Genomic DNA, 72089 nt, shown 5'->3' on the forward strand with positions numbered 1-72089 from the left:
GAAAATACATACTGTTACACAGAATTGTTCTAATAAATATTTTAAATATTTAGCAATAAGTTTACCTTTGCTATATCTGTGTCCACAACTCATCCTGAATGCACTAGTTAATGTAAAGCCTGAAAGTAGATTTCTCCCAAGAATTTCCCATGATAAAAGACTATAAGGCTCCACTTGTGATCATTTGTTTCTACAGAAAAGAATTACTAACCACTTTAAGTACCTGAAAACCCTACCAGTAAATTAAATTGATTTATATTTAAACATCATCTCTGATTTGTCTTGACTATGAAATAAGTCCATCTTTCAACAAATTCAAATGCTCACTAGAGAATTAAAGCAGGGGGAAAAGCTATCTGCCACTTTTCTTTTGGCTGTTAGACACTGTTACTTGCTTTTGACACTTGCTATCACCTAAGCCAAAGCCCATACAAAACTTCAAATGCATCTGGACTAATGTAATGCTCCAAGGTGTGGGTTTACAGGGACAGAATATTTTTATTTATTTATTTTTAAAAGAACACATAAACGTGCATTTGTTTATATGACCATAATGACTTTTTCATATACTATTTTTAAGGAATGTCTTTTCTGCTACATAAAGTTAGCTTGAGTTTTAGTACTATTAAAAACCCCAGCAAATCAAATGCACCAGGTTAAAACAAAAAGCAAGCAGCCACAAAGACAACAAACTAATAAACTGCTTTAATGGCATTCCTGACTACTCCGAAGCCATCTTTTAGAATACAAAGGATTTCTGTGCCTCGTTATCATCTAATCCAATGCATGCTATAAAGCTGCGGTACGGGAAGGACCTTGCTGCCTTTTGCCTGCCAGTGGAAGAGCTCATGTATTGATGATGGGACTGACCGCGCACACTCGTTACCAGGCGCAGTGCTCACTACTGAGAGTTGTCCTAATGGTCTCAAGGGTAGGAAGCACTTCATCCAGTAGTAAGCTGTTGCAGGATCAGGCTTATGAGGATTTAAAAAGTATTAGTTTTTGTATTAAAAATTGGCATACAGAATTGTCACGGTACACAAGCAACAACATATAAGTGTCAGTATTTTGTCAGTCAGTTTTTCATGCCATTGAAAGACCAGTATCTTTAGAAAAAACTACGTTTCCCTGCCTGCACAGCCTCACTGAGCACCGCTATGGTGTATCATCTTTTTAAGTTAGGTCTGTACATGATGGTTCATCTCAGCCAAGGAGATGCTGTGTGCACATGTGACGATTTGAAGAATGAAGCCAAAAAATGAGAAACAGGCATAAAGGTATTTTTTTATGCTCTTTACAGGGGCCCTAAAAGCTGACTGAAGTTCACCTTCAGTTAAACCTTTCAGAAGTGACCTGGGACGTGTGGTAGGTAGTTTGAGAGATCAAAAAGTGCCTTCATTTCAAACAGGGGCTGTCATTCAGCCTCTGAAAAACAAGGCCTCTGAAGTCCCTGAATTCACCACCCAGTAATGCGGCTTCCCAAACCACTTGTCACTTCTGACAATCTTCACACCTTGGATTATGAGAGGAAAAAGAAAATTTCAGTCTTTTCTGATCCTTTGGGACTGCAGGGGAGGAAAGCTGCAATTCACATACAGGGAAAAAAAGCCCACAGGCAAAAATCATTTAACTTTTGGCTGAAATTTCAAGTACCATCTTTCAGCTTTTAATACCTTCTGCAAGGCTATCACATTTTTCTGACACTTCACTTCTCATGTTTAAAGGCCTGATCCAGAACACACTTACACACATAAACACAAATCTCGCTGTGACAGTTCATGGGAGAAGTTACTCACATGCGTTTGATTAGGGGCACAAAGAGAAACCCAATCATTTCAGCAGGGCTAGAACAACGGCATGCCTGAACAGATTTTATCTTTCACATTTTTAAATTCAAAAAAAGAGGGGAAAAAAAACTGAGCAGCACTACAATTTCACATGATGCACACAAGGTGATCTGACAACTCACTGTTGCCAAAGGGGATGATTCTACCTGCCTCTTCTCCTTTACCTGCTACACCCATGAAAAAACTCTCCCGGCCATACACTCAAATTAAAAATAAAATAAATAGGAGACTTTTTGTGACATCAGAGTGCATTAAGCTGGCTCACAAAACAGTCCGATGAGCACCAGAGCCAGCGCAAGAGGGATCAGGAGAGAATGAGCAAGATCTTCCCCCTTCCAGTGGGAGCAAGCCATGAGATGGGATTAGCTATCGGTGGAACCAACGCCTTGGTCCGCGTTGGGCCACAGAAAGTGACAGCACTACTCACAGCCATACGTAGGTGCAAACAAGCAGTGCCAAGCAGAAACAGTCCTACTGAGTTTGACAGAGAGTTTAAGAGCATTTCAGTGAAACTCTGCAAGTTGTACTGGACTGTGTGTGTGGACTTTTGAAGAGCATTACTGAGGTTCTGGCTACGATTTAGCACATAATATTATCACGAAAAGATTTCTATATTTTTCTTTGCATGCCTGTAAGCAAACAGTCTTGAGAACACAGGTTATTACAAAATACTGTTTCCAAATGGAAATGGAGTATAACACTGTAGCCTTCATTTCCTTGATAATACATCGGCAAGTGTTATCAAAAGCAAGAGAGATGGAATTACCCGAAAAGAAACTTTTGCTCATTGTCTTAAAATAAAAGGTTATCATTAAAATAGTGTTTGGTGGTTGTGTTGGGTGATGTCAGAACTAAAAAGCTTTACAACAGCTTTATTAGATGGAGTTTAAAGAAACCCCCTTACTGAACAATGTCTAAGTAAGTCAATATAACATACCGTACTTTCTTTAGGGACCTTCATTTTCCATATACCTCCTTTGGCATTGCTTTCTTCTTCCCTGGTTACGGGAAATAGATCAATAAAATAAACATTCAAATCCACATCTAGATAAACCTATGTTTGGGGTTTAATTTTCCCAGAAAAATCTCACTTGAAAGGCAATTACTAACTCCAAGTAGCATGACTCAAGCTATGACTTCTGACATCAGAGATAATTTTTTCATTGTTCATATGAAGTGTATCTCTCAACACCTAATCCCTTCCCTACATTTTGTGTTTTGGAAAATACTTAACATTTTCCCTGGCTACAAACCATCTTTGAAGTGGCTGCACACTATATGGGAACAAGCCACAAAGCAATTTTATGTTTTACTATGGTAACCTTTTATTTTGGAGAAACTCTGGCATATTTTCACAGAAGTAGCTTATTACTCTCAAGTTTATCCAGTTTAACAAAAGAACATGAGAGCACTCCATTTCAGTTTTGAGACAGATAGAAATTAATTGCCCTTATTAAAAGAAAGTCTGAAGCTGCCCAGGGTCAGGTCAGACATAACCATTAAACTGCCTCATAATGACAAAGGTACAACCTAAAAACCTGTGAGCTTCAGGTTTAGTCTGCCACAATTATTTTTATAAGATTTTAAATTAGAGTTCTAGTTTCCTGTTAAAACTCCGTAATAGCAAAGTTTAAAGAATAACCTAAAATTAATCCTTGGAATATCTAATCCCAGTATGAGACCTAGAGAGACTCCCCAGGGTCAAGGCGAATTGACCAATCCAGACAAACACTGGCGAAAGGAGGGGGAAAACTTTGGAAGGACATCATCAAAACCACAGAGTCCTCAATTCTTACTTCCGAATTTGTTTTTCTTCCTAGAAAACCAATGCTGCAATTAGGCAGTATACTGTAACTGCAATCTGAGAAAAAGCTTCTTGGTGGTAATTACCAAAAAGTTAGCGGGCTACTGATGAGATCAACCTCTTGCAATCCCTTTCCTAAAATACAGCATCTACATTTACTTCGACAGTCTTAAAACCAACGTAGTATTTTCAGAAAAGACCTTTGCATTTCACACCTTTAATAGTCTCTTGCCAAATCAAAACTAAAAATAGAAAAAACAAAACCCAAAATGTTCTCACTCATCCTTACAAAGATATCAAGACCTGCACACAATGACCCAGTTTTATACAGACACCAATATTTCTTTCAAATCCAGTTTAGCTATCCTGCCCAGTCACAGTATTTCTAGAACAATAACGTAGACCTTCAGATGCATTTCACTTGAGCAAATTATTTACTTCTTCAGTAGATTAGGACAGAAACCTGCTGTAGTAAATCACCGCCCAGTTAGACATTCTACGATCAAGTTAAAGAACTCTAATCCAATCACTATCTATGCAAACGATCCCCGAAAGATCAAAACTCTTCAGAAAGTGCTTAGGCTACCTAATTAAGGAACTGCACCAGAAGAAGTTATGCAAAACTCAATTTCTGAAAGGGAAACCTCAGTGATTTATACTTCATTCCATTACTATCCTACAATCAAGTAGGAATTTGCTGCAATGAATCACTTCCTAATGCCTTAAGTTAGTTTTAATCCAAGGTGTATGTGCATTTATATGCTTTTGCACAGGCAAAGAACAGTTAAGGACCCTCAGTCATTTGCATCATTATTACACTAACTTCAGTGAAAAGAAAAAAATTTGCAAGTTAAAAATAATTCAAATAGAAGTAACATATTCTGCGTATTCTTGAATCACAATTCAGAAGCATATTTTCATTTCTTAATTTCTATTTCATAATGTAATTTCTTTCTTACATTTATGTTCAGAGGTGGACAATTAAATTACAGGCTGTGTTTTTAATAAAGACTCTTTAGTACAAGCCACTTTCAAGCTTAACAAGATCCTTAGGATATTTCTTTCGTAGGTCTCTTAAGTTCAGGTATTTGCAGGCAACAGAAACGAGCCACTCCTGTCCCACGCCTGCCTCCTTTCACCACTTCAGGCTCTTTCACTGCCCATTCCCAGAAACGTCTAATGATAACGTACGTACCAAAGTGGCCGCCTTTCTCCCCGCATTAAATGGTAACTACATCTCAGAGGCAAATTTGTCACAGGAGGAATGTTGTTGTAGACACTCCAGAAATCCTTAAAAAGAAAAAAATATTAGTTGCATTAACACAAAAGAGTAAGTTTCATGCAGATTTACTTCCTTGTTCATTTTCTCTAAAGCAATTACATATCCTGCTCCTGAAGAACTGGCACCTGCTACATAATAATAAAATGCTCTGAAAAGAACTTGTCGCAATTTCACTTCTACCTTTTTTTTTTTTTTAGATGCCAATTCTGCATAAGGTGGAGGTAGAAAGAAGGGAAGCAGTTAAACTGTGGATTACTTTAGAATCAAAGTCCTTAGGAATATAGAGGAAAAAAAAAAAAAAAAACCATCAAAATCAGAGTTACACTAAGTGTATCAGAACAAACCAGTACATAAAACTTTCTTAGCATATTAAAAATACACACTTATATCAAATATCCACCTTGTTTCACTTAAGACTAGTCTAAAACTTCATTATGATTATCTTGAGTTACAAAACCACCACAAATAATAAGTCTGTTGAACTAAATGCCTAACTAGCAACCCAACTACTTTGTCTAGATCACAGTGAAAAGTTTCAACCAGATGCAAAGAACTCGAGATGCACATATTAATACAGGAATGGGGGAGAAATTAGAAGATCCAAGGTACCAGGAACCACCAGATTACTTCCCAGCATTTCTGCTGGTATAAGCAGAAGCTGTCATGAATGTTTGGGGTGGATAAAAGGCACCCACAAGCAGTAGTGACCAACAGGGAGGGATCATTGAAAAGATCCCAATCCCCCTTCTTCTTTATCCAACAGCTGGGAATAAGAAAGGATTTTTAAAGACTTATGTTGCATCAACATGCAGTGATGCAATATTAAGCATTAGTACAACTCATTAAGTATTATCTAATACTTAATCATTAGCACATCTTTAAAAACAAAGATTGCAACATTATGTGATAAAACTTTGTGGCCGTTGGCCGTTCTGCCTACCAGCCATTACCATTACCCAGTCACGAGAAGAGATGGAAGACTATTAAAAATATAAAAAATTGGTACGAAATACCTGTTTCAGCTTTCATCTTACTCCTACCTGATTGTGTGCCCAAACCCTACAGCTACCGACAGAAGTAGAAGGAGCAGAGCTATGCCGGCAGACGGCTGTGGAAATATTTGAGAGCTCTTGTGTCCTGAACCAGGAACTTAGTTTGGAAGGTTTTGGTTTTCAAACATCCTTCAGGCGGCGCAGATTGGCATTCCTCATTGATTAGCTACTGACCGTGAAGGACAGTGATGAAGTTAATGAAGATTTGGTTTTGCTTCCCCAAGGAAGATCATATTATGTATGTGATAGCACAGTAAGACACACTATGGGCCACGCTGCTAGCTTCTCATAACCTCATCCAGATCATGAGTCTTCTCAGAGGATCTGAAGGAGTTTTTTGTATTTTAAACCCCAACCTGATGAGCATAAGAGCTCAAGTTTTTCAGCCAGTAAGACCTAATCATTTAAATAATGAAGGCTAGATTCAGAGTGGGAAAACAGATAACACCAGATACTGTGTACACCAGTCTGTGGTCGTAAACTGTCCTTTTTTCAACAGGAACCATTGCAGCCAGTTTTGAAACAAACCCAGTTCTGTTGTCAACTTGAACTTCAGAGTGCCACTTCATTGCGTGACCACTGGGGACATTCTGCTGACATGGAGAGGTGAGAGGGAACCTCTCCCAGGGGTCTGCAGGACACTTCCATCCTTTATGCCAAAGTACCTCCACTGATAACCTCATCTCCAGAGAACTCCAAAAGCCAGTTTGATTCTTACACCAATTAGCTGGGAAGACACGTCTCGTGCAATGTAACAAGTTGTGCAGACGTTAATGAGAAAGCCTTATTTACAACTTCAGTAGATTACTACTGCTGGGCTCCTTCAAAGAGAAGGTTTTGGCATTACCTTAGAATTTCAGAGATTTTGTGAACTACAGTCAGCTTAGCATTAAGGTGAGACAAATACCAATTCACTATGCTTCACGCTGACTGTGGTATTAAAACAGAAATGCAATTTTACTTGCAAGAGATGCCCACTGCTTGGCACTGGCAGACGATACAGAGACATGCGGAATTTCTCATTGCTGAGAGTATTGCATGATTTAAAAGTACTTTAATTCAAGTCAGTTTGCTAGAATTTTTTTTTTTAAATTCATGCTCAAGGAGAGAAAGAAGAAAAAAAACCCACAAGCTGTAACTTTTAGTCTTTGTGTAATGATTTTCTGTATTAAAAAAAAAAATGGAGAAAAAGCAATCCAATGGAGGTACAAGTGGAAACTCTGGAAAGTTTAAGAGGGGGCTTGCCTGATCAATCCAATATGCTTCCTCCTTTCCTGGTTTGGAAAGCCAAATGAAATTCAAACAATGACAAAGTAATATCACAGACAACCAGTAAGACTCACATTTCATACCACAGGTAAGCAAAGCTGCAACCGTGACTCATCTCTATGAGGAAAAATGAAACCCAAGGTGTGAAGTTACATTAATAATGTTTGGCAACTCCTATAGGAAAGCTATACACCTTACCTGTACTGTTTGTACTGTATAAATCTTCTTCAAATTTGATGCACATTCAGCTGCTGTCGTCCCAGGAAGTGACCTTGAAAACAAAGTAGAGATTAATAAAAATATTTACTTTTTCAAGGAGGTAGAAGGGAGATGGATGGGGAAAGTGAATCATATGAGTCTGAAGTTAAGATATTCACACGTCAAGTTTCTTAATAAACTCCAATTCCAATTATCATGAATCATTTAAAAACAGAAATTCAAATGCTTTTATACTTTTGAAGAAATTAAAATATTTTGTAAAATATTTTGATTAAATAGGTGAATTAGGAGTTTTAAACCAAGAACAACAGTGTTCCTTCTAATGGCCACCCCACACCCTTCTGCTGTCAGGCATCAAAAGAAGTTCTGCAGTTCCAACGTGAAGGGCTGTCAGTAAGGGACCGCAAGCTCTTATCCCGGACTTCTTTTTAATTGCATTTAATATAACCCAGAGCCCACTTTGAGCGTTTTAAGATACTCTCGGTATTTCATGCTTTTAAAAAGAAAAGTCAGGCACAGCGTGTATGTACTGAATTATGATTATTGCCTCGGCAGCCGCCGGCGGCCGGAGCACAGCCCACGAGGTGGCAGAGGCGCACAGCCGCCGGCGGGCCTTCCCTCACCCCGCAACAGCACCGCGCTCGCAGGACTTGGTCACACCTGCGACAAGCTCCTCAGGACCCCCGAGCGGACGGGACACGCACGTGGGCTGATGAAAAGACCAAGTCCCAGAGGACGGCTCTCTCTTCTGGTGCGGTGAGCCATATAATCCAACGCATGCAGGAAACCCCCAAGACTTCAGGCAGCTCTTCCACCACCGGTATTGATTTCTTCAAGCCATGTCTACTCCCATAAAGCCAAGAGGTCCTTGGGTTGGTTTCACTGCCAGCCCTCAGGGTTGCACTGATGTACACCAGGCACAGTTTAGCTTCTCTAGCTCACCCTCATACTGCCTATTCCCAGTTCCCATCCAGAGCTGCTCCCTTTAGGCACGCATAGCACCGACTGCACCCCATCATCTTAAAGGTCTTTTCCAACCTAAATGACTCTATTTATAACCTTCATCACGACTCTCCAGCACATGTGACATGGGATGGTGCATCCACATCCCCAGACATCCCCGGCTCCTGTTGCCACGCTAGTAGCACGTCATAGCACCCGTCTTACAATTCCCAGCACACGCCCCCACAGGCACAGTTTGAGGGGAATGAGGATAAAATTACTATGGCACATTCAATTTGTTAGAACTGGAAACATTTCCCTCCCCCCGAGAAGCTGAAATATTTCTAAAGAAAAATGAAGATCAAAACCAAAGCAACCTCCCATTGCATCTCAGAAAAGGAAATAAAAATGTGTAAAATGACTAAATCTGGAAACAGAAGCAACAGAGCAGATTTAAGGAAGCAGAAGAAAAAACAGTTGTTGCGCAGGTACCTGCTGAAGAAAGGGTAAGGGCCAACCAGATCTCAGTAACCCTCCCATCACGGTGGCTGTTTGCCCTGATACATCTGATCATGGAGTATGTCCAGGAAAACGCCAAAGTAACTCTCACTTGTTACAGATATAATTCAGGCTATGAGACAAAAGCTAGATATTCATGTAAAGGAAAAAATTTAATATGCAAAACTACTGAAATAGCATCACATCTGCAAAACTTTAATAATAGCTCCAACGTTTTTTTGAAGGCTCCTATCAAAATAAGTTACTTTAAAAATACATACAAAACCAGCAGAGAAACCCCTCCCAACTTTTTCAGTATAGAACACACCAACTAACATCTACTTTACTATTTGCCTGTTAATCACTAGACATAAGAGTACTATACTCAACAGTGGAACTCAACTCAAGGGCTCTATACTCAACGGTGGAACTGATGAGAAAACAGCGTTACATGGCCAAATTTAAAAAAATCACTTTAACTAGAGGTTATAAAAACAAACAAACAAAAAACTGAAGAAATCTTTATGGCGCAGGTTCCAGTCCTGTGGCTCATGAACTATGAAAGCTCCCATGGGAAAACTGATAACTTGAAAACAACAACAAACAAAACTTTCATCAATGTGCTCAAAAGGAATTATCATAGTAAGGTGGTGGGGGTTTTGAGGTTTTGGGGGGTTTTTTTGGGGGGGCATGCACTCTACACTCAGCATTAAAGAACAAAAAGAGAAATTCACAGTATTTGACAGAAACAGTTAGATAACTTTTGAATGCACCAAAAAATAAAAGTAGTAAGGTAAACCAGACAGAAAACTTCACAGGTGATTTAACTGTGGTTGTCAGTAGGGAGTAGAGGATTTGCTACAAACTACCAGTTTTAGCTTGTTGCTGACAGAAATAGCACCTCTCTACTAAGCTTTGTGTCTTATATTATAGAACACAAACAAGCAAAACCTGAGAAAACTTTGCCTGTTGGTGTCTCACACCACTGTCCAAGAAATTACTTCTCTTGGGGACTACTTCTGCCTGTTTGCTACCTTAGCAGTCACCAATACATACAGGGTTAACTTTGTGGTACAATGCATAGTATCCTCAGGCTCTATACTCACACCGGCTCTATACTCACACCGATGCTGCCACGCAGATACTGTGAAAGTAAGGTCTATTCAAATAAAAGATTAAAATCTATTCTCTAACGATAGCTTTCAAAGGTTATCTAGATAATCATGGCAGCCATTTAGCAAATTCAATGCCATTTCAAAGAGCAGCTAAGACAGTCAGACTGAATATTCTACTCCAAAATGAACCATTTTATGACCCTGATAGTTGCAAATAACATTTTCCAGAGAAACTATGTGACCAGCTGGCAGAAAACACCAACTGACCAACAAATTATCTGTTCTAAAAGTTAAGGTGAGTAATCATTTATTTCTAGTAACCTGCCTGGCAAATGCTCCATGCCCACAAGATTACACAGCATTATTTCAGCCTTTCATCCAGCTCTGGAAAGTGGCATTGATTTATAGGTATGAGCATGAACCCCCAACTCTTTTATTAAAAAAAAAAAAAAAATTATTGAAGGGACTGCAAGTGAGAAAATGATGACATGCATCAATTTAAAAGTTCAGGATCATTTGCCGCAGAAATTACACCTGCACAAATTTGGTTTAATGGATGTGTATAAGGCAGAGACAGTATTTTAATCACAGCCAGATAGACAGAAGCAAAAATCTCAGAATTTCCTGAAAAATTACAGACTGCTGACAAATTTGAACGACAGTGATTCCACGATAGCCATCCATAAACTCAGCAGATCAGCACAAATGACAACTGAGTGCCTTGAAACCCATGAAACTGTGATTTTAATTTTTTAACTGAATACACAAAATAAGTTTAGATTAAGTTAGCAGAAATGGCAGATGAGTTCCAAATGAAGAAACCTCTAGAAATTCCTATTTCTGTAACTTCCAACAAACATACTGTAAGCTAGGAGTAGTAAGATGGTTGTGTACTTTGCTGAAAAACCTCAATACACATGCAACTACAAAACAAATACTGACCTTCAAAATGAAGCCATTGCAGGATTCCTCCCTTTTGGATAATTTTACCGCCATCAACAATAAAATTAATCCGATATGCCATACTGAACTGTCAATTATTGCCATAGTGAACCACTCCTTTCCAAGTAACTCAACAGGCCCTGCAAACGCCTACGAGCACACTAACAGGAGGGGACAGGTCCTGCCAGCTGGGTCACAGCACCGGCCAGGCGCCACCCGCTCTTCTGGGGATGGACATAGTCAGCCTGTTGCCACACCACCTACCACTGCAAATCTGGGTTCCCCATGGAGAATCTGCACATAAAATATTCAACAGTTCTGCTGGTCTGCCTGTATTGCGTCCTCTGATGCCACTTTTCTGCATCTTCAGAATGTTTATGGGAGAAATTTTAGCGCAACACCAGGAATAATCGAGTTGCCTAATCAGGCCAGACCCACCGCACCAGACCTCACAGGAAACCGCAGAGGCATCCGTTAGAAGTGGAACGTGGAAGCAGGAATAACCCACGCAAACTGAATCCTAACGCCAGCTTCCTTCACTACTCCTTCATTATTGCAGCACGAATAAAGAACAAAGGATACAAAGATAAATTCCATTGTTTTATCCATGACTAAGCCTCCAGGTGGTTGTGCTTATGTTAATGTCTGACGCTGAACTGTAGCTCTTCTGTTTCCCTGCAAAGAATTAAGTGTGGAAGTTTTTTCATATGTGCTCACACTGGCCTTTGTTTCCCAGCGGGAATCTAATCACGGCTTTAGCGGGAGCTTTAAAACCTGCCAAGCACTTTTGAAAATATTCCTGTAGGTACTTAGCCACAACTGCTTTTGGTATAAATAAGCAAAATATTTACTTACAAAGCATAAACTCAAAAACATGCTATGGCAACTAAATAAATCTGGTAATCCATTCTGAATACAAAGACTGATTTCAAGCCATCAAAGCCTGTCAAAATGCATTTACTGGGTTGAACGTTCTTACAATATTAACCGTCATTTTTCATTGTAAGCCACCTACTCATAAGCTTTAATAGATGAAACAGATGATCCTAGATAAATAAGATTTTGCTATAGGGAAGAAAGGAAATTATTAAGTTGCATTTCAAATATCTGATGTGTTCAGTTATGAAGATTCACAATTATTATGAAAATGGTTCAGTTATCAGAATTTCTCTACTGAACTTTATTTGTATAGAACTCATCAGTATAACACGCAGAGAGAAAAATCAGCACATAAGGGTAATATGTTTATGCAAGGATATTTTCACTTTCCTGGAGCAGACTAGTAACATTGCATTACATTTGACAATGTTTATAAGCATATTCTTCCTCTCAGAAACAAACAGAAGCCTTAAACTATTCTTGCAATGGAAATAAAATTACCTAAAAAGCACTTAGAAGTTAGGCAAGAAGACAAGGCAGGCAGGCCGTGATCCTGCAACGCGATCCGCACTGCTGCACACTCAGACTTCCATGGAAGCGAGGGCATCTTTGACGAGGTTTATCTAGAAATGAGACTTCTGTACTAGGCTTTTGTGTGATCTGTCCTCAATTTCTGACAGCACTGATTTGTATAGAAGGGCACTGGTATTTTCCTCGCTGTTAACTGAAAGCGGTCTGTCAGCAATGCTGGCAGCTCAAATGCAGTTACATCTTCAAAAGAGGTCTTTTTGCGAGGACGTGCAACATCTTCATTATTACGTGTGCACGCACACACTGGACCAAAAACTGTTACCACTGACAAAACGTCAGGCTTCTCATTGTGAGGCTGAAAAATCAGACTACTACTAGTACTAGTATGTTCTCTCTGTTCTTTTGGTAGGGAAAGGCTTACTTGGTGTAGCATTAAACATAAGATGGCATACAATACCCAGGATAAATGACAGTCATGATTTGCAAGGTTTACAAAGTAGGACATTTGCATCATGTCCACATGTACATCAAAAAGCATAATCAGCTTTACAGCTTTGTATTTACACAAAGATCACACCCAGATCCACAACCCCAAATGCCATTAAGGGATGGTTTCGAGTGCCTAACATGGGTTATTACCCAGGTCATCCCAGCCTTTGATGGTCATTTCACTCAGCTTCTCCTTTTGTGCCATCCCCGTGTTGAATGAGCTACACAACATGAATATAGTGACCAGATTTGTAATCCTTGTTTTTAATTCGTTATATTCAGTGATGCATAGTGACACTTGGTTGTAAAAAAATGAAAAACTACACAGTGTAGCAAAAACTAGAAAGGCACCCTTTCATTTCAAAGCCAGAGGCCATTATAAGCAGGACCCTGCGCCGATACGGAGCCTCACTGAGGTAAGCACAAGCGTGAGGAGCCACCAGCATGGATCAGCTTCCCAAGGTGGCACCAAAGGCATCTGCAAGACTTGCTGAAGCTCCCCACGTGCCGTAACGTCACTGCGTGCAAAAGCACCACAAATGAGACATGTAGGTATGAACCTGGAAACCTGCAGAATGGACAAATAAAACAGCAGATCTAAGCCCCTGGTTTCAAAACGTTCAGCACATGACCTTAAAACGTTTTAACAGTTAAAAAGCAAATCTTGTTTCTCTTAAGAGAAAAACACCCAACAGCTTCTCTGAAACTGCTGACCGGCAAGCATTTGAACATCATAGATGGGATCTTATTTGTCAAACTGGTGAACAATATTCTCCCAAATGCTTCCATCATGCTCACTTTCCTAAAGCATATACGGGGTAAGATACAAGAGAGCGATATCAGATGGTTACTATTTCAGACACACATACCAAGAAAGGCTTAGCACTTACGGGAAATGCTGATGCCCCGTGACACATGTGAGATAATGGCAATGACCCAGAACCTGGTCACAGGATCCCAGCCTCCAGATGTCAAGCCTGTGCCAAGGCATTCACAGAAAGAAGTGCTGATGTAAATAAACCACAGGCGTTTACTTCTAAAGCAGGAGATGTATTGAGTGACACTATGATAAAAGCAAGGTCATGAACCCCAAGGGAATCCCCTGGTAGCATATCACTAGCTGCTGCAGAAAGTACTGCTTAGCTGAGGGATATTTAAGTGTGACTTAATGAAAAGATACATTTTGGAGACGTTAGAACATATGTCATGGATCTCTCCCATGGTAATTTAATAGAAAAAGATAACTACATATCCATCTCAACATCTATTTATCCTTAAGCTTCACTGCTTCCTGCTTTTCAGTCCAAGCACAGGGTAAAAGGTAGTAGGAGTCAAAAATCAATACCATCTCATGAGGAAACAACACTGTGCCACGCTATGTCTTACTGAAGTAAGTTAAAAAAAGTGCCCACAGTTATCTTCTATGGAAAGTCCATGCTATCCAAGCCTAAGCAATGATCCCTCCATCAAATCTGCGTGGGTGTACCAATCAATGTCACAGCCGCTTCTGTGGCACTCTGTAGAGAGACGTGAACCTCCACACCCCGCAGTAAATTAAGTTCATGGTTGCATCTCTTCTGTGCTTTTTAATGCCTTAAATGGTTTTTAAATTTATAAAGCATGCCTTGTTTGCTGTCATTCTTGTTCTCTGCCATTATTCTATCGCTGCTTCTGGTAAACAAAACACACAGTTTTGTGTATATATAGTCCCACTTTTTTTTTTTCCCTTATACACACACTTTTGGGTTTACAAGTTAAGGAACAACAATAGTACCTAATTAAATGCACTTGTATGTGATCAGAAAGAAGAAAAAAAGAATCTATAGAACAACCGAATTTTTAGAGACTAAATTACAGTGGAACCAAGACTTAAGGGAAAAAAAAAAAATCATGATGCAACTCAGGAACTTGAAATGGATTTTAACTTCCAACGTTGATTATAAAAGATAGATATGCTTATCTCCACATGGCTTGTGTAAACAAACAGATCTGGACAGTAGCTTGCTTAAACAGCAGTCCAAATGGTGCTTTTTAAAAACAAACAGAAGACAAAACTCCGATCCCGAACCCGACCATAACTATGTCACGAGTTCAACAGCATGAACCAGAAATAATTTGTGGGGTTATTTATAAGATTTGATCTGCAGGACTGGCGAATATTTGTGTGTTTTCAACAGTTTCTTGCTATTTCTCTGTCATGAGTTGAAAAGTTACAAAACAAAAAAATAAAATAAAAAGAGGAGAGTTTTACCAATGGTATGTTCAGTAGCAGAAAGGCTAATGAAGGAGGGAGCTTTCCTTCTGGAGTGGGGGGGGAGGAGAACTACAACAGCAAATTGAGAAAAGGGAGGTGTAGAAGATTAAAAACAAGATGCCAGAATACACACTAGAAAAACAATGCCAACTTCTGGTTTTAAACTCTCTATTTCAGTTTTGACTTGGGTACTTTTTCCCGCCGCATCACGGAGGCGAGCTCCCTTTGCAGCAGCTTTCCGTGACCATTAGGACTAAAACTTGAAGCACGTGAAATGTAGGATGACTAGATGAACATTGCAGTTGATTAATAAATTTTAGCTAACCCTTCAAAAGAGATCGCTTCAGATTTTAAGAGCCGATCAGCCCCAGGAGCCAAGCCTGACTATTTAAGAGTTACACCGTTCGCCACGGCCCGGGTCGGGGCAGCAGGGACAGCCCAGCGATGCGCAAACTCCGCCGCAGCACAGCGTAACCTTTCGCCTTCCATTCCCGGGGCTGGCAAGGCTCCTGTCTAAATTTAGAGTTACAAACACCCCCGACGCTGCCTGAACCCGTGGGCGTCCCTGGAACTACAAAACCGAAAGCGTTCCCGAAACCGATTTCACGAACTGACTGCCAGAAAACGCCTCCCCCCCCGCCCCCGCGATGGGAAGAGACATCAAGGGGCTGTGCCTGCCCATGGTGTCCACCTTCCCCGCACGCAGCACACGATTAATTCCCCGATGTCCGATCTGTCCGACGAGCAAAACTGACAGAGAGCAGAGATGCTTTCCACCGACGGGTTTGGGGGGTTTTCCCCCCCTCTCTTTAAGCTCCCCGCCGCACCCCGCCCGGGCCGGTGCGTCCCGCAGTGGGGTTGCCCCCCCCCCCCCCGCCCCCACTCACTTGTCCAGCCAGAAGGTCCAGGGCGAGTGGAGCGGTAGCCCCGCCGGCTCGGCCGCCTGCCCGCCCCGCCGCCGCCGGCCCCGGCCGCCCGCCGCCTCCCGCTCGCCGCCGCGGCGCTCGGGGGGGCTGAGCGCCATCTCCCTGGCCCGGGCGGGGGGGCGAGGGGCGGGCCGGCAGGCGGGGAGGCGACAAGGGCCGGGGAAGAGGGAGCCGGGCAAGGGGAGGGACGCTGGAGGGGGATGAGCGGGACTCGGGCAAGGGGACGAGGAGACATCCGCAGGCGGGGGAAGGGAGAGAGACGCAGGGCCAAGGGGGAGGCACTGGGCCAAGGGGGTGGCGGGGCGGACAGACGGGAGGACAGACAGGTGAGGGGAGGAGGGAGCCACACCGCTGGCGACAGCGAGGGACATGGCCAGGGCCCACCTGAGGGCACGTGTGGCCCCAGAAAGGGGCCCGGCTCCGGGCCCATCCCACGGGCTCGCCCCGGTCCAGGTCCCTGCCCCTCCTGCGGGGCACAGCGGAGGGGAAGCACTGCTCTGCGGCCCTAGGCCTGCACAGGCACCCAGGGCATGGGGCGTCCGGGGTCCCCGAAGCCACCGTCCTGCACCGAGCAGGCTGCTGGCGGCCCCTTCTCTGCACGTAGGCGGGTGGCACCGCAGAGCTGATGGGGCTCTGGGGCTGCCTTTCTGAAGGCAATAACCTTCGGGCTCAGTTTGGCTTGGCAATGCTGACCAGAAGACTAAATCTCTCTAAAAATCCGACTTTTAGGACACAAACCCCTGACGCGTTCACAAAATGAAAGGAAAAATACCATGCAAACTGACCATGGATGAAGATAACAGTGCAACAATCAATGTTTCCAGACTTGGCGGGCGGGGGGGGGGGGCATAATTTATCTGTCTTCTCATCTTCTCTACAGCTTATTTAATTTACATGCTAGGTTTTATAGGGAGATGTTCCTGATAATCCAGCATGGACATGTGCTAAAAACCTCATGTTATTTTTATAGTAGTATTTTTTAAATTAAGATTCTTCCCAGTGGGACTATGCACAGTAGTAAAGTTAAACACCCACGTAAGTGATAGCAGGATCAAAGACCATGAATCACATAGGTTTCCTTGCAAGCACATTTAGTAGGATGAATAATTTTATGTATACTTCATCCTAAAAGAAAAATCAATAAAGACACATTCCTTTAAAGAAGTAAAAATCTAACAGTAAGAAAGGGCAGAGATCACCCATAAAAAGCAGTCTGTACAGTGACAATGAAGAGACAAAACCAGTTAATGATTATGTTGTGCAGATGGAACATGCTAACTGCTAAGCCAAATTAAATAAGATCTGGAAAACCAGTTGCACCATCTCTTGCAATTTAATTTACTCCTCTGTAAATAGAAGGCAAGATAATGACTGTTTGGGAGAACTTGGAATCTAAAAATTCATTGGGATGCCCACTCCAAGCTTTCTCTATTTTAATGGTAAGCCCAGCAAAAACATTAATCCTGAAAAACACCCCACAATAAATGGCTGTGTCTAGGCCCAGATTTTGTCAGAAGAGCTGGAGAAGACAGGAGGAGAGTGCCAATTTCTTACGACCCTAAAGGACCACGCCTTGCCTCCGTGACTGCTGTTGGCAGCCTCCACGCCTAATACATTTTTGGTGTCCTCTGCTGAGGTTGCCAGCAAAGTATTAATTTTTGGATATGCAACGCATCACTCTGGAAATAAGGCCAAACCCACTAGAGTATATTACAAAAAACTAACTCACTTTGAATCCAGCACCTGCCTCTGACGGGGACCACACACTTCAGTGAAAACATCCAGATTCCATTATTAGAGAGCTGCTCATCATTGAAAACATTATAGCTCAGGTTGAAAACAAATTATTCTGTTATAAACAATCTGAGCTGCAAGGAACAATATAGAAGTGCAACCCCCACACCTCTGAGACACGGAGCGAGTGCCAGGTGGCAGAGCCTGTATCATTATTCCAAATGAGACGTGTAAAGCCTCCGTTTATTTCTTGTTTACATCAGTAAATACCAAGCTTCACAGTGGCACAAGGTACGTTGTGGGAATCTCAACTAACAGTAAATTAATCTGGTTGTGGAGGAAGGGCAATCACAGAATGCATTGAATTAGCGCATCCTTTGCCTACAGAGATTTCAAAGAAGTCGTGACACAGAGGCAAAATCAAGTCTCCCGAGATGGATCTCACAAGGAAAAATGACGGTGAGAACAGCCTCCTGATTCTGTTTAGCCACCTCGTGCTGTCAGCACACCTTGAATAAAATCAGTTCAGAGATTAAAAATCCCAGGAAATTATTAGCATTTTCAGAGAGATAGTTCTAGGGCTTTAATTAAAAAATTATTTTATTGACATTTGCCATATATCTGGAAGGTTCCTTTTTAAAGAAACCCTGGCGATGCCATCTCCTGTGCTTTTGTAGCTTCTCAAGCAAATTTACCATAAACAAACCACGTTATGGTGCAGTCCTGTGCTGCAAGACAGCACAAAGGTGAGATGAGTTGATTTAAAGCTCACCACCGCAGAAGGCGCGCCTAGCTCCATTCCTTGACTCTTCTCCCAGCCATAGCCTTCTTTTGCTCGCAGAAGTTTTCGCTGGGTAAACAGGTTATTTTCTGCCAAGTTAGTGAACTCAGTCAGGCCATGAAAAGGTCTTATAAAGCAGGGCTGTGGGGTGGAGGGCAGGAGTCAGCTGGTAGATGAGCTCAGCTGATTTCAGATGGGTAACAGCTAAAATTTTCCCAGGTGACAACTCGGGAGGGCTGGAAAAAGGAGAGTGGGAAATACTGTTCTGCCCCATTCTGTGTGCTCCTAGCACTGCTTGTCTGCACCCGGTTTCAAGCACCTGAACCTTTGCCACAGCAAAGGCCCAGGTCACTCCATGCTGTGGCTAATTAGAGCTGAAGTAGGCCCATTATAGCCAGAAGAAACAATGAATATTTCATAACTCTTTCAATGATTTTACTTAAGATTTAAATCCCTACTCTTATAATCCTTGCTGATCCCAAAATCTTGACAGCAATAGGTATGTTACACGTGCTTGCAATGTTATTTGCCTTCCAGTAGCTTTTCCCATAGCCCCTGTGGGGAATCCCCGCGACATAAAGCAACAGCAGTTCGAAGGGGCAGATGGCCTCTTAAAACCATCAGCACCATCCTTTCTCCCATTGACAGTTGTGTACCATCTCTGTGGCAACTGCAATGCCTGTGTACATGAGAAATATTAGGAGAGCATTAGGCTTATTTTAGCTATATTCTAATGCAATGTAGCACCTGGAAGGGAGGAAGGGAAGAAGCACCATATGAGCAGTCGTATTTATTTCCACGCTGGAAGTGTTCCATTGCTATTTCCGAGGCGATAGGTATGACAACTTATGAAACATCTAATAGATAACTGGGTTTTGTTTGTTCAGTGCTCCTGGTGCAAAATGAACTGTGTGAAATGTTGGGCTAGACCTCTCTCCAGCTGAAGCTCCTCTTTTTTACTTCGAGGCAGAGCTAGTTGGAGCCTAAACCTTCATGGACTTGAAGGATGGCTCGAGCATAAGCCTTGGCTGCTCCGCCCAGCCGCTGCCGCTGCTGCCCCGCTGCCTCGTAGGCTGAGCAAACAGCCATGAAATGTAATTTCTCTACCAAACGCTGGTGTCACGATCACTTGCTCTTGAAACACTGCCTGGGACTTCAGAAGCATATTAAGTAACACAAGAGCTGCTTCTGAGAGGTTCCCAGGAAGATAAACTGATCAACCGAGAGTCAAAGCAGAGGTGAGGCTGAAGGGATTTTATTTGATATTTACTTCCAGAGGCTTAAATAAATGTTTTTTAAGACCTAAAACATGATATTAAAGTGTTGAATCCCAATGCTTTTGGCAAAAGCTCCCTCATCGAGGAATGATTTCATATCAGCCAAGCTGTTAAGCGGAGGTTGTCATGGAAACAAGTTATATTCAAATGATATGGCCAGAGATATACTGTATTTAGTGAGTTCTTCATTGCTGCATATTGGGAACATGTCAGAACTAAATGATATTGCATAACTTTGTTTTGTTAAAACCAAACTGGCTCACTGCCCCTGTTTTTCTGGCAGGCTTGCAGCCAGTCCTGCCTGGGACGGAAAGTTTCATGCACAGTACCGCGCACCGCTCCATGGGAGAGGCTCCTCACACAGCTGCCTCCTGCAAGCTCCCGTTCATTGAAGCCTTCCTTCAAATGCACGAACCCACCAAAGCCAAACAAGCAGAGGAACCTTTCCTTAGCTTGTACAATTGACATAACCATTCACTGGTCCAAAAAGAAGTGCAGTTCAACTAGATCCTTTCCTTCCTTACTAAAAAAGTTCCTACATACTCATTATGCAAGTCTAAAAAAAAAAATCTATACAATTACATAAAAGTAAAGCCAGTTCATGCATTCATGGGCATCCCATAAGTGTCCATGACCTCCTTGTAAACGTAGGACTCCTATGAAGTTACTGTCTGTGAGTGATGCTAGAACAAATCTCAGACAGGATGATGAGCATACTGAATTTGTATGTCTGCTTTATTAGCGGTGGAGGTGTTAAAAAGTACAAGAATTTTGTTCCACATGCTAGGAGTAAATGAATATTTTTTATATAAACAAAATTAATGGAATAGTCCTTGCTCACGTTATAAACCAAAATCAAATCGCCTTTGGCCAGGACACTGTGTGGAAACTTCAGCCTGAAGAGTAAAAACAAAAATGAAAGGCAGAATTGGCTCCAAAATCACTTCCCTGGGAACCGCTGTGCAGCTTTTACAGAGCAGCATCCAAAGGAAAGTGTTTTAAGCAGTCTCCCAAGGGATCAAGATTCCTGATTGCCCAATAGAAGCTGAGCATTAAGTAAAAGTCAGACAAAAGTAAAAACTTACCCTTAAAGCGGTTACATAACTGAACACACTGTAAAATGCTTCACAGGGAGGTGATGGCATCTCATCACCTCCGGGTCCAGGGGCCTGCGAAAGCTGAATGGGAGCTTCCTCACTTCTGGGGCAGGTAATCCTAAATTTCTCTTTACAGTTTATAAAGGAAAAAACAAGGCCAAATAGCTCTGGTATATGAAAAAGCAAATCACAGGATGGACTTCTGCCAGATGTGAACATGCAGAAGGCAGCACCAGTCCTCTACCTACCTCAGATTAGTGTGCTAGCTGGAATCAGTCTTTCAGGATCTTTGATGCATTGCAGAATCACAGCCGTCTTTGGTTACCATTGCTTGTGAAGGAAGGCTGAGCCTCATCCAAAGCCCTTTACAGTTAAGTAAAGACATGTATTGACTTAAATATGCTTTAGATTAGGCCTTTATTCTTTTCCTAGCCATCTTCAGGGAGCTGAACTGGCTTGACTGAGCATCCAATCCATGCATCGGGTATTAGGAGACCTGCATTTCTTACTTGGCTTTGGATACTAGGCTTCTGCTTTCACCCTCCCCCTTCCCATTCACCATGCTTGTAAGGCACTGGTGCTATCTTAGGTGCTAAAGAAAGAGATGCCCAGCAAAGGTGAGGTCAGGGGCATAAATGCAAGAAACCTGACAGACCTCAAATCTAAATTATATGTTGGAAACAAACTCCAAACAGCTTTCTTTTCCTTATTTCCCAGTAAAATATCTGCAGAGTGTTTCACTTAGATATCGCTTCCCGAAACACAGGCATCCCAAAATAGCATCATCCACAATGCTATTCTGTGTTATATTAAACCACAAAGAATGTTATTGGCACCACATCTGGCATTGGCTTTGATGTGAAACATGAGCTTAAATACTGATCTTTTTTTATAGGCACCCCAGTATACAGCTGAAGGAAACACTCTGCAAGAGTCACATCCTACACACAGAGCAAACCATGTTAGCCTGTACCACAGAGTAAGCCTGGGATGGAAAGCCTCATCTACTATTGATATTGTAAAAAATAAATAAATTCTAAAATAGAAAAAAACACAGAAAATAATATTTTTATAGGTTTTATGCTCACCTCTTGCAAATTATGAGTTCAACACTGCTCTACCGTTCAGCTCATAGGGCTCATGCAACTTCTTGCATCACACTGCAGCGAATTCTGTACCCATCCAAGCCAGTAAAGCCAAGGGCCCCTCTGGAAATAAACCACTAGAGGGAGACTGATTTCAGCAATGTAACACCCAGAGGGAGAAAATCCTGCACATCTTTTTAAAAAATCAAGATTCAGATAAAATATGCTCCCTATAGCTCAGGTCAAAATTACTCTTTGTGTTTCTTCTTCAACAAATAAAAGTGGCTGAAACTAATGGGTCAAGTTTGGCTTCATTACTGTAAATTGAGGGAGTGTTATGTAAATGGGATCAGGCAGTCATGTATTCTTCTACTGTTTGTAAGAGAGGTTAGGCCAACTCTATTAAAAAAAAAAAAAAAAAAAACACACACCAAAAAAATACCCCAGCCACTGAAAATACTAATAGCTGTATCCTAGCAACATCACGGATTCCATGTGGACTTTGTTCTGGAGTCTACAGTCTTATTTCATCAAAATTATTGACTTTCTCGAAGTCTCTAAACGACCATCAAAAACCAGTGAGTGCTTAAAAAAATGCAAACATTTAATTAGTCACATTAATAGGAAAAAAAGAAAAGCAGCATTGCATGCTAGCCCTCCCTTTTCATGGAGCTCGGTTTAGCTCCCTTTGAAATCAACGTCAAAATTCCCACTTTATTTATTGGTAGCAGAACCAGGTCCCTCCTTCGAGACAAAAAGCTGCCAACGGCCCTACAGAGCTGGGCAGATGAGGTTTGTTTCCCAGGCTGGACTCATGCACTGCATGGATGAAATTCATAGAGCTCTCCGCGGTCCTCCCAATCATCATGGCCTTTTTGTAAAGGTAATTCAATTGGCATTCAAATGATACACAGAGGCTTTCGACAAGGCTTTTGTATTATGCACATAGCAAATGTTGGGGTTTTTTTTCCTAAGCTTTGTTTTTATTTAACCACAACAATTTTTTTCAAGATCACCAAAAATGTGAAATCCTCTTGACTCTTCCCAAAAGCCCATACCCTGCTCCTCTTAGGTAGGAAGACTTCAGGTTTAACACAGCTCTGGAAGGTTTTCCCTCATCAGCCCTGCATCACTGAAGTGAACTTTGTTAGATAAAATACAAGAGCAAAAGGCCAAATAAATAAACAATGAAACTACCCAATCCTCCCAAAGAAAAACCCTTCGCACAAAAGGAACAACCAAGAAAAAACCCAACCCAACCCCAAACAAATAAGCTGTTTGTTATCCTTAACAGCCTGCACTATGATCCGAGGAATCCTGGGGCATTTTGGTATTTAACTCAGGGTTTGGGTAGGCTCAGATTTTGGTCACAATTTTCACTCAGCTCCAAACTACATCACAGTTTTTCTGACAGTTTTTGTCTGTTATTTCAAGCTCTGCTTCAGTAAGTTAGCAAGACCTTTTACCAGAGAGAAAGCGCTATTAAAATAATAGATTCCTTTTCATCAGCCTGCCTTAAAAGCTCAGTTGATAGGATAGTATGGTAAAAAATGTTTCTCACGCTTTACTTTTAGCCCACAAAGTTGGTTGAGACCCAGGAACACTTCTAAACTGCAAAACCTTTTTACGTGCTACTTCTATAGTTCAAAATTAAATTATGAGAGAATGCCTTTGTTGAAGAAGTAATTTAAATACAGAAGGGTTAGTTAGTGACTTTCAGCCCTTGAACATGAAGCCGGCGATGGCTTGATTTGAATTCTAGACATAATGCTGAACTGTGTGTACTGCTTCAGCAGCGGTGGTGGAGAGCCGTGAGCTGACCCCCGAGCCGCTGCTCTCGGTCACGGGAATACGCTGCTGGATTACCATCCCACTCCAGCACCCTGGCAAGGGCTTTATCTAAACAGACAACACCCCCTTAGCGAAGAATTTAGCATTCAACTAGTGTTCGTGGACTCTCTGATATTGTTAAATCTCACAGTTTTAGTCACACTGAAGACTTTTGCATTGCTCACCCTTTCATTTCAACCGGCTGTGAAGGGGGGGAAGGACCCATAGGCAAGGGGCGGATATCCATTTGCACAGAGTGCCAACATGAGAGAGTAGTTCTGGCTTCAAAGCTGTGCACAGGTGTAAACCAACAGGAAAGGCAATATATAAGGACAATAGAGCAGCAAAGAAATCAGCTTTCAGATTTTATTTATTAAGTTAAAAGACGGTATCAGAAGGTACTTCCAGCACCTCAAATAACTCTCCCCGATGAATAGATTAATTCCAAAACTGCTCCAAGGAGAGCAACTAAACAAAAATTTGAGAGTTGCGTACCAAATTATGTTCCTAGTTATACCTTGAAAGAGTGCTGTTGGGCTAATTTATACCTGGGTAACGTGTAAAAGGGGGGGGGGGCAATTAAAATACACAATAAAGATGAAGATTCTTTGACTAGCCAAGCAGATTCGATTTGAAGGCTCTCTGTAGCATTTAGTAGGAGGAGCAACTGCAGCCTGTTGACCATTTGCAGCAGGATTGCTTTTGATGGCAGACACCGTAGACAGTGAGTGGAGAACAGCAAGGGCTGAATTCATACCAAGAAAGTAAAAACCTGCTTTCACAGTGACTTTGATAATGAACTTCCAGTTATGCATTACCTTTTTTGTTTTTGTTTTTTTGTTTTTTTTGTTTACCCAGTGAATTTTCTAGACAGGCATTCGTAGTAGGTCTATGCAAAATCAGAGAAAGGATAGCAATGGAAATAACTTGTTTCATAATCAAAACAGCCACCTTTTGTTCTGAAGCTGCCCACACTGTCCATGGTGAATTTGCTGTTGGGTGCCAAAGGCCATTTCACCATGACGAGGGTGGTGGTTTCATCCGGTACTGACAAGATGGAGCAGCCCCTGTGCAGGGAAGGCAGTTTGTGAGGGCTGAAGTCAGTCATGCAGGGAGACGTGACAACACAGGGTGTAAAGCCTGTTGTTGCCTGTTTGTCCTGCTGCCAGGTTTTACCTCAGCCTATGGAGACGGCTGCAGCACATGCGGGTATGCATGTAATTAGGAATACACTTATTTATTGCAAGACATTATAACCCTTCCTGCTAACGAAGAACTTGGGGCCTGAGAAGCACCACACAGCAGAGCCAAGGGCTGGCAGTGTTCCTAAAGGCAATAAGCTGCTTATCTCCGGCCTAAGGAGTTTATAGCACCCATGTATCTCCAAAAGCTCATTAGCTCCTCAATAAGCAGCTGAGACATCAGATGCACAAGCAGAACAGCAGCGGCTTGAGGTTGCTACAGCACAGATAAAACTTCTGGGGCTGGCTAGTCTGCAGCAGGCTGGTTCAATAGCCCGAAGCAATCCCACTTATGTATAAACTGGAGAAAGCCTGATCTTGTGAAATGCTCCTTAGTATCCGGCTTTGCTAGTAGGAGAGCGTGTAGCTAAAAATCAGCCCTGAGGAGGGGCTGCACCCGCCTCCCTGGTACCCACGGAGAGCCAAAACCGGCAGGGCATGGCGCCCCGCAGCATCACCGGCCAGGGCAGCGGAGGAAGCCACGCGCCCCGACAGGGCCTCACGCTGCACCCGCCTCTCCCGTGCCCTGCGCTCCTCTGGTCACTCACCGCCTCCCGGGCAGACGGGTGGGAAGTGCAACCCAAGCAGAGGTCTGTATCCCATGAGAGAGGACTATGGAGAGAGGAAGAGAAGGAACTGGAAAACCTGTGCCTGGGGAGGTTACCCTGGAGATGAGAGAGGAATGGCTTTTCATAACTTTCTTGGCATGTCCATGGGATTGGAATTGCAGCTTCAAGCTCCTGTAGAAAGCCGTCACGTCAGGGATATTTCCTGTCTCACTGTGGCTATTCCGCATGTCACACGGGAGCTCTTCCACAAAAGAGCTGCTTCTGAAGAACAGTATGTCACCAACAATTCAGCGGGTGAGGTTTAGCAGAGCCAGTGATAGAAGTGAGCAGGAAGGAGCTATTCTTCCCCCTCTGCTTTTCTTCTCTCTCCATTGAGCAAAGTCTTTAAAGACCAGCTCCCTTTGCAGAAGGCTACAGAACTTGTAGCAAGTGGCATGGAGGCATTCACAGCCATGATACCTGTGTCTGGTTATTTCCAGTCAAAATAATCTCCTACTCAATTATGGAGAAGAATAGAGAAGCTCAGCCTGACTCACAATCACATGGGGGAAAATGAGAGGAGTTGTTCAAGTTCAAAACGTTCAGCTCGCTGTGGAGGAGGATTAGTACTGCTGTGGAAGGAGGCTTTCTCTCCCTCTGCAACAGCACAGCACTAAGGGATCGAAAAGACCCGAGTCCACTTCCCTGCTGTGCCAAATATACTCCTCCGTTCTTCTCTCCTCCCTCCCCAAGAGAGCATATGAAGTATTAAACAGCTAGGAATAAGCCCTTGAAAAATGTGATAGCTAGCTGTCAGATACCTCTCTGCCAGATAGCTGCAGCTATGTGACTGTTCGCCTGCAGATCCGCTGCTGCCATCCAGGAAATCGGGATTCAACAGTGACATTCCTACTCTCATCCGCTTCATTCGGTGGCATCTGTACATTTTGCACAACCGTGCTAATACTTCCGTGAACAAAAACACATCCAAAATGCTTCATTAGTGTTCTGCTGAGCACAGATCTGGCCTCTGCTTGCCCGTGGTCTTCCCAGCCTGATGGCAGTCCCCAGTCCCCCATCCCCGAGGTGACCTCTGCAAGCCAGAGGTAGGGTGGGGGGGTTCCAGCATTGGTTTAAATCTGTCTTCATTTCACTGGCATGTACCATGGCTGTGCCCTGGTTACAGAGGGTAAGCATGACTCCTGTGCAAAGCAGTTCATTTGGGTAGTACTGTAAATTTTGCAGACTTAAAACTTCTCACACTGTTTTCATGTTAGCTGGTGCCCAAACATTACCTTAATGTGTCATCTTCTGTTCTGTCGTTGTCACAAAGTATTATCATGATCCTTGTAAACACCCACAAACCTACCTCATTATCTGTTTGCACTCCCTCCTCCCTTTGCAAGGATGAGTGATGGCCACGGTTACGCCAATGCCATTCCCTAGGCTGCAGCCTCGCTGTTCACTTATCCTCCTCCTTCTCTGGGGTTCATATCGGCTCTTTCCCATCTCACAGTTGGATTTCAAGTTCCCTTGGAAAAGGGAGAGCTTTTTGTTTTGCTTATGTAGCACTCTGGTCCCTGACTCACTCCGTTAGGTGCAAAGATAACACAAATAATGCATGTCATCTGGAGAGCTGTCTGGGAATTACGGGAAGCTGGGAAGGAGGATCCAAATCTTTCTTGTGCCAGCATCCGGCTCAAGCCTCCATTATCCCTTTCTGTGCCAGACTGACCCTTGCATCTCCGTGATTACTAAGCCTGAAAACTTTTCCTTGCCTGAATTATCTGTGATGGCAAAATTGTTTTGGCTGATGGCTCTCACCTGTCCTGCTTCCCAGTGGCGTCTCGGCCATGGAGGGGCTCTGGGTTTGTCCTTCAGACATGCCACACCAGAGATATGTCACACCAGAGATAACACTGATTTCTACTACAGTAGTACCAAGGATACAGGACACTTCTCTTTCCAGAAACATTATGCAGAGCTCCGAGACACAAGAACACAAATAACACCACCAATAATAAACAGCTAAGGCTTCGGGAAGAATACGGGTGACTGGTGGAAAGAAGGCAATATGCCACAGTATTTTCTGTAAGAGCCGGTATTTCAGCTGTCTTTCCTGTTCAAGGCAGTGAGCGGAGAACATGAAGAGGCAGCCAATTCAAGTAAAGCACATTGAAAGGTCAGAGGAATCCATCTAGCTTGTGCAGCACCATTTTGTAAGCACAGAATAGCTCTTCATTAAACTCGTTTTGTGAAAGTGATTGAAGTGAGAAAGGGAAATAGCTTAACACACTCATTACAATTTCTGGAAATTACCTGTTCCCTATGACTGCTGCGATGGATCTGGCTTTTGTCTGGTTGTGCCCAAATCAATATACACGCAGTGTCTTCAGCCCCTGCCTGGGCACTGGATGCAGGAGCCCGGTGTTTCAGTGCCATGTCGTGTCCAGGGATACACCCGTGTGCAAACGTGCTCCTGCTCGGCCAGGGGTGGATGCCCGGCAGCACGCCACGGAGCCGAGCAGCACCGAGGGCGAAGGCTTCGCTGTGGGGATGTCGGGGCAATCCCTGCAGCTCCTTTTGACTCGTAACAGTGGACACCTCCCCAGGCACCGGAGTCCCTGTGGGCTGGAAGAGCTCCCCGAGCAGCTCTGCAACAGCAGAGAGGGTACTAAATACCCTATTTCTTATTTTTTAGCCCAATACTGTAAATGTGGCACTGTCCTAACATCCAGACTGAGACTGGGTGAGGAACTTGGTTGAACCTGATGAGTCTGATGCAAAGTGAAGCACCATGAGGTGCAGGCATGCCCTGCCTGCACAGGGCACCCAGCAGGGGCAGGGAGGGCTCTCCCTCTGGCAGGGAGCGGGCAGGGAGATAAGAACAAGGGCTGGGGTGTAATTAACAGGCAGAGTTATCCTGGCGGGTCTAACCCCATGTCCTCCCCTTCGGGAGGCGAGGAGCCTGCTTGTATGAAAACTGTTAATTCCTTGCCTGCCCCTTGATTTCCCTGTTCCTTTTGGCTGGTCCTTCAGCATTGCACCTCTCAGCCAGCCCTGCAAGGAAGCTGGCCCCAAATTCCTGGCTGACACTGCCTATAGCACTACAGAACGGCCCCATCAGGGAAGCAGGCCTGGGAAGATGGATGAAAGACCATTCCCCGCCTGCTCTCCCCTCACTACAGGTGGGAGAAGGATGAGCTAGCAATTTGCTGCTGGCCTGGCAAGCTAGCAGTGAATTACAGCAGCTCCTGAGCCAGCTCAGCTGCGCTGGCGAGCGTTCAGGGAGAGGAGAAACCCCACCCGCAGGCACGGAGGAGGGAAGCAGGTGTGTTATTCCCTTTTGCTCACTCGATGGCAGAGATCACAGAGCTAACACAGGCCATAAGGTCTCCTCTGCTCCTCCAGAAACCCATGCGCCCCCATGGACAACCGATCCTTGTACTCGCGCTTGGCAAAGCGCTTCGGTTGCTGGCACCCTGCTGTGGGAGAGTCTGTTAACGCGGTCCCGTGTTGCACCGGGGGCAAGCGATGTATGCGGTGTCCCCAGCTCCTCCAGAAAGACACTGCTCCTGACGCTGGTGCCAGGGCTGCCAAAGGGACACCGCGCACCCGGTGCTCAAGTCACTGCACGAATGTGAGAAACGCCTTGAAAATTGCACAAAGCACTGAACAACCCGTGGGCAATTCTCTGTCACAGTAAAACTTCGGTGCAAATGAGAAACCCAACAACTGAAAACAGCTCAGATGCACTGGTAGGAAGCAAAAAGCAGCCTCAATTATCTGCCGCTTTTTTTTTTTTCCCTCTCTGGATTTCTTTGCTCTCATAACACTAGCAATAAATAACAGATACAAACCAGATCCACGGGCAAATAAAGTCCTGCGTGTGATACAGATTGCCCTCAACACATCTTTCAGCCAAAGGCTAGTTTTGGTTCTACCACTGTTTAAATGCCAGGAGTTCAGCAGAGCTGCTCTGGATGGGTGGTGGCACGATCAAGGTTGGTGCCTGGCCCCCGTCGGATGCAATGAGACTTTGAAACCAGCCAGAAGATCCACTCAAAAACTGCTCCACCAACATCCGCTTTTGGGGCTGATGCAGATGATTTAATTGCTATCGTTTCTTGAATAATGCTGAATTTACTGATGGCTTTTAATAGAATGCTCAAAAAGGATTTCAGACGTGTCCTTCACAAGAGGCCATGAAGGAAACTCAGTAATAGTACGATAATTGCATTAGCATCTCCACTGAGCCCAGGGCCGCGTGGTGCTGCGTGCCTTACAAGACACACAGACAGGCCTTGCCCTACATACACAAGGACGGCAAAGTGGGAGAGAGAGGACAAGGATCTGCGTCTCACTGGCCTACATTAATTAAACTGCCCATTATAAACCTGCACCAACAGCACGGGTGCATTAGCAGAAGCTCTGTGCTAGTCAGGCCAAAAGTGTTTTAACCAGCTCACAAAAACCCGCCCAGCCCTCCACGGGCGCTGTGTCACTGAGCCTGGGAGCTGGTAAGCCCCTGCACAATGCAGAAACACAGAAAGCATCAATGTGGACATTTTGCCATCTCCCCTTCTGCCTTCTTAGGAACCCCAGTCAGACCCCAAATGGCAGGCTCCTGACTTGCAGAGGCAGCTTTTCCTTGACGTTCACACTGAAGTGTTCGCCACATGAGCTTGCTGCAAACCTCCCTGCCCAGCAAGGGACCGCGCGCCTGGATGCTCCGCTGCAACAGGCACTACTGGACTCGCCTTCCCTACACGCAGAGAGGGAGTTAAATGGCTATTTAGTGTGGCTAAATCTAGCAAAAGCACGTTGATGAGAGCTACACAGGTATATTGCTAACGTATAGATATATTGGATCAATACATCTATGCGGTAGGTATCAATACGTGTGTATATGGGCATACGCACACCTGTGTCACGCACACACATACATCAGCTCCATAAGCTATAAACGGCTTCTCTCCTCCACCTCCAGAGGGGGACGCGGGGGCTCTCCGAGGCCACACGGCAGCGGGACGGCAGCAGAAGCCGGACACCCCACCCCACCCCACCCCACCCCACCTGCAGCGATGCCCGCGCTCACCCCGGCTGCCTCCCGGCCCCATCCCGACACCCACCCCCGCCGCTCCATCCCCCCCGCTCCGCCCCGGGGCGGCGGCGGGAGAAGGGCGGGGGCCGGCGGGGCCCCGGCTGCGGGCGGCTCCGCTCCGCTCCGCTCCCATCCCCGCTGCGGCAGCGGGACCTCCGCGCCGCTCCGCGCCGCTGCGCGTGTGACTCAGCCCCGCGCTCCGCAGGGGCCGGGCTGCGCGGGGGGCGGAGGCAGGGCGGAGGGAGGGGGAAGGAGGAGGAGGAGGAGGGAAGGGAAGGAAGGGAAGAAGGAGGGAGGGGGATTTACCCCATTGTCCTCGGCGGGAGCCGGGCAGAGCCGCCGCCGCTGTGCGCAGGCTCGGCCGGCCCCTCGCCCGGCGCGGAGGAGCAGCTCGCCGGCGGTAAGGGGGTGGCTCCGCGCCGCTCCGCGCCTCGCCGCCCCCCCAGCGCATCCCCTCTCCCCATGGGGCGGCGGCGGCGCCGGGCGCGGCCCTAGCGCGGCCGCGGGGCGGGGGAGCCGCATGGCCCGGGGGGAGCGCGGCGGCAGCGCTGCCCCGCGTCGCCGGAGCGGCCGGGGCGGCGGCGGCGGCGTTGGCGGCGGCGGCGGGAGGGCGGCGGCGGCAGCGGGCATGGGGGCGCCGGGCGGCGCGGCCCTCGGCCCCGGCGCGCTGCCCCGGCGCTGAGACCCCGGCCCTGCCTGCGCGGCGCCGCCGAGGAAGAGGAGGAGGAGGAGGAGGAGGAGGAGGAAGGACCCGATGGCGAACAGCAGCGAGCTGGGGAGCAGCAGCAGCCCGCACCTGCCGAGCGCCGGCGGCCTGCTGAGCGCCTCCGGGCTGAAGCTGGCCACCCTGGGCTTGATCCTCTGCGTGAGTCTGGCGGGCAACGTGCTCTTCGCCTGGCTCATCCTCAAGGACCGGCACCTGCACCGCGCCCCGTACTACCTGCTGCTGGACCTCTGCCTGGCCGACGGGCTCCGCTCGCTGGCCTGCTTCCCCTTCGTCATGCTGTCGGTGCGCAGCGGGGCCGCCTGGCCCCACGGGCCCCTCAGCTGCAAGGTGCTGGCCTTCCTGGCCGTGCTCTTCTGCTTCCACGCCGCCTTCCTGCTCTTCTGTGTGGGGGTCACGCGCTACATGGCCATCGCCCACCACCGCTTCTACGCCAAGCGCATGACGGGCTGGACCTGCCTGGCTGTGGTGTGCATGGTGTGGACCCTCTCCATGGCCATGGCCTTCCCCCCTGTCTTTGACGTGGGCACCTACAAGTTCATCCGGGAGGAGGAGCAGTGCATCTTCGAGCACCGCTACGTCAAGGCCAACGACACGCTGGGCTTCATGCTCATGCTGGCGGCCGTCATCGCCGCCACCCACTTGGTCTACATCAAGCTGCTCTTCTTCATCCACGGCCACCGCAAGATGAAGCCGGCCCAGCTGGTACCAGCCATCAGCCAAAACTGGACTTTCCATGGGCCGGGAGCCACTGGCCAAGCAGCTGCAAACTGGACGGCTGGCTTTGGGAGGGGGCCCACGCCGCCCACCCTCGTGGGCATAAGGCAGGCCACCCACAGCCAGATCAAGAGGCTGCTGGTGCTGGAGGAGTTTAAGATGGAGAAAAGGCTCTGCAAGATGTTCTACATGATCACCTTGCTCTTCCTGCTCCTCTGGTCCCCCTACATTGTGGCCTGCTACCTGCGGGTCTTCATTAAGGCCAGCTCCATCCCCCAGGTCTACCTGACCACCTCTGTCTGGATGACGTTTGCCCAGGCAGGGGTCAACCCCATCCTCTGCTTCATCTTCAACAAGGAGCTCAGGGTCTGTCTCCGAGCCCACTTCCCATGCTGCCAAAGCATCCAGAGCACCCAGGGCACCATCCTTTGCGATCTCAAGAGCTTTGGGATGTAGGGGGGCTTTTCTCTTTCTAAAAAAAAGAAAGATGGATATCATTTTCCATGTTTCTGCATATGATCTCAAGAGAGTGTGACCTGTGGGGGACATACTAAACCACCACCCAGCACCCAAACCTTAGGCTGTAAGAAGCTATTTTATTTATTTTTCTATATTTTGCGTATGCTCTCTTCAGAACATAAAAGGTTGCTGTCTATGGGAACAGGTACTTGAGCAGAACACCCCCAAACCTTAGGCAGTAAGAAGCTGTTTTTCTTTGTGATTGTGTGGTTTTTAAAAACAAAACAGGGCTCCGAGTTTCTGGTCTTGCTTCTAACGTTTCTAGACATGATTCCAACAGATACGGATTAAGGCCATGACATTTTTTTTTGTTTTCCTATTCCTGTCTGTTTTGATAAAGGCTTAACAATTTTACTCATGTAATATTTGATAAGGGCCAAGACAATTTTATACTAAAGTTATTTTTGATGACCTCAAGAGGTGTTGTTTTATTATTATTTGATTTTAAGTGAAGAACAAGAAGAGGACGTTCCTAATGTGGTCAGAAGTCAGTTTTTGGTGGGAGCTGTTGGGTTCATTCATTCTCAAATGGTTTGAGTATTTGAAGCAGTTACTTATAACTTTTGCTTGACATGCAGTCAGTGTAGAACTAATTTCAATTTTCTTGTTGCACTATTCATTTGGTAATATTTCAGAACTATTTGTGAAATGTGATTTTAAAATATCAACTTTAAAAATAATCAACTATAGCAGTTTTTAAAACCTAGATTGAAATTCATATTTTACTGCCTTTATAGGAAGTTATCTACAAACCTGGGTAATACTTGTACATTTTGACTGTTTTCTTTAATAAAATATTGAAAACCTTTACTGTATGTAATTGTTTCAGAATGGCAGCATTCTGCTTTGCTGACAAATAACTTGTGTATGTGGAAGGTTGTATGTCTTGTGTCTGAGTAGATTTCACAGCTGAGGTTATTATGGACAAGCACAATCCTTATTTGCTGTTAGATCTCAATTTAGGTGTTTATACCAATAAAAGTGACTAAAGCTATTTTTAAGAAGACTTAAGTTCATGATGGGCAACAGGTTTAAATAGCACAATTCTTTGTGTCTGCTGAAACCAAATTTCTGTTTTAGCTAACAGCTCCTCTGTTAATGATTGATAGAAAAGAGTGTGTAACTGTGGATCGCTGATTTTAGTTGGCAAAGCAGGTTTTTAACATGGTGGCTTGGTTAATACTGTACTCATTTGTAAACTGTATTCTCAATGAGTAATTTACATTTATTAAGCATGGCATTTTAAACCTGCTTTATTGTTCTACAAAAACTTCTCTGCAGTATTGAAACTGTCAGCCTGATGGCAGGATCCTGACACAACTTTTTAGCCATCTCAGAGGAAGCTGTGCCTGACGTGCTTTCTTTCTGATGTATCCTGTAACATGTAACAAACATCGATCATCGCGCTGCTGGAGCAAGTCGCACACAAAATGACAGAGATAAGCTCAATTTCCATGAAGAAATTTGCGTCTGTGCTAAGAGTATTTCTGTAAAGAGTAGTCCAAAGTTGTTAGACATCAACTGAGAAATAGTTGTCCTGACTGTGAAGCGAGCACAGAAGAGATGTGTGATGGATCAGAAGAGGGCTAAGGTGGCGGCTCCAGATTTAGGCAGGGAATGAAATTAGGGGAGGCTTCTGGTTTGGTTTTATGTCTTGCTTTCCACCCCCAAGTCAGATTTGAACACCAGAGAGGCAACATTTCTCAAAGTGCATACTGAGAAGTTTGCAATTGGAGCTTTTGGTATAGCTGCAGAGAAGGTAGGCAGGAGGAGGATAGAGCTGTCTTGATACTGCCAGAGCGGGGCTAAGAAATATGACCATGGATGGAGAATCTTGAAAACAAAGAAGTGAGACTTAATGATCATTTCCAAAGCTGTTTGAAAATGCATCTGGGTACAGAAGGAAAGCTGTCAGGAACTTCAGATCACAGCAGAACTTGGTTATCAGTGCTAATTATAATTTTCATCCTGGAATATCACGTCACTGCTTAGTGAATCGTGATGAGTAATCAGGTAGAGTTGTGTTACAAAGATTTAGGGGCAAAGCATTGATACTGTTGCTGGGAATTGTATTCCAAGTATACCTTAGATGCCTGTTTCACTGTTAGGTCTTTTCAGTGGGTTTCCAACTTTTGAAGAATCCTGTTTCCTTAAAATTTAAGAAACTTCCTATGTAGGGGCCTAGAACTGTGATCTCCAGCTCAAATCTTGCCTTCTTTTTCCTAATCCTGCTGGTACCCAAGCCAATGTTTTCTTTCTCTTACTCTATTAAAAATGCCTGATATTTTGGCATCCTATCTCTCTTCCAGGCTATAAGTAGTATGGTTATGATTCTATTTAAACCAGAGAGGTGGGAGAATAGTTATTTTAAAACCTCCTTAAAAGCTGCAAGGACCAGATTTTTCACTTCTAGAAAAATTAAGCACAAGTTGCATAGTCAATTTGTATATGCGGGGGATGAAAAAAATCACCTTTGGGTGACCTGATGGTTATATTTAGACTTAGCTTATCAAGCCATGCTGCTGTACTGAATGCCAGTCTCTGTGCATAGGCATCCCCCATCTCAGTGATGACCTCGCTAAATGGGCAAGTCAGGTTTTTACCCGCTGAAGATAACGCATGCTTTGCTGTCACCCATCAGTGGCAACCAGACCCAGCCTTCCCACAGCAAAAGGATACAAAAATGTTTAAAAAGAGTATCTGTATACTGTGCCTTTTGCTTGCATGTAGCTTCCAGGGCTGTCTCAGGACTTCTAACATACTCTGAGGGCAGAGTCCGTGCTGTTTGAAGTTAATTCTATATTTTAGGTACTTGTAATATCAGGCACATTATGATCCTGGCCACACTAGTACAAAAGAGAAGGAATTCCAGTAGCTTTAATTCAGGGTTTAGATGGGTGTTGTACAATAGGGCTTCATTCCAGAAAATGTGAAACTAAATATCAAGGACAGACACACAGCAGAAAATGAAACAGTATTTGGTGCTGGCACACCAACAAACACCACGTTGCAAGTCTGTCCTGCTGGCTGAGAGTACACCAAGAAAGCATGTAAAACCAGAAAGGGCCAGAGAGACACCAGAGGATAAATATTCTTTCTAAAATCTGAGAAAAGATAAGAAAGTTGCAAAAAAATAGCATTTCCAAAGCACAGTATTAACATGTTCTCACAGCACCCTTTATTCTGCATATGGGGAAAGTGGGTCACAGAGATTAAATGCTTTGACGAAGATCAGAGAAGGGGCATCAGAGAGGAGGAAAACCTGCTCTGGGTAACAAAAGTAGACAAATAATGTTAAGAGAATGGACTGAGCACAGGGAGCCATCCCTGATGCTGTTGGGACTTGTGAGGCGTGACTGTAAGCCTCCATGCCCCCAGCTGCCCATCCAAAAACCAGAGTGCTGCTGGTCTCGCTCAGAAGCGCTAATGGCTGGGACTCAGTGAGAGCGGAGCGTTAATTACCTCCCACACCCACGTGAGAAGCTATTGCAGCTTGTTGTGCAAGTTCTGGGCCCACTTGCGAAAACTCAAGACACTCTGAACCCCTCTCCCCATCCCCACTGACCAAAATGCCAAGTACTTGAAGGGTCTGGTGAGCTGCAAGGCAGCAGGGCTCTCCCACCTCTTCCACCTACCTGCGCTTGACCAAAATGTAGATTGAGCCCTCTCTGTACCCTTCCAGGCATAGGTATGATAGTCTTCTGTATTCTGGGCAACACGAATGCTGAGTATCACAGGAAATACCAACACCATCTCCCCCAGAGATTCTCTGCAGTCTGGCTCAGAGGTCACAGTGCGCTTGTTTTTGCATATCTGTGGTGAAGAATTGCAGTTGCAGAAAGCTGCGCTGTTCTGGAAAAATCTCGATTGCTGCTGGCATCTTCACTCATTCACCAGGTATTTAACACATTCCTTGCAAAGTCTTGCTGTGCTGAAGTCAGTGGAGGTTTTTAGCATAAATTTAAATGTCAGGCCAGCTTGAAAAAATGACACTGGTCTGAAATATCAACAAGTACTGGCTATGGCCATCTCTTGCTTTACAACACTCAAAGGCTGGAGTACTGTCGGGTGCTGCTGGCTCTGCCATTAGGTTCGAAAAGGGTTTGCTAGGAAAGGGGTTGAAATATTTGGCTGCAGCCAAATTATGTTGTTGGGTACAGGTCTTATTCAGTGGTCACGCTAGAGGTGAAGGGTGCGCAAGGGGATGCACAGCCCACGAGCTGTCATCATTTGCTTTTTCAGTAGCAGGTCTGCACCAGGGGAGACAAAGCTGCCTCCCAGAATGGTGTGAAGTCAGTAGCTTTGAGGAAAAGGGCAGGAATTTGGCTTAGTCTGATAGCAACAATTCTTTCCTGGGGCTCTACCTGGATGTGATACAGCTACACCTCCAGAAGGCTGCTCTGCCATATGCTGCAGGACTACCCTGGGACACGTTGTGCTGAGCTCAGAGGAGAGCAAAGCTGGCATTTTCCCTCCCTTCCCAGCAAAGGATGCACGGAGTTTGGCTGGACCTCTGCCACTTGCCCCACCTGGTTAAGCACAGTCACCTTGCTCCTATGTAGCATCTGCTCAGAACTGCCAACAAACCAGCCCAAGAGAAGTGACTCCGGACAGAGTAACCGTCATGGATTGGCAGAACGTGATGTTAAGTATCTCAAGGCACTTCATTAACTTAGGCTGCAGATTAGATGATGCTGTGACATATCGGAATACTCTGGAAACCGTATTAGATAGATAGTTACGCTGCAAGTAAAATTATTAGAAACATGGCAGGGGGGCTGTTTTCTAATAGAGGTCCCCTAAAATCCTCAATTTTAGCACAGCTTCCTTTATAGTTGCTCAAAACACTGCACAGGCTACAATTAACTCAATTGTAATATGAACCAGGAAGCATCTCCCATGCTGTGCTGTTCTTAAGCTTCAGAATATTGTAAAGTATACTACACCTTGAAGAAACGGAGGCATCAGAGAGGGACCGTCAGTGAAGATGGTCTCTTAAAAACTGGTGCAGAGTTGTACGGGCTGGGGCTGTGCCGATGGAAGTCTTACCCCAGACCTCCTTTTATGCTGGTGATCTCTGATGCCGTGTCATTCATAAAGGACCTTGTGCAGGGTAAATCCTTACTCATCCATTGGTTGTAGAATTGGTGACCAAGAGCTGAATTCCCAACAGGCCTGACATCTGTGGCGCTCTGACTTTCCCTAAAGCTGATGATGCTGAGCATCTCTGAGCCTGTTTTCACTTGGTGCAAGTCATTAACTGCCCCACACCTCGGTACTTTATCTGAAAAATGATTCATTATTCTTACTCACCTTTGTAAAGCACAGAACTACTGATAGCAAGAGCAGAGCATTATCACGGGTGAACAATCGCTGACTACATAAGCTTCCATCGCTTAACTTTAAAGTCAAGCTAAGCCTTTAATGCAAGCTGTTGCATTTCTGTATTTCTATTCATGTTTAATGACCTTAGTACTTGCACTCTGTCTTTGATCTTGTGAGTCACGCATGGTTGCTCTGTGGATGTATTTATCGGAAAGCCACTTTCTTCAGTGCCACATTTTTCACCTCTACCGTGACCAGGTTGATAGCGCAAAGCACTTTGTGTAGGAGGCTTTCAAGTTCAAAGCTAGTCTTGCAAGGGCACAGGGAAGCTGTGAAGTCCCAGTTAATTTTAGTCCGTCATCGCAGCACTAATAGAGTAGGCAGAAATCAAGAGATCGCCCAGTGAAGAGAATGCCCGTCCTAAAGTTTCTGAATGTTATTTACTGGTGTGTCATTAAAAAAACCCAACTCTGTGTTTGTGTGAGGATGATTAACCATTGGAACAAATCATCCAGGGAAAAAAATGGATCCTCCATCTGTGAGACGTGCAGCGTGAGCCTGCGCGCCTGCCCACGGCACACCTGCCCGGCCGCCTGCTGCCTGCCCAGCCGGGGTCCCTGCGCCGGGCTCGGGGCTCAGCCTGAGCATGCAGGGAGAAAAAGAGATCAGAAACACCAGTAAACAGCACCAGAACCCTCTCTGTCTCGCGGTGATTCACTCCCTCCTTTTGCTAACTGTTTTACAACACCCATTTTATCATACCTTATAAATACCAGTGCCTGCTTCTCTCAGAAATTTTAGCAGTGGTAGAGCTAAAATGGCTTTGTCATTAAAAAAAATCCACAGAGGGAAACACAGGAAGATTCAGAAGGAAGGGCTGAAGTCTGGGTGCTTTCTGACAGTGAGAGAAAGAGGAATGATTTAGTGGAATATTACCTCACTCCATCGAACCACTCAATCTGTCCCCATCTGTCACTGAGTGCTTGCAGGAGGGTGATGGAAAGGAAACCGTTGAGTAGCTTGAGAGTCGAGTAAATCAACTGGGCTTTTTCCTTTTCTTTTCCCTTTCCTCCCTTATTAGACCTTGCACACTTGCGCTACACAGCAGGTCCCCCAGCATGCTGCGCTGAGGGCAAGGGAGGAGAGGGGACGGTCCCCTGGGTGCCACGGGGCTGCAGTGGCCCTGGGGGCAGAGGTACCAGCTCTGGGTGCCCGTGGGGCCAAGCTGCCCCAGGGAGCGAGCTCCAGCAGAGCCGCAGAAGACATCTGGGTGTGGAGGAAGGCGGATGAACGTGCAATATGTTCAGCCAAGCTGCAGTGTGACTAAAGGGGGAGAACGTGGGCACCCGAGCCAAGGAGCCAGCAGAATCGCAGGCAGAGGTAAAGCTTGGAGCCATGGTGTGAAAGCAAGGAGGGACATGTTTAGGCTGAGCATCACCAAAGTGCTTCCCGGCAGGGCGATGAAGGATGCTGCAGAAGCCAGGCTCTGCAGGACCCTGCCTGCAGTGCTGCCAGTGGGGATGGAGGTCTCAGTGCTAATTTTCCTCCCCAATAGATCCTAAACTCTCAGCCAGCCAGACTTTTTCTTACTCTCAGTTTGTGCAATATCTGTCTGAGCGCAAGTGCTGATGTAAACCAAATCCAAATAGTTGAGGGCTCTGTTGCAATGTGTGAAAGGTTTGTTAGCGACTTTCGGGAGTTTAATGAAACCAGGGTGGGGAGGGATGTGAAATTATGACACCACCGCAGTCAGGAAGTTTTGCCATTGAATTTGAAGGGGTGGGGGACCTTCCTGTCAAGGTTTCACCCATGTGAGAGAAGAAATTGGGGAGGAAAAAAAAAAATCTACTAATTTGTCAGGATGCAGTGAAATTTTTGGAAAGAGTGAGCATGCTTGCTGCTGCCTTGCCAGTGCCTCTCCCTGAGCTGGCCGTTCTGGCAGGTCCCATGAAAGCAGTTAAAGATGTGCTCTGCTGCCTGGGCTCCAGCGTAGCCTAGAGGAGTAAATAAAGGGTGGGCCCAGCTTCGCACCCCCTGAAATTAATAGCAGCTTTGCTGGTTTATGAACTCTTTGCAGCAACAGCCATGGCTGCCCATTTGCACTGAAAGAGCCGACAAATGTCTGCGTGAAATGACATGAGTGCACTCACGTGTACAAGAGAAAAAGTAAATAAAGAAGGCTCAGCCTTACTTGCTTGGCTGGAACCAAGCCATATTTTCAGTCTGCTTCTGAACTGCCTACAACCTTGGGATTTACAAGGCTGCATTACATTTAAAACAAGATTTAATCCCTTCCACGTGTTGCGATGCTGCTGCGGAGGCACAGCACTGGGGTTCAGGAGGCCTGGGTGGGATTCCCAGCCCGGGAAGAGATATAGTGCCCACACGGTGCGATGCAGAGCCCTGCAGGAGTCCCTGTCCTCATGTCAGTGGGGTGCTGGCGGGGACGCAGCTACAGCCCATCCTTCCCATGCCACCTGCTGGGACACAGCGCAGGGACAGTGATGCATGCCAGGATAGCTCAGGCTGCAGTGGTGGGAGTACACGCTGCATACAGCACAGACACATGCTTTATCTGGTCTATGAGACTCATAACCTTCTGGGGACAGGGACATGCCTGTAACACGCTGATATCTGGTGCCATAGTAAAAGGAGCATTGATCTGGGATGCTCTGGGCACTCCTGACACACAATTAACATGTACCCCGTTACCTAGGCAAATTGAAATTTGCAGAGGAGACTTTCTGTCATTTTTACATTGTGCACACAGTCATTTCCCCCCCCGTACTAAGCTGTCTTACACTCAGACCTTTGGGAAACCCCTGCCACGGGGGTGTTTCCAAGTGTGCTATATGATTATATTGCTCACTCCTCCTTTCCTGCACTATACTCCTTGCCATGAAACATGCTGCCATCCACACTCCCTTCAGTGCACCAGGCTTACTTGGCTTCAGCCCTTCACATTCAGCCTTTCCCAGCCCTGATGACCGGGCAGAGTGGCCCAAAGGCTACCACTATCCTCCGAGGCAGCTGGATCATACGGGGGAATCTACCCTGCCAAATCATTGAGATGTATCTTACTGCATTGGGCTGGGTCTGCCTGCACTCAAGACACTCCTTGAAAAATGATAGGTGATTTGCTGTATGTTTGATGTGCATTAAACTCATCTCCATTCCTGTGCTCAGAATTATTGATTAGTCTAACAGCTGTACCCCTGCCTGTTTGGCATTTCATATCTACGTAATAGAGAAAGGCACATTGATTTTGCTGTTATCAAAATCCTCTTGTATTTGCACAGTCTTTTCTCTTCCTGCAATTTTCTAATTCCTTCTGGAAAACATGTTACACATTGTCAAGATCAAATTCCTGAGACATCTTGTTTAAATCAAGGGATTCTTAGCACCTTCTGTTTCTTTTGAACCTCCATCTGTGCAGTAATAACAGATCAGAAAGCTACTGGGGCAGGGGGAAAGCATCAGCAAGGACCTCAGTCTGTGGTCATACTTGCTGTTATCATACATCATTACAGTACATTATGCTGATGAGGCAAATTAGCAAAGTACCTCTTGATAAGGTATGTTATAAGACCTTCTAACACACTAGAGTTTTGGAGTAACAAGAACTCTAAAGTTTCCAGCCCATTTGCAAGGGAATAAAACCAACTCTAATCCTGTTTCTTACCTTAGAGCTCTCCGTACGGGCATATACTGTTCCCTAGTATTCTTTAACCACCAAGATCATCTTCAGCCTTGTGTCAATTAACCTCACTTCAGCTACTCCTCCTACAACTCCAGGGTTTTGGTTAGGGTGACCTATCTCCTAGGGAAGCACCCATGCAGACCTGAGTCCCACTTGCTACACAACCAGGAGAATTTGTTTTGTGTTACCCCCTCACTCAAAGATTTTGTAACATTTTTTTTTAAAGTGACAAAATTTCCCAGGGGGGAATTGTGGGCAGAGAATGCAGATGAAGCTGAGCTTCAGCTGGACTTTCTCCTGCTCAGCAGCAGAGCTTTCCCTCCAGCCCCCCAGGCTTACAGGTGTGTGTTTACTCAGCCAGCTGTGCACCCGCAAACCCAAAACACCTTACTTCACCTTTCCTGATAAGCACTTAATCAAATTAAGGCAGCAACTCTTTATATGTGGTGGTGTCCTTTCCTGAAATGGCTCTCTGCTAACCCAAAATCTGGTAATAAACATGGAAACTCCTACAGTTTGGTGTGATATCATCATTATTCTATAGCATATCTGTAATATCAATATTAATATAATATTAAAAATTAATGCACACATTTCTATTAATAATTAATAATATTACTTCAATATTAATAAAATTAAACCAAGTGTTGGTACAGAACTCCTAAGTGGAGTGAATAAAGGAAAGTGTTTAAACCAGGCTCTCTCTTAACAAGCTCTGCGTACTGGAGAATGAGACTTCTCCCTTTCAAGAAGGTGTTTCCAGGGCTGCAAGAGTTTTGTTCTTTTCTCATCTGATTTCTCCTGCAAGGGTCTGCCCCCTTGCCTTCCTCCCAGGCAGGTGAGGAAGCTGTTCCTGGTGCGGGATTATTGCGAGGGTGATGCTGAGGCAAACCGAGCAGCACAGGGTTCTGCAGAAAACCTTTCATGGCAGAGCTGGCTCGAGGCTGGCCACCTTTTCCAGCAGTCACGGAGTCAAGTTTGCTGTGCCCCTCAAGTCAAAAAATGGCTTAAGGGAAACGCAGAGGGGCATTCGTGGCCGGTTACATTTTGACATACTTCTTGTGGTCACTGGTTTACCTATTATCACTGTAAAGCAAAGGTAAAGGGGTTCCTCCCCTCCCCCGCCTTCCACTGCAGAAAGAAATTAAAGGGACTTTGCAGGTGTGCTTGGGCTTGGAAATCTCCCCTAGGATGGGAGAAAAGATAATTGATTAGGACAGAGTTTAGGAAGGAATTGGGATGCAAAAGCTTAATCTTCCTTCCAAAATGATCTCTCAAATCAACTAACCTTCATTGTGAGTGTCAATTAATGAGAATTAAATTACTAAAAGGGGAATCGTGGTAATAATGATTGCCAAGTGAATATAGTGGGGATGTAGAACAGCGAGGTTTTGCCTTTAGCTCTTCTATGTCAGCAGCCATGCTCTGGCAGCAGCAGGGAAGGTGTGGAGAAGCCCCTTGAGGGCAAGTACAGGATAATGTCTCTCTCAGAGAAGCACCTTCCTAATACCCTGTCCAGGAGTGTCTGCAGGACACGAGTACTTCAACCTCCTATACATGGTGTGAACTTTGAACTCATGTAATTAGGGCCATTCTCATTACCCAGATAAATGCCTAATCCTGCAAGTTAATGGGCACAAATTACAACTACAAAGTTGCTCTGCTCTTGTCTGATAAACTCTCCTAGGAGTTCAATTTGGCAGGTCTAAGGCAGTCATCAGATATAATTTTCCACTCACTCACAATGATATAAACCAGGGTTATTACCTTCAGTGGAGTCACTGGTGATTTATGCCAGTGGGAGATGAGAAGCAGGGCTGGTGTTTCCTGCTATGGTTCATCATTTTGAGCACCATGACAATGTGCTTTGGTAAAAATGAATGGAGCAAGAGATGGGACACACACACATTTGGGCTGCTTCTGTTTTCCTTCTTGATTTTCCCTTTGAGTGTAAACTGAAGTCCATGGTAGTAGGCTAATTTTATATTGATAGACATAGACAGAAAAGCAACTCCCAGGCTCCCAGGGCATTCCTCCTCTGCAGACTCAGACTGTGTGGGTGCATGGGGGGTTTGAGGAGCCCCACTATTAAGTGACAGTGGTAGGATCAGGTTTTGGGTTTGTTTTTAAACCCTGATTATGGGAATTTCTGCAGTGCTCACAGGTCACTGTATTACCATGGGAATGAGCTGGTCTTTCACCAGCACAATCCAGCCCTTTGGGTTAGAATTGAGCTCCTCTAACTTCAGATCTAATACAGGCACTTTGTACCTGATCACATTAATGCAAACCACATATAAAATTACCATTTGGTGGCACCTCAGACTTTTTTTTTTTCCTACAGGACCTGAGTTTGTTGTCACTTGCACAGCTGCTGTATCGCCGCTCCAAAGGGTGAAGCAAAATATATAGGCTTTGGAGCAGGAGCCCTGGGGTTGGGCTGTTTAGAGTTGGGAGGATGCAATCCCATCTCTCAAGGCACTTATTCTTCTAATGAGTGCACGATCCACAAGGATCTGGCCAAATAGCAGATCCAGTTGTTCCTTTCTGTCTCTTTGGGGATGCTGTGGAGCCCAGTGGAACGTATCTGGTAAACTCGCTGGGACATTTCTCATCTTCTCTAATACAAGTGTTTGCTTTAATACAAGTGTGCTAATTTCTCTCAAACCCCTCATCGTCATCAGCAGCAAAGCACCGATTGTTGAATGATGAATGACTTCACTTTTCCAGCTCCAGCATACGTTTGCATGTCTGAGAGCAAGAAATGTGTGAAACTCACACAAACTATTGGAATTCCAGCTCCAGGGACTGACAAGTAAATATGAAGTTGCACGGTATTTCATAGAAAACCCACAAATTATATGTTTGCCAGGTTAAAGTTGATCCTTTGAGGCATGTGCCAAGAAAAACCCCTCCTATTAGCTATACCAAGATTCCTCCATCGTTTAAGACTGCAGCTCGGTTGAGGAGTTCATGCCTTGTAAACTGCTGAGTTTCCCTAAAAGCAGCCAGAGGCATATAATCTTTCGCTAAGCTATCCATAAGGAGCTCTGCTAGCTTGGGTGAATCAAGTATGTGATAATAGATTACACTGAATAAAAATGGAAAACCACAATGACAAAATAATGTTATAATATTAAAATAAATCAAATCATATAGTGCCATTATTCTGATACAGAATTTTTACACAGCAAATTTGATACATATACAAGAAGTCAGGCAGCCCATTACAATAAACTTCAGGGTTCCTTTTTTAATATAAACTACAACTTAATACATAGTTTGAGATGATCAGGTAGTTTTACACCAACTCAAGTAACACTGACGTCTTCTCATCTTAGAATACTAAAATAACAAAATCTTTTAATGCTTTGAATATTGAAATGCTTTGGTTCCACCTGCCACTTTTAAAAAGTGTAAAAACTACATCTATTGGTTAAACTTTTACCCTAGAGCTGTGCCTAACTTACAAATACAGTTATATTAATAAAGATACGAAATGTAATGTAAATACATTTTTTTGGCAATCGTCATATGCTTCACACTATGCAATTACTCAACTCTCAGTTCAATTCAAGCATTCCAAAGTGTAAAAATGTGGCCAAAACTTTCCAAAACTGACAATCATCTTGGATGTTTTCATTCTGGGGTTAAGCTGGAACCATGAAGACCATGAGACAGTTCAGAAATTGTTAAGCTCCTGCCCTCAGAAAGCAGTGTTGCTTTAGCAGATGTCATTTTGCTCACCCCAAAGTGAAAGCATCTGCCACCGCGAGTCCCTTCTGAAAACCCTGGCCACTACAGCACAGTATCTCATCTTCAGTTTTAATGTTGGTGAGGCAGGAAAGTATGGTAAAGGGTTTCCCCTGGCAAGTACCTTGTTTGTCACAATAACAAGAAAAAGAATACATTGAGTGGCTCTTTCTAGTGCAGAATAGCTCCTGCTAAAAAAAGACATCTTCTTTTCTGAAGTCTGGTAAACATTTGAATTTGCTGGGAGAAGTCCGTACGCAGGCCAGGCCGGGGAGACACGGGCAGGTGTGGTGCATCCGCCGCCCGGAGAAGGGAACCTGGGGACAAAGAACACAGACATCAGGGACAGGGAGCACAGGCGATGGTGCTTGGGATGGATGGATTTGATGAGCAGCAGGGATACGGGGAACTCTGCCCACTTTCCTCCACAGCAGGAGATCCCCATGAGCTGCAGCACAGGGGCCGGAGAGCAGATGGCAAAGCCAACCCCATTGCATTTCCCAGTCAAGCCACAGTTAAGAGCAAAATGTAATGGTCCGTGTTGCTCTGTAAATCTACATCTGTGACACATGTTATCCATTTACTCTCATTTCATAAAGGCATTTGTTGTGAAACTACACTGGCCTTTAGCACGATGTTTGGCGGTGTTTACTGTGCAGGGGTTTCTGCTTGCCCTGATTCCTGCATTGCCATAGCCACAGAGTAGCTTGTCAGCTGCGTAGCAGGACTCGGGAACTGCAGGATCCCATGGTAATGCAGGCTGGAAGGGATCTCTGGAGGTCATCTCGCCTGACCTCCCTTCGGAGCAGGATCCCCTTGCCACAGGGCAGACGTTTCTCATTTCATCCCACCCTCCTCCAGCCACACTGTGTTGCAGGGAGCACACATACGGACTGCATTAAACAAATGTAACTGCGCCACAGAATGCATATGCACTGACACTCTTTAACAACTTGATTACAAGCTCCGTCTTTTACAGGAGCCGTGCCTCCGCCAGCACATGAGTTGAGCAGGACAGCCCGGTGGGACGGCGTGGCTGGGAGCCACAGTGCTGCTGGCCAGCAGTGTGCACCGAGCATCCAGCGGGATGCAGTGAGGGAAGCACAGAGGTACAAAGCCACCGCTGCCAGCTGGGCAGGCAGCCCTAATTCCCTCATTTCCTGATTTCTGGGCATTTTGAGCCTGCAATTTTAATATTCTGAGGTTGCTTTGTGTCAGTGTGCAATTTTTTTCTTTAAGAAAGTCAAAGGGAGAGAGTCCCACATGTTCCCCCGTGCATCACGCCAAGGACCTGCCTAACTCCAGTGACACCCTGCTGGGTGCAGGGGGCGAGGGGGGGGGGGCTCGCATCACCTGCAGTGCCCTGGACCAGCACCAGCCCCCTGCCCAGCACCTGCTGAAGAGCAACCCCAGAGCGAGATTCACCATGGACTTTCCCACACCATCCGCCACGGCCCTGTGAGCGGAGAAGCCACCAACTGCGGGTGCCAGGGACTCCCTGCGGGAATCACACCTCTTGGGTGCCCACGCACAGCGCTGCAGAAAAACCTAAAATCTGAGCTCCTCGGGCTGGTAAGGCTGACTCAGAGGTACCTCTCAGCCCTCCGACAGCTCAAGTGATTTATTCAAGACATTACATTCACTTCAAGGAAATGTTCATTTCAGCAGGACTCCCACGCTGAAGACGTGGCTTAATAACACACCTGGCTGGGGACAGGCAGCCGGTGACAGCTCTCCAGGACGGGTGCTTTGCCGGGGCGTGCAGCTTCTGCCTGCGCAGGCAGAACCCATGTGCCTGGAGCTGGTGCTGGTGATGCCGGCTGAGCTGGTGCGTGCTTTGCCACGCTGTGTGCCCAGCACCAGGTTTTAATGAGCGTGGGGCGATGGGAGTTTGGGGGTGAAAAGGAAACAAGGAAGCTCTGCTGCCAGCTCTGTCTGCTGACCTGGCAAACCTCACCTGCCTGGTCCTGCCTGCAAACCCTTCCTTCCCACCTGCAAATCCTGCCTCTGCAATGCCAACGGAGATTGTTAACGGCATCAAGCCAACGCCATCTAGTTGCTGAGAAGGAAACCAGAAGGTGGAAACCCAACCACCAGCCATCTCCTCCAGGGTATCTCCAGGCCTCTCTGGAGGTCCCCGAGGAGGTGGCATGGCCATGGTGGTGCCTGCTTTGTACCTGACCTGCAGGCAAAGGAAAGGTTTTGGTGCTGAAGGCAATTGGGCTCCCAGCTGCCCCCTACCCAAATATTTAGGGTAGAGGAACCATTGAGCAAACTCTCCATCCTTAAAAATACCTAATTTCACATACTACAGTAAATCAATTTGCTTTGTGTTTGCCATAAAGAGCAGTGGGGTGAGGAATCTAAATTTAAGATTAACCTCATAAAGCTTATAAACATTAATGACTGTGACCGCAAGTCTGGGACGGACAGGCATCTTCTCTGATTGTAATTATGTGGGCAATTAGCTTAAAATACATCAGACAGTATAAATTATTACCCAAAAGCAATGAGCTTATAAAAAACCTAGAAGACAATTTCTCCTGTCCTGAGACTCCTGTTAATGTAAAGAGCCCTTAGAAGAAAAACCTGCTACATTACATAGTAAAAAAGAGAATTTTGTCCCCAGTATCATAGCAGAAGATTTAAAAATTTAACTGTAATAGAACAGAGCCTTGCACTTCCTAAAACTGAGGAAATAAACCATAGATACTGAGCTGAGAAGCCAGGCATTAGATGAGACAGTGAGAGAGGCAGCTACCTTGCTGCACATATGTAATCTAAATTTATTGCCGTGGTATCTTTCACATGCGGTGACTCTTGGGCCCTGCTCTTACCACCAGGTTCTCAAGCTCCTTGGTAACAACCCGCTCAATCTTTTGTATACAGATTGTATTATTTATAAATAAACAGCCTTTTTCATAGTACATATAATATACATAATTACATAACCTTAAAAATGTATTTGTTAATATCATTATATTAATAGTATAGTGTATCATATAATAATGTACTAATATGTAAATAGTGTTATATATATGTGTGTATATATGTATAAATACATTTATATTGGAAATTAATAGGTAGAACAGAAGCAAAGAGAGCCTGCGGTGAATTTTCTCAAGTACAAGTGTGTGCCAATGCTTTCTCAATGGCTTTTGAAGGCACCAGTGGCTCTCAGCCTCTGGAGGACAACTGGACATTGCTGTTTGATGGCAGGGACCATGCTGCAGTGATGCACCAGGTGTCCCAACACTGGCTGGTGATGTTTTTATGCTTGTGATGGGACCTGGTCCAGTTCTACTGAGGTCGGTGGTGTTTGCTACACTCCTGCTCACACGTGTAGGCCTTGGCAGGTTCGGGCTTGGGAACTGCTAAGGCTGTTTTGGATTGCGTAATGAAGCAAAACAGCAACAACAAACTAATAAGAAAACAAACTGAAAAGCGTGTATTACTTTCCTCCTCGGATTCTTTTCAGCATAATTCTGACAGTAATGTATTTCCTGACGTAGATACCTTCAGCACTATTTCCATACAGATGCAAATGGCTGGGTATTGTAATGCACGGGATGTCTCCCTGCCTTTTCACCACCTATAGTTTTTATGCAATGTGACATACACTGCAGTATATTCCTGTTTCTTTCTGCCCTGCCAGCGCTGGTCCCACAGCCCCTCAGTGACGTACTCACTCGGTGACTCAAAGGATGGCACTCCTCTCCCAAATTTCCCATCGGCGTGCACATTCGCAGGCTGCGGATCCAGAGGCTAACTGCACAGCACATCCCTCCTCCGCACTGCTGGTCTCGGTCGCAGGCCTGGAGTTCAATACAACATTAGGCAAATAAAATTAATAATAAATACATTCCAGAAATAAGACAGATCAGGTGCTCAAGAGCTGCCTCTGACACCCCACAAGTTATCATGGCTCATTACGGCTGAATAACAAGATTTAAGGCTGGTTTGCAATACTTCTATCTCCCATGGATCTGAACATACAGGCTCCTGGCATGTTTTAGAGTTGAGCCCAGGATGTTTAAAGCCGCGACCACATACAGAGCTGCTCAGGGCCGAATCCAGGACTGTCAGTGATTTACAGTCCCAGTTTCTAAGCACCGATGGACCGTGGCACATCCCACTCTGCTTTCCCAGATCAGAGCCTGGGTGAGCTCAGGCAGGTGCAAGGACCAAGTGCACCAAACAAACAGAAATCCTATCCTACAGGGAAGCTAGGATAGGAAATTATCCATTAATTTAAAGACTTCTAAGTAACTATTCCTTCTAGTTTCTTATGATAATATCGTATGGTTGAGTGCCTTTGCAAACGCAAGACTGCATGACAGTGTTATTAGAGAAGTCCAAGTGGAAGTAGCTAAAACAGAAGTTTAAATAGGGATTCTGTGGTTGTTATCTAGAATTACATGTAACTAAAAGAGGTCTTAAATGTGTAATAGAAAAAGCTTTGCATAAGTGTCCACGCCCAAGAAAATGCTACTGTGGTAGCATTCCCCCTACAAGGGGGAAAAAACCTCAGCCGCTTACCCAATACATTTTTTGGCTTAGATAAGCACAAACCAAAATACAAACTATTGGGTATGTTTTAAAAACCAGAAACTATGAAGAGCAATTGACGTGTTAGGGTTTGAAACAGGTTACTGCATATCTTTTGCTTATTTTTTAAGCAAAAGCTTATCAGACCTCTTACTATATGAATTTAATGCAAAAACCAGTCTCCTTTCTCCGACGAGAAATTCCATGAGTTAAAGGTTCTGATTACACCTCAAAGGTAAGCTTAATTAACTCACTTCTCTTTTAATGTCTGACAGCAGGAGTGATAGACCAAAGGCACTGGTCAGCAGTACAGAAACAGGCAACTTGTAAAAATGTACATAAAAGATGATAACAGCTCTGGGGAAGACTGCGTATCGGAACAAACATTCGCTTGAGCAAAAAAGCTTACAGATCTTACCTTGGGATTTACATGATAAATGCCATTAGGCTGTACTCTACTGGGTAAATATTACACTAGTTTAACCAGCAGAAGCCAGATCAAAATACGTATTTACAGATCAGCCAGTAATTTAGGAAAAAGCTGTTGCATTAGAGTCAAGCTGTTAAATAGCGTGTGTAACGCAAATGGCTAGCACTCCTCCTAAACACACATTTAACGAAGCCAACAGCTCTGTGCTACAGGTGAGCCCAAACACACAGAGTATTTACTTATAAGACTAATATGGCCATAAAACTACCACTACAACTTGCCTGGTAGATAACGTTTACTTTCTAACCTCTCTCTTAAAGAAAAAAAAAACGCTGCAATGATCTAATTTTGCACCAGTCACAAAAAACTGCAGGTCCAGTGATTTTGGCTGCCGCGAGCACACCAGCATCCACTGCTCGGCTGGAGTGACAGGCTCTGCTATTCCTCACCAGCCAGCTCCTGACCCCCTTTTTATCTCAGTTGTGTCTCAAACCCCATCTATCTCCATGGGACCGGTCCTGGAGTGAAGTACCACTCAGCTGCAAAACAGGTCCGAGTATGTCCTAGCCAGCAAGGGTATCTAAAGCACTGTACTGAACAATTTATTTTTGAAACTCAGGCACACATATGTACATCTGGCAGAACTTCTAGGGCTCCCCTTCCAAAAATGTGTGACAGGTTTTGAAAATATTCAACCCAAATGCTCCTGCCCACACCTTATCTCCAACGTGGAATTCATACTGCTACTCCTAATATTCACAGGACACAACATGAAGGACATTCCTCTTCAGCACCCCATTTAAACACAGTTCTGTGCGAAATCCAGCTCAAGGAAAAAGTCCCAGGTGAAAGGCCGGCTCAAAGCCGACTGAAGTCAGCACACAAACCACCACTGAAGTGAGGAAGGTTTGAATCAAGTCCTGAAATTGCAAAGGAAAAGCACCTTTCAGGCTCAGAGGATGGGGACGGGAACACCTACGTCAGCTTTTGTCTGAGATTTGCCCATTCATCAGAAGCCAAAAATGCATCAAAGTGGTTTAAGCAGAAATGCCCTGCAATAGTTAATAAATCAACATTTTCTAGTTCTAATGTATTTTTACTTTCTGAATCTGCTTTGTCCTTGATCTATTATTCAGTGCTTCACAATTACTTTATTTAATGGGTTAATTATGCTTCAAAGGTATAGCCACAACTCTCATAACAGACTTAGATAAACTGGTCCTCCATTGCTGGAAATATTTCTACTTAAAAGGAAAATTCTCAAATACTAAAAAATTCCTTCACACTCTCTGCTCTGAAAATTAATCAGTCCTGGGTACTGGTCCGACCTCCAGAGAAATGCCTAGGAGCTGTTTCACGGACTTCAGTGAAGTCCGGACGGGGAGCCTGGGCAGCCACGGAGTAATCCGCTGCCGCGAGTACAACTTCTGGTGGTTACAAAAGACATGTGAGCTCTCGAAGGAATGCAAGCGCTGCGTTATTAATCCAAAGCAAACACTAAAAAAATCATTTTACTTGAGAGTGATGCAATGCTTTGGGTTAAACAACGTCTTTGGAAAAAAAATATTTTCACAACCAAAGTAAATCTCAAGCCTAAAAACAACAACAACAACAACAGAGGACTCATTTGCAATGGGTGGCTATTGAGGGAAAAAAGCAGCAGAGTCATACTCAAAAAAAAACCAAAAGCAGCGTTTTGCGATGATTGCAATACCGGTGCCTGCCGTGTAAGCGGTAAGGCTGGGGGAGCTGGCGGAGCTCGGGGTGCCCAAGCAGGAGGTGCGGTGCCCCGAGCCGGGCCCTCCCGGGCAGGTTTGGGGGCGGCCGGGGCCGGGGGCTGCATGGCGGGGCAGCCTCCAGCCCCGGAGAAGCAGCGGGAGCCTCTGCACTCTCACGGACCAGCCTGGAGACACCCCCGCGCCGAGTCCGGGCATCCCTCACCCCAAAGGGACAGACCCCGCACCGGGGCATCCCTCACCTCAGAGACTTGCAAGTCCTGGTATCACCCACTGCAGAGAGACGCCCCGTATCCTGGCACCCCTCGCTCTAGAGAGACCCCCGAGCTCTGGTATCACTTGGTCCAGAGAGACCCCCGGCTCCGAGCGTCCCTCATCCCAGACAGACCTCCATGTCCTGGCAGCACTTATTCCAGACAGACGCCCAAGCCCTGGCATCCCTCATCCCTTGGCACAGCCCTCCCTTCTCCGTCCTGGTTATCACTTATCCCAGCGAGACCCCCAGCTCCGGGCATCCCCCACCCTAAGCGAGACCCCTCTGTCCTGCCATCACTTATCCCGGCCAGACCCCGAGCCCCGGCAGTGCTCGCCCCAGAGAGACCCCCCAGCTCCGGGCATCCCTCCCGGCAGGGAGAGCCCCCCTACACCCTGGCATCGCTTATCCCCGCCGCGTCCCGCTAGCACTCACCGCAGACAGACCCCCAGGTCCTCTCCCCGCTCCCCCGGCGGAGCCCCCAGCCCCCCACCGCCGCACGCTTTCCCGCCGAGCCCCCGCCCGGCTCCCGCCCGCCTGCGGCCGCCGCCGCCGCGGGTCCCGTCGGTGCCGTCGGTCCGGGCCGGCCCGCGCGGTGCCGTGCGGCGGCGCTCACCCCGGTGATGACGGCCCCGTGCCCCGCCGCCAGCAGCAGCAGCACCAGCAGCAGCACCAGCAGCAGCAGCACCGGCGGCGGCGGAGCGCCGCGCAAGCTCCGCATGCTGCCGTCCCGCGGCCGCGGCCCCTGCGCTCCCCGCGGGCGCAGCGCGGCGCAGCGGAGCCGGGCGGCGGCCGCCCCAGCCGTTATAAAGCCGGGGGCCGCCGTCGGCGGCAGCGTGAGTCACCCCCGCCCTGGCAGCGCCGCGGCCGCGGACCAACGCGCGCACCCCACCGCGCCCAGGTGCGCGGCCGCGGGACGAGACTGCGCGGCTGCGGGGGGGGCAGCGGGGGCATCCCTCAGCAGGTCTGGGGGGGACATCCCCCAACATGTTGGGGACATCCCCCAGCAGGTCTGGGGGGGACATCCCCCAACATGTTGGGGACATCCCCCAGCAGGTCTCGGGCAGACACCCCCAGCACGTTGGGGACATCCCTCAACAGGTCTGAGGGACATCGCGGGGCTGGCTAGGGAACATCCTGCAGCAGGTCGGGGGCAGCACACAGCAGGTCCAGAGGGATCCCACAGTAGGTTAGAGCTATCTCGTGGTGGGTCAGTGGTAGTCCACAGCCACTGGAGTCAACCTGGAGGCCTGTCTCAGCTCCAGTGCCCATGTCCCCTCTGCTTGTGCTCCTCAAGCTCCCCGGCCTGCCGCAGCCCCAGCGGTTCTCCTGCCAGCCCCAGCCCCGTGTTTCCCCTGCTCCCCTCTATGAATGGGAACTGCCTGCAGCCCCCGAGCCCCAGCAGTGCTGTGGGCATGGCCATGGTGGGGGACACACACACCTGCACCTCACCTTGTCTGGGGCAGAGGAGCATCGTAGCAAATTTACCCCACAGGTCCCGCAAGAATCAAATCAACCCCAGTTCCTCCTTACTGCACTTAGCCCAAGAAGTGTCAATGCTGAGTAGAAAAGTAATGCTCTCGTGTACTTCTTCACCTTACTCCTTTGTGGACCTGTCTGAGCATCTGGGCACTCTGGAGCCCAAACCCCCTTTGAACTCATGTTCTCCCACTCCCCCTCCTGCCTGCGCTTGTCCCCCCTGTGGGGGGGCTGTGGGCAGCCCCTGCCCCTGCCTGTGCCCTCCCGGCTCCCGCAGCACCCAAGGGCACAGGGAAGAAAACAGCTCTCTCCTTCGGCAGGGCTGGCTCTCACCCAAAAATCTGTGAGGAAGATGGTGGGAAGAAGGGGCAGGGGGAGCAGGGGCCCCCATTTCAGAGGCAGTGTACCACTAGCTCCTTCCAGCCCTAACGCCAGGCCATGGTCTGATTGTCTCGGTGAGCTTCTCTTTCTAGATGTACACTGCTTACATTTAACACAAGCCAAGGTTTAATGACTAATGGTGCTACCTTTGGGCACCTCCGTCCCCTGTGGAGGGAGGACATCAGAGCCCAGTGACAGTCAGTAAAACACGTACAGAGTTTCCTTCCCTGCCTCTCAGTTTCTTCTCTAGTTTCTTTTCCTTACTGTTCCAGCTCTTTATACTTACTTCTTTTTACCTTTCCTCTCCCTAACTCCCTTTTTGTCCCTTTTCCTGCCTCTCCACCCCCACTTCCATCTCTCACGTCCCTCTGCGCTGCCCACCCCCTCCAGTGTGTCCCGTTCTCACACATAGGTCCCTGTTTTCTCGGATTTTTCAAATTCTCTTTTTCCAACCAGGAGGGCTGAGCCTTTGCAGAGCCGACATTTCCCTGAGTCCTCAAACAGTCGCATTCTTCAGCTGAGGTGAGCGTAAGTGCAGCTGAAGGGGAGCATATAGCGCACCGCTTGGTTCAGCCCCGGTCAGGAGCTGTCGAATCGATTCCTTAGCGGCATCCCCTCGGGGGCTCAGTCTGTCTGGAGGTGTTTTCATTACAAACATGGCCTTTTTGGGTGCTTATGGCTATTTTGTAAAAGTGCACTCAAGACAAATATGGGCTGAGTAAATAGAGCCTTACTCCAAGGATGCTTTAAAAGCAAATTGGGATATGCCAATTTTGATGTGAAAGTACTAAAAAAAATTAAGACACATCCTTAGCTGTTGTAAACCTGCATGGCTGGCCTGAACCACCACCAGTTTAAACCAGGTGAAGGGATTAGCTTGTTTTAAATTTTATTTGTATCCTAGAAACTAAAAACGAATGTAAACCAGGAATGATTATTTTCACAATCCCCAGGTGCCTAGAACTTTAAAAAACAAATTAACATTTTCAGCTCTAAACCTCCTGATCCTTCAAAAACACTCCAGAATTGAGGGGAAATAAAAAAGAGGAAGAATTTTGTGCAGTTTTATGTAGGTCAGTCATTTCTTATAAAAGCCATTTTACATGAAAGGTATCATTTATGAAAGGTTGCCAGTCAAAGGTCAGTGTTGTACATTAATATGGGTATGCTATAGACTTACTGGCATCCACTCACACACCAATATTCTTACTACCAACTTGCTCTGGAACTGATTTGCTATTAGAAGAGATCTTACACATCTATATGGCCTTTAGGTGATTACAAAATTGTAATGAAATGTTAATTAAATCCAATTAAATGGTTACTGTTCTTAAAAAAAGTGAAAGTTGAGGAGGTAAATCTCTGAATTTCAGTGTCATTACCTCCTAGATAATTGTTCAACTACAAAAGTAGTGAAAATCCACGAAGTGTCTTAAATGTAAAGCTTCGGATTGCCCATCTCACAAATGCACGAGAATTTCAGAAGTCCTTTTATTTCTTTTGATCCACTTTGAAGGATAGCCTCGTATTAGTTTTCTTAGTTTCAAAGGCTTTTTTTGCATAGTTGGATTTTTACTGAACCAATGCATTCTGAAACCTGTAACATTTCTCCTAGTATTTCTTTCTATCTTTGCTGGTACAATAACAAAAATGCCCCAGAGTCTACTTGGGGACATGAGGAACAGCACAGTGTATAACCCAGCCTAATGCAGAAGCAGCTTTCCAGCCTCTCTCTTATGTTATCATAATTAACACAGATATCTTCTCCATTCCTTCACGTAGATACTTTTCCAACTGACATCTGCAATACTACCCCAGTGTAAATGAGTCTACCTCATAAATATGTTTTCCCTTCCATATGAAAGCACCCAGCAGTAGGATCCAGTGTAGTCACCCTATAGGTAAGGCTTCAGTGGAGTTACAGCTTTGGCTATGCTTGGGAAGGGCTAGGTTTCTCCCCAAGAAGGAACCCAAGAAGTCCCATTTTCAGATCACCTTCACAAATCCACTAAACATCTTCGACCATAAAAACTCTAATATCAGAATTCGGAAATACCACTCCAAATTAATCACGATACTTTAGATTTGACACAATACGTTAACAATCATCCAAAAGTCCTCAGTTGCTTTAAGAACCCAGAGTAAAATACCTATTTTTAGCTTTCAGTGCCGGTGGTAGCTCTCTCTGGTTCTTCTCAAAGCCTCAATTTTACTGAAAGCTAACTGTCTATGAGTAGGCATTCAAATAATTATTTGGCCTATTCAAGTGATAATGCACTACAGAGTTTACAGATTTTTGAAGACTAAGAATGTGAATACATCAGCTATCTAAAAAGACAATTTTCTCATAAAAGAAATGAGAAAAATCGTATAATGTGAGACAGGAGAATTAACTTTTTGTCCTAAAAACTCTCTTAATAACGACAGTATCTAATTTGTTTAATCTTTCACACTATGTATCTGACAATGGTCTGAATGCAGCAAAGTGGTGCAAGTTTGCTGACTCTTGTACAGGAAGAATATACTCATCTATATCAGATGCTTATATAGCTTTATAGCCTAGGTGTGGAAGTTCACCCAAGGTGTGGAAGACCTCAAATCAGTTGCCTGGAATAACCTGAACACACAATTCATGCAAGAATATCTGAATTTCTAAGCTGTAACCTGGGTTGGGATGCTGTCCCTTCTCTCACCCAACATTTGTGCTTTATGTCAATAATTAACATTCAGTGAAGCAGAGGCTGGCCCAAATCATCCTCTTCACAGGCAACCAGCCCAAGACCCTTCTCCATCTTTCATCCTCTGTCTTGGGGATTGTACAGAAGGCAGAAGAGGCCCTTTCTGCTTGTATTGGCATTAATTTGGGTCCCCAGCATTTACCCAACTACCATTTATGTTTTTTTTAAGTTGCAAAGTTTGTAAATTACTTCTAAGTTTTCTACCTCTCTCTCTGATGTGGCTGAAGTTGGCCAGTGTCTTCAGAAGTTACCAGCAGTGGGCTGGCTGAGAAACGGAGGCTTCGTACCTGCAACTCTCACTGAGACCGTAAAACCCAGCTGGGATCTGACATGTAAAGGGTTTAGCAAGTCTGGGCACCCACCGGTATGATTCTGTATCATATAGACAGCAGTTTGCGTAATTGTGTCACGTGCAGAAAATGAAGGGTAATTTTGAGTGCTACATGCAAGTCTCACACTTGTAGTTGCCTTCGGAGATGTCCATGAGGTTGCTGCTTGCATGAACTTGTAGGCAAGCCTGAGAGGTCAGCACGTATCTGCCCCGGTGTGGGCAAGGAGGCAGTGCAGAGAGCAGCAGCAGCACGTCCACCTGCAGCCATGCAGCAGCCAGTTGTACAAGAAACAAGGAACCGCTTACTGTGAAAGGGACAGCTTGCCATTCACAGTTCAGAGTGAGCCACAATGGCCTTTCTTCATGATTACCACACCCCAGGCTCACATCTGGCCTCTTCTGACATCAAATTAATTAATTAGAAAAAAGTCTTAAGAGATGTGCAGATTTTAGGATTAGAAGAGGCACTGTAGTCTGAATTCCTACTAAATCAAGCCATGAGTTTCATTAGTGAATCCTAAATATAGACAGATAAGTTGTGTTTTAAAGTAGCACATATCTCAAGAGAAATCAAGCATTGACTTGAAACAATGAGGAATTCACCACTTCCCTCAGCAAACTGCTCCAACTCTTAAAACCTCATTTCCTGTTTGAATTTCACTGATTTGGACCAGCAGATGGTATTATGCCCTCTAATATCAGGAATTTTCACCTTCTGAATGTAATTATAAGCTGAGAACAAATTCCGCCACACCTGTTTATTAACATTGGGCTCTCTTACTCTCTCGCTACGAAGCAACATTTTTGTCACCATCAAATTATTCTGGTAGCTCATCTCCAAGCCCCTTCCAATAGATCAACAAACTTTGTAAAGTTTCTGACATGATTTCAGGAATATTCTCACCTCATACGATTAGCCACACAGCTCTATTCTTAGTTCTATATTCTTGCAGACCGAGTCAACTATCAGCATATAAACAGAAACAGCCTTGTGAACACACTAATAAAAATAAAACAGATTTGCAAAAATCTTCTGCAACAAAAAAGCATCTTGAAGTGTCTTTATTTCTGAGGTCAGATAAGAATAGTTGTAATGAGCTGCTGTTCTAGCGGTATGTTCTTAGTGCTCCTTGTATCTCATTACACTGCTCTTCAGTGCTGCCGTTGTCATAGTAGTCCATGAAGAACCTTATGTAAGGAAAAAGATGATGGTTCTGCAGTATGTTAAAAAAGAGCGTTTAACAGATAAGTGCTAATGTTCTAGATTAGGGATTCTTACTCCCTTACCCTGCACTGGATCATGTAACCGCATGAATCATTTCGATTGCAAAGTACACATTCTCCCGTCAGCTCAGAGGGATTGAAGTGGAATATTACAGAGTCTACTCATGAACAGTGGCAGTGGTAGAATAAGAAAAAGCTGCAAACATACAAAACTAACAATTTCTATTTGCCCTTGAAAAATTACTCCTTTGACTTGTACACAGATTTTATTTCGACCTCCACACATCTGTGAGACTGTGTTTGCAAAGTCCAGGGCAGCACAATTCTGAATGATTCAGTGGGAACTGTGGATTTATGTGATGGGCAGGGATTCAATGCCCTTCTGTAATTTTCAGATATGTCTTTAAAAAAATGTAGATTTTTTGCCCAAAAGATGCAGCACTGGTTTGGGGAGTTAACTGGACTTAAGGGAAACATTCTTTCAACCTTTTTTCTTCCTACTGATTACTTTTGGTAGGAAACATCTTCCCCTAGCACGCCAAAATGGGTTAGTAGCAGCAAGCTGCGGGTAGGGGACCGGCTGGTGGAGCCATGCTCTCTCCCTGCACACTTGAACCTACCGAGTGAGGTAGTTTTTCATTGAGATAGGACTTACTGGGCCATGAGGGAAGGAGATGGAAATGCTTCCACAGCCATAGAAATCCACCAAATGCGAGAACTGCAGGCGAGTTATTCAGGAGGGCGTCATTATAGCTCTGCTCCCACCACAGACAGGCGATTTATCATATGCCTCAATGGGAGCCGGCTGGACCAATGCTGAGCATGTTTTGTAAACCCGTATATAATAAATAAACCAACCCACCCTTCCTCCCTCACGGGTCCCTCTGGTCCCTGCCAGTTCTGCCTGTACCCTTAGTGGGTCCATGCCTGCAGCCCACCCTGGTGCCTGCACACCCTGGGTCACGCTGCCTGCGTACGTGTCCCTGCCCCCCGCATCTCCCCAGCCACCACACAAGTCTCCCCTGTGCCCCTCATCACGGAAACCAGCGGTTTCCTGCTCATACCTGGCTTCTCGCTATCTCCAAGGGGACCAAGAAGAGGTCACTTGTTCACTTTTTATTTACTGTACTGCACTCGTTCTGCATGGCTTCCTTGGATTGCCTGCAGCAAGCAGGCGGAAATTTTTTTTCTCCTTAACACAGTTTCGTTTCTGTTTTGTTTTTGTTGCTTTGCTTTTCCAGTCCTTTGCTGCAACGCGGTGGTGGCCAGCAAGAGGATACAGGGAGGGTTGTGCTCCTGCCCCTATTAGCATATTAGGCCAGGGAAGAATTACCCTCGGAGGCAACACCGGGAAACAACAGTCAGTTGTTTGGTTTTTACATCCTGGGTGTTGCAAATTCCCAGAATCAACTGTGAATTTCACCCCTAGAATCCCTTGTCCTGCACCTTCAGTCTGTCCCACTGTCCTCATGTGGCATATAATGGCTGTAGCTTCTCTGCTGTTAATTTGGGGTATTTACGGTAAGTCTGAGGTGTGTGGCAGGGTGTGGGGGTGTGATCTGCAGGGAGGGAAGTAGAGGCAATAGTGCAGGTGGGACCACATTTCTGTACCTCCCACTGGATGGGGCATTCACCACTGCTAATGGGGGATTAGTAGCTTCATGGCTCTCCAGCCTTCCCTGATGCTCTGAACGTTGGTCGTCCAAGGAAGAAACACGGAGTACGCATACACAGAAGGATCTCCCCCACCTTCTGATCTGTCTTGGCCTTCAGGTCACCCATGAATTTTTTTTCTCTTACTTTCTCTCCCACTTTTCTCATGTTTGTCTTTTTCTCTCTCCCCTCTACTTTGTGCTGCCTCATCTTTCACTGCCACGAAAAGGTGGATATTCCCAGCACAGCACAGCTGAAGTGCCTCCAGGACGTGGAGTACCACTGAATTCCTTTTTCTCCCTTTCATCCATATGCAAGATTGCTCAGAAAGGTGAAAAGTCCAGTGAAATGACATATTAGCAAAAAGCATGCATTAAAAACCCTGTGGGGATGGCTGCAAAATGCTTCCCCTCACTGGGGCCACCTCCAACATGGCAACTTCACTTACTACTCTCTTAAGTAGGAACTTAGAAAATTATAATGTCTCTCTAGTGACTTACATTTCTGAGAATCCCAAAGCGCTTAGTAAATCGCATTCTCCTAAATTACTTTAGCTGTGGCTAGGGTACAACCAAATCTGGGGTGACAACTGGCAACCATTTAACTTCACATGCCCACATTAAAGAACAACTCTGGACTAGAAAAGAAAAAGAACCCCACCTCATGGCTTGGTGGAGGGGGGACGGTTTGGGTTTTTTTCTTAGGATGCAGAAAATAAAGTGCTAATGTGGAGCTTAGATCTATTTGGGCTATTCTCAGGAAAAGCCATGGAGTCTTTAGCATCATCAAGAAGTCAGCATCTTGGTTTTATCTTTTAGCTGAACACAGGGGACCCTGACAAACAGCAGTCGCTAGGGTGAGTCCTGCACACGCAAGTGAGGGCACCACCTTGGCCTGCAGTCCGGCAAACGCTTTAACCGCTGGCTTGGCTGGGTTAGTCTGACCGAGAGGTTCACGCAAACCCCGGGGGTCAGGGCAGGAGGAGGCGGCTGCAGGCAGCAGGCAGGCAGGGAAACCCTGGCTGCCTCTGCAGCTCAACGCGACTGCCAAGCCCTGGCTTTCGAGGGAAGAGTGAGACCTACTGCATCACCTCCTAAAGACAAGCTGCTACAAAGGACAAATTACCCACCTCGCTCTCCTACTCCCTGCTCTGTTCTTCTGCCAGCTCACTTTTCAAGAGCCACTAGTGCAAAGGGCAGCTAATTATTCCAGGAATTCAAATTGGTTGCTTTTATGGTAAAGATCAAACAAAAACAAACCCCCAGCAATGCGGGCTGGTGTTGGCTGCCTGCCTCTGTGGCTAGCCGAGTGCTGGGAAGATGCGTTTCATCCTCCAAACAGCTCGTTATCTGGCTAGAAGTAGCTAGACCACAGATGGGGAGGAATGGAGGGAGAGGAAGATGAGAATGGCACAAGGATGAGGGAAAGGAAGCAGCAAAAAGGAGCGTGGTTGGGGTGTGAGAGGCAAAAGGTGCGGTGGAGGTTGTCTGTGCTCGGCCACGCAGCCCAGCAGAACCCTTGGCAGCAGCTCTGCTATCTCAAAACCGCTTTACCAGGTGCTGCATATTGTCTTGATTCCGTCTCCTGGGTCACCCTGGGGCATGGTACAGGGGTTCGGGCTGTGCACACCCGGGTGGGCTCGTCTCTCCCTACCACAGACCGGCCTCATTAGCCAATGTCCCCAGGCTGGGCACATGGACCTGCACCACCTGTTCCACTGCCCAGGTCCACACAGTGCATTTTCCCCTTTTACTGACTATGCCAAAAGAGCAAAGCCAACCCAAGGACACATGGCAATGACATTTTCCATAACACTCTCTTCCCCAAAAGCCAACATATCCTGTCACTGAAGGAGCCTCCCTCCTGTGACCAGGGTCCCACAGAAACAGCTTTGCCCGAGGGTAACATGGTTATGGTGAATGGCTGAATAAGACCATAACGTTGTTTCTTGTTGCCTTGACAATACACTTGAGCTCGAGAGATCTATTTTAACCCTGTGCTGGGGTAATACCAGCTGATGAAACCCTTCTGGAAACAAGGCAAGCAACTAGACTGGCAAAACCAAGTTTTCACACATGTGGTAGGATCATTAGGATAAGTGGGTTTTTGCCCCCAGAGAGGGGCTGGCTGCTTGCCCAGGAAGAGTCTCCAGTCTCTCACTCTAAAGCCTGGATTTTCAAGTACTATATAGCAAATCCCTTCCCAGTACACTGCTATTTTTTGAAAATAGGGCTTGAAAATACAAAAATAACCCAAAATGTTCAAAACACTCATGTTCTTCAACTAGAGCCTCATGTACGAACTGCTGAGTCTGAAGATGACCTGCAGCCAACTTCCATGGGCTTCGGGGCTGTATAACCAGCAGGTTGTTGCTTACAGAGAGCTATAATTCATATTTTGCAGAGTGCTGCTTCTTTTACATCACTTTTAATTCCAATCGTGGCACATCTAATTTAGGAATTCCTTGGTGACCAATACATTTCAGTGCCATGACAGCAGCGTGCAGCAGTGAGAAACCAGTTCAATGTGGTTTCCTAAGCTCAGTCCATTACTTGCTCTCCAGGGAGCAGCACCGTATCCTAAAGGAACTCCTCCCGTGATCACTGCATGTAGCAGCTCCATGAATAAATCAGAAATGGGCTTTCTTATGACCGTCATTGCCCAGCCAGGATTGTCCTGCAGTGCTGGGGGTTCAAGAGTCCTGTTTCTGAGAAGCATTGAGACATCTGCTCGAGGTCGCTCAATGCGCAGTTGCATGAACAACCGACTGTCTTCAGACCTGTCGGATGCATCGAGAGCGGAACGGGCAGGTACTGCTCCAGCTCTTTCTAAATCCAACTCTTTCTAAACCCAATTACTCAACTTCCTGCGGTAAGGCAGAGCGATTACACTACAGATGATGAAATATTTCCTTCAGTTTACCCTAAATTCCAGTGAGTGATGTAACCAGCAATCCCTTAGTTTTGCATCGCCGAATGCAGTAAAGAGCGGGAACGAATCAGTTCTCAACGGATCACTGGGATATTTAAATCCCCCAGTAAAACCTTTTCTGTTTTATATATTTCAGTTCCCTTTCACATCTGCCATCGTGGTGTCCTTACATGCTTCATCCTGCCAAGGTTAATAGTCAGAGCTGGGACAGTTCCAGCTGATTTCATTGTCTTGTCTGAGATGACATTTTAAGCAGCAAGTGCTTTGTGTTTAACTGGCGTAATGTCAAGTGACTTACCTCTCGTAGCCAATGCTGATAGCTTGTTCAGTCAGAAATCTGCTAAATGGCTTGGTCACGTAATTACGATAATTGCCTAGGAGAAAAGATAGAGGAGTGTGTCTTTCATTGAAGAAAATGCATAACTGGTAGCCTATGCTGACCTTTTCCTGCTGTTTCCTTCTCCTGTGTGAATGAATGTTATCAGCTGAAACTTCCCCATGTCTGCTCCTTGTTCTGCCCTTCCTGATTACAGCTTGGTGCGACATGGCCAGCAACCTGCATGGATTTTAAAAAAAGCAGGAGCAATTTTCATGGAAAGGATTTTACTTTTCCTTAACTGCATAAACAGGATATTCCAGGATATTCTGTTGAAAATAAGGCTAAATAGAGCAACATATTCAATCATGCACTTAATTTTCTCCAACTGAATCGTCCTCTTTGCTTAATGTTAAACACAAACTTAGGAGAAAACGAAGTAAGTCAGTCGTGTGTTTCAATAAATCAGGAACTTAAAGAAATCGCTCCATACATTATCATCTTTATCGGCATCTTAAACAACTTCCTCTACCAGAAAAGTTGCCCAGAACGAGGCCGGGAAGAGCAAGCTTTGCCACAGCCAAACCCTAACTTGAGTTCAACCGGCAGCATCCAGGAATTAACTCCTCGTCCCCGGGGAGCTGGGGCTTTCCTTTGGCCTTGGGAGGGCTATGGTTGTTTATGCTTCTTCCTCTAATCCAACATAAGCCGGAGAAGCTCTTGAGGTTTCTATGTACAAGGACAAATTCATCACGACTCTTGCAGTAGCAGGACAGAGCAATCCCCTGCGGAAGAAACACCAGCTCCCTTCGCCTCGGTTTCCCCACTGCAGCTCTCAGCACGCTGGATGCCTGCTGTTATCGGCAGCCCCCCTCTTTGCTGTGCCCTAACAGCTCTCCATTTAAACAACTGAAAGCCCACAGATCGTCCTCAGATCCACAGGCTGTCAAGAGACACTGAAATAGGCTGCAGCAGGCGAAAGCTGTGGCTGCAGTGCGAGGAAGCCTTTGAAGTTGACATCACTTGGGTTGGAGGTGTTTTGAACTGCGGAGAGGAAGCGATATAAAAAGAAAAGGCTTTTATTCTGACAGTCAAGCTTAAGCCTGCCCTTACTGTATGTAAAGTGCAAACTCGAAACTTAAAGAGGGAGAAATAAAAGGGCTGGATTCAGCGGACAGTCGGGTTTGACTCCAGCCCCGCTGTCAGAGGAATAAAGCCTTTGAAAAAGAACAAACCAGATCCTCAGTTCTTTTCCCCAGCGTCAGCCCCAACTGTTGCAGCTTCAAAGGCTGGGCTACGCCACGGAGGTCCTGGAGGGGAGAGCGGGGCCGCCCCGGCACCTCAGCTGCTGCTTGAGCCCTTTGCACAGCGGGCCACGCCACGGCTCTTTGCTCAACACCATGGGACCCCCAAGCTGGTCTGGCCCCCCTGGTTAGGCTGCTGTCCGCCTGCACCCCCAGACCTCCAAGGGAAGGCAGCCTCGTTCCCCAGCCCTGCCTGATGGCATTTCTCCCCTTTGGGGTTACTTTCACAGCAGCGCTGGGTTTGGGTCAGTACCACCTCTCCTATGCTCATTTGGGAAATGAGTGAGTAATTGCCATCTCCGCTTTGTACCTCCAGCATCTGCTTCTACGCTTCCAGACACGCGCTGGTGCTCCAGGCACGGGGGGTGACCTTAACGTCAGAGCTCGCTTGGCGGTCTGCTGCGGCTCCAAAGGCAAAGGTGTGTTAAGAAAATTTGCATGTAGAGACAGCAAATTGAACAGGCAGAGCTGGACGTCAAGGAAAACCAGAAAGCGGCTCATAATTACTGAGATTGTATTTGCCTTTCCAAAGGGCATAACATTTTATGTGATTCATTAAGATTAGAGCCCTGGGTGTATTCGTGAGGGCTGTGTTAGTATGGAAATTAATCATTTTAAGGCGCATGGCTGAGCTTTGATGGTGGTTCCTGTGAGGCTGCACAGGCTAGCCCTTGGGTGACACGAAGGCACTAGTGCTCAGCACGGCCTGGCCAGCTCCAGCCTGCAGCAGGGGCTCGCTCTGCTGCCGATGCGATAGCCAAGGGCGCTAGCAATCCCAACCACAAGCTCGGCTTGCTGGGGCAGGAGAAGGGAGAGCAGCGGTCCCGGGCCCCACCGCTCAGCAGTGCAGCACCGGGAGTGAGCAAGCCCCGAGGTATTCGTGTGCTCCTGCCTCAGCCCTTGTGGTGTTTTAACAGTGACCGAAGCAGCTAAATTAAAAGGAGAGCATTGAACCGCTGCTACTGCTGCTGTAATCTTGCACGCTGGTATTTTTGGTCCCAATCCCCACAGCTGGTGCTTCTCTGTTTGTAATGGCCAGGATGAGATCAGTGAGGCAGCGGGTAGGATGCTCTGGCCTGGTGAGCTGCAGAGATCAGGTCTTGAGGGTGCTGGTCCTTTCGCAGACTGGACTGTGGCAGGAATAGCTGCTGCCTTCGGTGCTGGGTCGCATACAGGCAGGAGCAGGTCCAGGTCTGGGCTGCGGGATGCTGCATGCTGGATACAGTACATGACCATCTCTGCACCCCAAGCCACATACCAGCCCTTCCTGACATGGTATCTAGTCGTAGCTCGGAGAAACTAATTCACATTTTGAAGTTCTCTGAATAATAAAAAAAAATATTTCAAGGTATTTTTAAGATTGCTGTATAATAAACTCAAAGAGTTATTACTATTATATTCCTGAATAGCTGCAAAGTCCGTGAGTAATTACAGCTTTACAGCAGCCTAACCTTTCAAACATTTGTATTTCATGTTGCATCCTTACCAGGAGTAAGAGATAACTGCACTCATCTGCAAAATGCTTGGGTAAGACATGACCATCAGGAAAACGGCAACAAGTAAGGTGCATGCTCCACGTTGCACTGACTTCCCTGTCACTTTTGCTCAGTTTATTAGCAGAAAACATACTTTTACTGCACTCCTGCCTTCAGATTTAATCTGCTGCAGGAGGTGCACAGCCACAGAGGTTTTTTTTGCTCTTTTCACTTTGCGATATGATACCGATCACTCTGAAAAAAGCCTTTCCTCTCTGCCAGCCTGTTGGCAGCAGGAATTCTATCCGGTGACGCAGGGAAGGAGAATAGCTGCGTGTTCCCAGCATCTCAAGCCCAACCTAATCCGTTAGTTAACCAAGGCTGCTGCAAGCATCCATGAGACGTTTCTTTTGGCGTAAAGCGAATCTCTGGCAAGTTCGCTCAGTAAGATCTCACAGACTTTCCACAAACATACTCCTGACGTAGCAGGAGTCGGCGAACAACGCCAAAGGCCTTTACAAAGGTGGCATTAGCTTTGTTCTTCCATACAGAAATGGAGCTTTTCTACAAACTTCAATACTTTTTTTTTTTATCAGAAAGGCCCCACCTTAGTCTTTCTGGCACAACCATCTCTCTCCAACACTAAATCTCATTATGAGTTGAAAAGACTGATGGAAACCGCGGGGCTGTAAGAGGAGGAAGTGCTAAGGTTGTTGCTTTTGTTTCCAAAGCATGAAATAAGGTATTGAATAATGAGTTTTTCCTTGCGTTGCTTGAGCACTGTGGGGAGATTGCTACAGCTGATTCCCAGTCATGTATTTAACAAACTTACAAGCAAGGTCACTTGGTCACATATCAGGTACGGGAGCCCCATGTGTCCTTTGTGCAAAGAGAATTAGAAGCGAAAAAGCACAAGCACCGACCTCTGAGTTCATCAGAAACCCAGCCAGAAAGAGCCTGCGGAATAAATGCTGTAATCCCTCATCTCCCGGGGATGGAGAGGCCGTCTGACCCCTGGTTAACAGGATAAACTTGGGGAAATTCTGGGCTTGGTTGCCCAGAGACTGCACGTGGTCTGCCAAAGAAACTGTTTCTCTCAAAGCTGAAATGGTCATCCACAAACTCCCCATAGGAGGAAATAATAACCACAAACTTTCTCGGCTTGACACCACAGGACTGGCCACATTACGAATGAATTTTTCCCATTCATACTTGGGTTTCATCACATTAAGAAGAAAGAGAAGAAACACTGCAACAAGAGAGAGGCTGGAAAGAAAGAGCAGAGCAAAGTAACATTAGTCATTATAAATAATATTTCAGGAGATCCTTTTCAAAAATAAGGCAAGCAGCTCAGTTAACATCCTACGTCAGAAATGGTGATTCCACATCTGGTATTCTAGAATAAGGACCATTAACTATTAATAGTATATGCAAACATTAAAGAAAGCAGAGAAAATATATTGCATGGGTGAGTGAACTAACAGACTGACAATACATTACCTTAAGCAACTCTGATTATTAGTAAGCATTTTAAAAGCACTTTATCAAACTCATTACCAAGACACAAATGCTCCTTCAGGAAGCTGTGATAGTACCAAAGACAAAACTGACAAAATCAGGAAAACTGTTACAGCCCTTTGTGCACTGGAAGGGGACTCACAAGAGGTCCCCATGCCACCTTCAGCTGCAGCCAGCTGCTCGACACTGGCTCCTCTACCCCCACATGTGATAAGATTTGACAAACAGCAGCAAAATTAATGTCAACATCCCCCAATTCCCTCATTTCAGCCCTGAGCAGGACCAGTGCTGTCAGGGACCTGCTGGGACATGCAGCAGGGGTGGACATAAACCTCCCTCAGTTTGCACCTATTCGCCTGCCAGGAGCAGGATGGAGAGCAGACCTTGGAAAGAGGCAGGAGCTCTGAATGTTTTTATTTTGCTGTTTAAATGGTTTTTTTCCCCTCCCTTAACTTTACAGCCTTGAGTCCATTACTCAGTCCATGTCTGAAACTGAAATTATAGGGGGGGAAAAGGCATCAGTGCATTTACTTGGATTCATTATCTGTCAAGTGTTATAGAAAGATTAAATTGGGAAGGAAATTTTAAAACCATTCTCCTGACATGAGTCACAGGAGTAAGCTATCAGAAGCCGTGTCAAAGGCACTGTAGTTGGCAAGAAACGTATAGCATCTTTATGATTCTTTCTTTTATAAAACCCAAACCATAAAAAATAGAAACAAGGGAAGGGAGAGAATGTAATTTCATTAGAGCAAACGTGACATAAATTTAATAATAAATAATAGCTGTTATCAAGAAAAATATGAAAAGCCATTTTCAAAATCATTAGCTCTAATCACAAATGAATTTTGCAGCTTCTTTTCTATTTTGCACCTCTGTAATGAACTCTGATAAATTCAAGGGACTACATGTTAAATAAAGAGATAGAAGGGTCTAATTTGCTGCTTCATTAAACCAGCTTATTTCTGGAACGTCTTGCATACTGCTCTGAATTTCCCATCTCTGAAAGGTGGAGACAATGAACTATCTGTCTCTAATGTAGTGTGGCACACAATTAGGGATTCAAAAGGATGTGAATCTCTTTCCATCAGAGATACACGCAGCGATTATTATTTTATTACCAAATACTGTCAGCATTACATATTTCCAACAGCTACCGTGACACCTGACTTGCATGTTAAATTTGCGCAAAGCATTGCAAAAAAAGTCAGATGGAGCTTATTTACACCGCATTATTCCTTCTTACGTAGGCCTTCACTAAGTCTGGTACGGTTAAATATTCACGGAGTTCAGCACTGAAGATTTGCAGTTGGGCAAGATATATAAAAGATGGCCTGCCATTTGGATGTATTTTTATCATGGTGATATAGCACAAGCTCAACTTTACAAATTCTGCTTGCAAATCAACAGAGCCTTTAAGAGCATATCTGACCCTATCTCTAGTCAGCAAAGCACTTACATGTGTGGATTTGAGACCCTGGCCTTCTCAGTTACAATTAACGTAATTAAAGATCTTTCAGCTTCAACTGAAACTTAATTTTTTTCAAAACACTTATTAATGCAGAAGTTCTGTAACCTCTACTTGGCTCTGGCCAAAAGCGGATATGCAGCAGAGAGGTGGCTGAAGCAGTCCTGAAACCATGAAAAAACTAAAAAAGACAAACTTTGACCTGATAGAATAACACAGATGTTTCCTTAGATGCAGTACGTAACGCTTATGTACCATGGGGACACCAAAGCAGGTCTGCAAAATTCTACTTACTTCCCAGCTGCTGAGCAGCCTCTTCCCTGGATTTCATCCTCCTCCCAGCGCCCTTCTCAGCGCGACATGCCCATGGCTGGAAGGGAGGCAGCAGATTTTGTACCCAGGGCTGACAAGTTTTCCTAACAGTTTAACAAATTTATTTTAAAGGACAGCCAGGCAGTCATTATTTTATAGTAGTTTTTTTATAATAATTTCTGTGAAAATTATTTTCATGGTAGATCAGTATCACTAGTAAGAGAACAGGGTAGCTATGTGAGGAATTTATGAAGAGTCTTCAATACCTACTCCTTAGGATATCAAGCCCAATTGAAATGCAAAGTACAGTAGACTTTCTCTTTTAATGACACTTAGTGAAAATCTTCCAAATGTCTGAAAGCCTCATCTGGGAAAATAAAGTAGGAGTTTAAAAGAGATGTGCAAATTTATTGTCATGAAGATGACAGAGCAAACCGATGGGACATAACCAAAGCCAGCTCTGCCCTGCTGAAGGTACATGCACTAAAATTCAAAGCAAACAGGCACCTTGATCTCCCGTTATGCCTTTTGATTCACCAGCACGTAGGCATCCAGCTGATGGAGGACCGTCACCTCCACACACGTGCCCACGCATGGGTCAGTTCAGGTGCAGCACACACACACGTCCAGGGAGTGTGTGTTGAAGGCCATCAAAGGCTCCCATGCAGATTACTAATGACATGTGCTGCCCTGTCTCACCTTTCATTTTAGAGGCGAATGAGACAGATCAATGTAAAGGTTTGTGATACAAAGAAAGATGGATCGAGCCTTGAAAATCTATGAATAATAACTGTGATCACCTTCTCATAAAGAACAGAGTCTTCAGCCACTTGCAGGATCCAAATTGCTGTGCCAGCATAAAGGAGAGCAAGAGCTGTAGTACATTTTCTAACTACAGGGTGCAAAAAGGAAAGAAAGAAACTACTCAGAATATTGGATTTGAGAATTTAAACTCACAAGTCAGGACATTCAAAATCATGGTTCCCGCAGCACCCATAACTTACCTCCTTGCACATATGTCGCATGTACTGCTGGATATGAGGTTGTATTTATGTCTTGCTCTTTCTCTGCCAGGAGCAGAGTTATGGCTATTGGGGGAACCATAAGTTTGATTCTCCTGACTTTTGTGCACTGAATCTTTAAGAAAGAAAAAAAAACCTCCACTCGTTTGGATGGTAGCAAACATGTCTCTCTCTGTTTGCCTTTATTTCCACTTTCTTTTCTGGTCCTCTGCCTCATCACAGCCAGTTAAAAGTGTGGACTTTACACACACAAAGACGAGTAGTTGTTAAAAAGAAGCAACCTGTGCCTTCTTGGGAAGAGGCAACATCTTCCCATACAATCCCAGTCCACACGGGACCTTGTTGGGGAGGCTGCGTTAAAAACACTAAAGACTTCTAAATAAGTTTTCATTACTAAAATATTGCTTGCAGCCACCTTTTAAAATAAACTCTACCACTTTCTTGTGGGTGACCTGCAACAATCTCTAAGACACAGCTGTGCCTGTCTGGAACGTGCTTACAACATAACTGTTATTTATAAAAGGAGCAAGCCATGGAGCAAGCCGGAGCCCCTATTTCAGAGCCATTTACCAGCACCGTGGCATTGAGAGGTGAGGAAGACTTCATTTTCCTCTTCCGTCTGCAGTGGTAGTAGCTGTTAAGTGGCCTTTTTGCTGGAAATAGTATTTGAGAGATTGGCACATACTTTCAAAGAAAATTTCTTCTTCTGTTTCTCTGCTCAAGCTTATTAAATAACGCCTGTTGTACTTGCTCAGGTGTGGTTACAGTGAAGGGGCTGTGTCTTTGCAGAGGCTGTGGGAGTCCATGTGATGGTTCCCAATGACTTTGATAACCCTTGGATTGAGTCCTAAATTGCTTTGCCTCTTTGGCTTCCCCGCTGCCTCCCCAGTGTTCCCAATTTCCGTGCTGACACCCATCATGGGCAAGGGCAGCAGATACAACAATGCGTGTGGTAGAGAAAGAAGCGGCACTAACAAAGTTAATACTCGGCATTTTGATGTTCAGTAGAGCACTGCTGCAATAGTTTGCTTTGTAAAGTGACTGATGCTTTTCATTCCCTTTGGTCATTTATTTGTAGGAGGAAGAAAAGGAAAGAAAAGAAAATTAGCCTGGATGCTGTTACTGTGTCTCTACACTGTGATGCTTTCCTGTGGAAGCCCTACCGATTAAAAAATGCTTTTGATTTGATTTCCTGGAACATTGTATTATTTTCAACTCCAATATGGGTTTATTTCAGACATATTTCAGATGCTTTGAATGAACAAAGATGCAAGGAAATGTATTACATTTGGGAAAATCATACAAATGGTAAATGTCGTTTCAAATATGTTATAATGATATTTCAAGGGCAGTTTAGACCTATTCAAATTGCATATTCTCATTACCATTCTTAGCAACAGGCATAAGTCCTTCAATCTCCACGTAGTTTTGTTACTCTCTCTCCACAATTTTCAATTTCCTTACAACTATTCAGCTGATTTATTAT

General features: G+C 45.5%; 3 protein-coding genes across 3 annotated transcripts in view; 1 reads left to right on the top strand and 2 right to left on the bottom strand.

Moving 5' to 3' along the window:
* EIF4E3 (eukaryotic translation initiation factor 4E family member 3) overlaps nucleotides 1-16147 on the bottom strand; it is a gene marked incomplete at its 5' end in the record, with an annotated part of 21186 nt that extends 5039 nt beyond the window's left edge. Inside the window, 4 exons of the mRNA XM_082321838.1 lie at nucleotides 2785-2845; nucleotides 4847-4941; nucleotides 7453-7525; nucleotides 16011-16147. Of these exons, the coding sequence (XP_082177964.1) occupies nucleotides 2785-2845; nucleotides 4847-4941; nucleotides 7453-7525; nucleotides 16011-16147 (366 nt within the window). The remainder of the gene's footprint in view (nucleotides 1-2784; nucleotides 2846-4846; nucleotides 4942-7452; nucleotides 7526-16010) is intronic.
* Nucleotides 16148-31418: 15271 nt separating this feature from the next.
* Nucleotides 31419-33447, top strand: GPR27 (G protein-coupled receptor 27). The gene has a single exon (XM_082321507.1). It carries the CDS (start codon nucleotides 31501-31503, stop codon nucleotides 32641-32643), a length of 1143 nt encoding a protein of 380 aa, XP_082177633.1. The 5' UTR covers nucleotides 31419-31500; the 3' UTR covers nucleotides 32644-33447.
* A 12228-nt stretch (nucleotides 33448-45675) lies between these two features.
* Nucleotides 45676-53172, bottom strand: PROK2 (prokineticin 2; the record flags this gene model as incomplete). Its single annotated transcript, XM_082321380.1, has 3 exons — nucleotides 45676-45801; nucleotides 49174-49299; nucleotides 53068-53172. 3 exons carry the CDS (start codon nucleotides 53170-53172, stop codon nucleotides 45676-45678), a joined length of 357 nt encoding a protein of 118 aa, XP_082177506.1.
* Nucleotides 53173-72089: the final 18917 nt, after the last annotated feature.

This window comes from Platalea leucorodia, assembly GCF_965183815.1.
Source record: "Platalea leucorodia genome assembly, chromosome: 9".
In the NCBI taxonomy this organism is placed as follows: domain Eukaryota; kingdom Metazoa; phylum Chordata; class Aves; order Pelecaniformes; family Threskiornithidae; genus Platalea; species Platalea leucorodia.

Excerpts from the sequence above, each read along its gene's own strand:
- GPR27 (XM_082321507.1), top strand. The coding sequence starts at position 31,501 with ATGGCGAACAGCAGCGAGCTGGGGAGCAGCAGCAGCCCGCACCTGCCG.